The 72,089-nt window shown below is 42.3% G+C and overlaps 1 long non-coding RNA gene across 1 annotated transcript; it reads right to left on the bottom strand.

Annotated features, from left to right (window-relative positions):
* Positions 1 to 30,836: 30,836 nt before the first annotated feature.
* LOC309606592 lies at positions 30,837 to 65,597 on the bottom strand. Its single transcript, XR_014231972.1, has 2 exons — positions 53,565 to 65,597; positions 30,837 to 41,621 (listed from the first exon to the last, which is right to left on the bottom strand). It is a non-coding gene; the product is annotated as an uncharacterized lncRNA (long non-coding RNA).
* Between the last annotated feature and the right edge of the window lie 6,492 nt (positions 65,598 to 72,089).

Here is a 72,089-nt window from a genome sequence, read left to right as displayed (position 1 = left end):
TGTTGCTTGCAGCCAAAGAAATGTAACCAAGACAGTCGTTCGCCAATTACAATGAAAGTTGTAATTCTTTTGTTCTGAAGAGAGCAAGCGGATAATGTCTGGAACTTGCAAACTCTGCTCAGCACTCTGTAGAAGGAGGAGAGACTCAGGCACCAGGGCCATGGACCGTGGAACGTTAGAGAAAAGGACTGCCTGACAAACAGCAAACGTGCCAAATGAACGCTTTCAGGGAAACAAGGGTTGCCTGAACGATATTGATTCTAGGTCCACTAATGGTTCAGGCTGTGAGGCTGGGGGTGACAGCTCCGCCTCGCTCAGTGCAGTAAGACATCGCCAAGTCAGGCCTATTTTCTAGTGTCAGCAGGGAAATGGGAGACTATTAAGGAAGCACCTTATCAGGAACTGAGCTCAGTGTCACTGGGGAGACAGTGGCAATCAGCATGATGGAAGCCATGAAGCAGCCCCAGCTCCTGGGCAGGTGCAGAAGAAATTAGCAGGAAGCCTCTTAACTGACAGGTCAGCTTAGACCCCAACAGAGAGAGGCCCCTGAGCAAATGCTGATGCTCTCTTTTCTCTGGTTGGGAAGGTCCCCAGCTCTTCCAGTTCTCTTCCCATCTGCTCTCTACACACACATTTGCTGGTAGACGTCTATGCACTTTACTGGCTCCATTTGCAAAAGCAATAATGACCTCTCTTATTTGAATGGTACACTCACATTTATTACGTCAGGCAGGCAGGCAGTGTAGTTAAGGGCTCAAGCTTTGGAGACTGGAGTATTTGGGACAAATGGGTGAATAAGACAGACACTGTTTTTCCCTTTGGGTCTCAAGCTAGAGAGAGATACTAGTGAGTGTGTGAGGGGCCTTATTTTGAAGAAACTCTCATACAAGTCTCATCACTTCCCTCCCACTCCAAACACACATGAGGCAAAGTAAACAGATATGACCTGTAAGCTGGGAGAACCATTTCCTGCTCTGCAAGAGTTTACTGTGTGACCTCAGAAAAATCCCTTTGCCTCTCTGAGCTTCGAATTTCTCAACTATAAAATGAGGCGATTACTAGATGATCTCTGAGTTAGTTCAGGTCCCCTGAGAAGCAGATGCCAAGAGGAGGTTGAACATGCAAGGACATTAGGAAAGAAATTCCCATGGGAGAAAAATGAGGAGGAAGCTGAGAAAGGCTGGGAGAGCCCTCAGACCACGATGCAAGTCTGACGTTGCGTCAAGGAGAGAGGAGGAAGGGTAAGTGGAAGCATCTTAGATGGTTCTAAATCTGCGGAAAGTTTAACAAGGCCATCAAGGAGTTCTCAAACCAAAGACAGCTGTCAGAGGAGTCTGGTGTCTCCCAGGAATGGGTCTGCCTCAGCATCTGTGCTGTTCTCTGTCATCTGGGAAGTGTGGCCTCGGAGCAAACACTCCAAGGAGCTCATTCAGAGCAAGCAGCTAGGGCCTCCTGAGCTTGGAGGTCTGCGAGGTGCATTCTTTGGGCCATAATAATCTCTAAGCACCCTGGGTGCTCTTATGTCCAATGTTCTAAGAACCCTGGAGAAATGCCAGCAGACCCAGATCCACGTCAATCTGAGGGGGTCTGGCTGGGCACTGCCCCACAGGCTGGCCTCCTGACTGGCCTGCATGTAGCAGCTGCTCTTGGGCACTCCCTGATGGCAAAGCCGGCAGGATGTCTGTGCTCATTTAACACGTTGGGATCAAATGCTTCCTGTCGCTCCTATTTTTGGCCATGCTTTGGTCTTCAGAGAAGGGAAGTAGGGGCTTCAGTTTCCCTGCTGTCGTCTTTGTTTGAAGTGAAGCCAAACAAAAGAGGCCCTACCCTGATTACATCTGTCCTGCCTTTCCTGGGCCCCCCTCCCCAAGCCCTGGACGCTCCATGCACACATCCACATGTCCACACATTAGGAAGCTGTATGCCTTTGAATTCTGGATGGGTCTTGGCTCAGGAAAACCTAGGTTTGAGTTTCTGTTCTACTGCTTCCTGGATGTATAACCCTGGGTAAATGACTGTCTTGGTGAACCTTGACGTTCTCATCTATAAAAGTGGGCTAATAATACTTACCTCTTACAGTCATTGTGAGAATTTAATAAGACAAGGTACACAAAGTCTTTAGCACAGCTTGGAGCATAGTATGTGCTCAGTAAGTGATACTTATTAGTGATAGTAGGTTACTAAACACCTACTATCAGTATCATCATTCTTGCCTTCCATAGTGTCTTCTGGTGAGAAGAACTAAGGTCTTGGAAATTTCTCCTGTTCTCAAGAAGCATACAGACTAGTACAAGAACACACAGAAAACTGCTAGGTTGTGGGGCTTGCTTGGGAAATTTGTCACAGTCAGGGCTGTCTCATTCATTTCGCGACTTTTACTGGACTTCCCTCTTATGTCTGTATATTCAGTCTCCTGAGCTCACAGGCAATATCTTAGACCCAACACACCATAATGTGTCGAGATGGTGCTCCTGGCATGATGAGTGTACATTCCATGTACTAAGAAAACTAGAAAAAAGAGTACTGATTGGGAGTGATGATAGATAAAGCAAGCGGAAGTGATGGGCTGCAAAGGCCAGGTGATGAAGGGCCTTGTAAACCATATCAAGGAATTGGACTTGATCTTGAGGGTAACAGGGGTGCCCTTGATGGGTTTCAAGTAGGAGAGTGATGTAATCAGATTTGTCTGATGGCTTCAGAACAATTTACCCAGATTAGCTCCGTTCCCTGGGGAAAGCCTGGGGAGAGGAAAGTATGAAGAGAAAGGATTGGAATTGCACCCGCCCCTTCAAAGCACTGTCTGCTGAAACTTTCCCTGACCTGTCCGCCATCTGAACAAAAGCCCCATGGCCAGCTGGAGAGGAGCCTTGTTGATTACTCACAATTCCCTTCCCAAGAGGACAGGCGCTGATGTGTTTTCTCTTGATAACACTGGCTCCTTTCGAGCAATAGGACTTCCTGCCTGATCAGAGAGCAATTACTGCACCTCCAAAGAGAAAACGCTTTAAATAAATCCAGTTTTAGCCCTCCATGATAACGGAGACGTTTGCTCACTAATCAAACATTGGCCCTGAGTTTAAGGAAGAGTGGGCACTTAGGACGTCCAGTAAACCAGAATGATGTTTCCAGATCTGTTTGGTCAAAGATTCCAGTGGCCAAAGAAGATCTTTCCCCAGAGAATCTGGGCCCTCCTCCACCAGCCTGGGCCTGGAGCTTCTAGCTTCCCTGCTCCCCATCCTTTCAGCATCTAGGGCCAGGGCCTGAAAAGACCAAGGCCAAGGTTTGGTCCACTCGGGGCAAGTCCAAACTACTCAGGTCAAACTCCATGCCCTTTGGTCTGTTTATATTAGGGTGTCACAAGGAAAGCTGCATGAAGACAAATTGTCACCCAATAGCCATCAGTAAAAACTGCATTGTTTTCCACCTTGGGAGAATTTAAAAACTGGAAATTCCACCGCTAAAGGAGCATTCCTACCAGAGACCGTATGTTGTCTTAACTGTCTCCTTTCCAGTATCTGGTGGACTCTTCCTCACTCCTTGCTTGCTATTTTAAGACTGCCAGAAGGATAAGAAGTGGGCAATAATATTAGTTAACACTTACATAGCACTTGCAGTGTGCCAGATACTGTGCTAAGCACTTTACATATACTTAGTCATGTAGTTCTCCCAGTGACCTCTATGACATATGTACGATTATTACTCCCATTTTTAAATGAGATAACTGAGGCACAGTTATCTGTGGGGAGTTAAGAAACTTTCTTTTTTTTTTTTTTTTCTGGCCTTGCCACTCGGCTTGCAGGATCTTATTTCCCTGATCAGGGATTGAACCCGGGGCCCTCAGCAGTGAAAGCCCAGAGTCCTAACCACTGAACCACCAGGGAACTCCCAAGAAACTTTCTAAAGATCACACAGCTGGTACACGGCAGGGCCAGACTCTGAGGCCAGGTAGTCCTGGCTACGGATTCTGTGCTTGTAACCTACGCAAACTACCTCTGCAAACCATCACCCTCTCCCCAAATTCTTGGTTTTCTCCTATCTAACCCTGGCTTCATCCTTACCTCTTCCAGAAGGTTTTCCTGAGCTCTTAGGTTCCTGAAGGGCAAGAATAGTAATCTTATTCATCATAACCTCCTTGGCACTTAGAACCTAACTGATGCTCAAAATATTTGCTGAATAAATATTATGATTCATTGAGCACCGGCCAGAGGCTCTTCATTTCCTAAGGGCTTTTGTACCCTGTTACCTCCCTCTAGGTTGTAATCACTTGTAATGTGCTCATGACTGTTCTCACAAGTGAACATCTTGCGTCCTGGGGTGGACTGCAAGATCCTCTGTCCTTCCTTAACAGGAAGCTCAGCCCAAAATAGAAGCCCAGTGAGTGTTACTATCTGGCTTTTGTTCATTTTCCTTCATACTAGGTGTGGTAGGCAAAGAAATGGCTCCCTCAAAGTGTGCATATTCTAATCCTTAGAACCTGTGGATATGTTATTGATATATAGCAAAGGGAGGATTAAGTTCACACATGGAATTAATCAGCTGCCCTTGAGCTGGGGAGAGTAGCCTGGATTATCCAGGTGAGCCCAGTGTAATCACAAGTCCTTATAAATGGGAGTCAGACTTAAGTTTGAAGATGTTAGGCTGCTAGTTTTGAAGAAGGAGGAAGCGGCCATGACTCAACCCAAGGGATTCAGACAGCCTCTAGACTCCCTCCCAGAGCCTCCAGAAGGAATGCAGCCGTCTAACACCTTGATTTCACCCCATGAGACCGATGGCAGGCTGCTGACCTCCAGAATGGTAAGATAATAAATTGGTGTTGTTTTAAGCCATTAAGTTTGTGGTAATTTGCTACAGCAGCCATGGGAAACAAATACACTGGCACTGAGGGTACAGTGGTGAACAAAACAAACATAGTATCTGCCCCTGAGAGCTTGCTGGATATTTCCATTGTCTGGGGACTCTGGGTCTGGCTGAAAGTTCCTAAAACACATTGGGTCCCAGAAGCATCTCTGGGGCAGCGGGAGCTCTGCCCTTTCTGGATCCCGGAGACTGTCGGAGGTGTTCAGTGCTCTCCTTGGCCCATCTGGTTCACCTCTTTGGCTGCCATATAGTAAATATTCTCTATGTTTTTGGTACTATACTAAGTGTTTTGCATACGTACCTAATTTCATCCTGACCACAGCACTCTGAGAGAGGTATTTTTATCCCCATTTACCAGATGAAGAAACTGAGGCTCTGAGAAGAAAAGTGACTTTCCTAAGAGCACACAACTAGTAAGTGGCAGGTGTGAGCCCAAGAGGTCTGACTCTGAAACCCACCCATGCTGTCAGCCACTCAGCTTTTGGCCCATCCTCGGTGTACCAACTCCACCGCACCTCTCCCCACCCCCATGCATATCTGAGGGCAGTTGCAGGGCCCACTCTGGGTTCTAGTAATACGGCGGACTTCCTTGTTTGGGCAAATGCTGTTCCCACCCATGTGCACAGAGGGGTACTTTTCTCCCAGGAGCCCAGTGAAGTCTGAGATAAGCAGGATTCAGGACAGCTCATGAGAAGCTGTTTTGGGTATAAGCCAGAGTGAGTGAGTGAGTGGACCAGGGCAGCACCTGGTGGTATAGAAGACCACATAGCAAGTGCAGGGTGAAAGCGATGGGCTGTGTTTCTGGGGGAGCTCTGGGCCCAGAAATGGCCCCTGGGGAAGTGGAGACTCAGATCTACCCCACTCCAGGCCTTCACATCTAGGCACCCACATCCTTCTCCAGCCTTCACCTCGGAGGTGGCTGCATTTCTCTTGAGTGAAGGCGACTTGATCTGCCTTCAGTAGACTTTGGGAGAAGGGAGAGTGGATGTGGGGGGAGGGAGGGGAGGCATTCTTAACAGCAACAACAATAATGATAACAGCTACAATTTATTAAACATTAAAGTAATCCGTTTAATCCTCACAACATCATTTGGGGTAGATTCTCTTATCACCACCACTTTGCAAACGGGGAAACTGAGGCTCAAAGAGAGGCCTTCCCCAGGTCACACAGCCAGTAAGCATAGAACCTGGTCTCCCCAGTTCCAAAGTCCATGCTGTCGCAGGAGTCGGGGACACACAATTGATATCACTAACCAGGTTGCCTGTCACCATTACCTAAAAAGAACTGGGGGGAGGGGTGGTCTCCAGCCTGCTCCCATTTCTCCCACGATCTTGGCTCTGATGAGACTCCCAGCTGCCCTGCTTGGGAACCTTGTCATGGGGCGTGGGACCTGCCGGCCAGCAAAGGGTGTGTGTCTGTGGGGCGAGCTACCCTATCGCACTGGAGGGAGTGGGGAGGAAGTGACTCAATCATCAAAGGCCTGGTCTTCCTCCGGGAACTGTCCCTAATCACAATTATCCCGCTACAATAATACCATTTCAGAGAGACTGTGAGCCAGGGCACTGTGTAGCCATGTAAACTGCTTCCTGTATCTGCCAAACCCAACAGCATTCAGCAATTAATAGAATCCAGCGAGGCCTCCCGCCCCGATAAGGCCGGGCAGAGCGCTGGCCTTGTTACTCTAATGACGAATCGCCCTCGTGCTGCTAAGTCATTTTCTCTCCTCCCAGGCAGCATGGGGCCGCAGCGGCCTGGGGTCCCCGGGAGGCCGGAAAGAGTCACACACACTCTGCTTGGTTTTGGCATTTCATGGAGATGAAAATTATTTTTATTCTCCTGCTAAACAAAAGACAATCCAGGCCACCCCAGGGCGCTGGTGGAGAATGGGATGATTTGGGATTGGGCAGGACCCAGGCAGCCTAGATCTGGGACCCACCGATAAGCAGGAACTTCATGAGGTGGTGCAAGGGAAGAAGAAGTTAGAAAAATTTAATACGGTGTGACCTCTAGATCACACAAGGGCTCTAGGATTTTAAGAGCCTCAGATCCTTGTAATAAACTGCCTTGTAGGACATAGAGAAACGCTTTAGAAAACGACCTAGCCCCACATAAATTCTTTGTGGTTCTCCAGATGCAGCTGGGAGGTGACATATCACAGCCCCAGGGCCTCCCTGAATCTTGGGGTAAACGTGATTTGATAGGTGCCGGCAGCTTAGAGGCCCCACCTGACTTTGCAGCCCAGAACTGCAGTCCCATGGGGAGGGAGCACATTAAAACGCCGGGAATGTAAATCGTGCAGCCACAATGGAAAGATATGGAGGTTCCTCAAAAAATTAAAAAGGAAACTACCATATGATCCAGCAATCCCACTCTTGGGTATATACCTCCCCCCAAAAAACCCACTAATTCGAAAAGACACATGCACCCCAATGTTCATAGCAGCACTATTTACAATAGCCAGGTCATGGAAGCAACCTAAATGCCCATCGACAGATGAATGGATAAAGATGTAGTGTGTATATATATATATATATATATACACACACACACACATACATACAATGGAATATTACTCAGCCATAAAAAAAGAAGGACATCTTGCCATTTGCAAAAGCATGGATGGACCTAGAGGTCATTATGCTAAGTGAAATAAGTCAGAGAGAGAAAGACAAATTCTGTACGATCTCACTTACATGTGGAATCTTTAAAAAAAAAAAAAAAAGCAAAAAACCCCAAAAACCCCCAAACTCAGAAATACAGAGAACAGATTGGTGGTGTTTGCCAGAGGTTAGTGGGGGGTTGGGGTGCTGTGGAGTGGGCGAAATGGGTGAAAGGAGTCAAAAGGTACAAACTTCCAGTTAAAAAATAAATTTAAGTCCTAGGGTTGGTGTACAGTACAGCATGGTGACTATAGTTAACAATACCAGGTTGTATATTTGAAAGTTGCTAAGAGAGTGAATCTCAAAAGTTATCACAAGAAAAAAAAATGTAACTCTGTGTGGTGACGGACTTATTGTGATGATCACTTCACAATACATACAAATATCAAATCATTATGTTGTATACCTGCAACTAATGTTGCATGTCAATTATACCTCAATTAAAAAAAAAAAGAAAAGGAAAAAAACACCATTCTTCCAGGTTTTCTATTTTCTTTTTGGTACCCTGTGCCCTCCTTTCTTGTAAGCGTCTGGGGTGCACTCATGTTCTTGCTAAGGATCAAGTGTTACAGTCTTTGGGGGAAACAGTGATTAATTAGTTTGACTTGTTTTGGACATTTAAACCAGATTCCCGAGAAGTCACGGCTGGTCAAGTTGAAGGTGTGATTCTGACTCTTCTGCGGGGAGTGACTTCACAGCTTGCTCACTTTCCTCCTCCCGAGAATAATGCAAATGAAGGCAAAGGGATTTTTTTTCCCCAGCCAGGCCAGAAGAACCTTTGGGGAGGAGAGAGTGAGTGAGGCCAGAGGATGTGGGTGTTTTAAAATTGGCTCTCACTCTGTAGGAAGACTCTCTCTAGGTGATTTGCAAAGTGTACTCAAGTGTAGTAATTTCCCCCGATTTGGGCGTTTTGTGTTGTTAGCTTTGCTGTTCTGGGTTGGGGCCCATTCCGATGAACTTTCTTGGGGGACATCTCCTTATTATGCTCTTATAAGTATTATGCTCTAATAGAAGGGATTGGGGAGGTAGCGGGGGGAGGGGGACAGAGGTGAGGATGGGACCATAGCAGAATGGGTAATAGTTTAGAATTTGAGTTCCAGATCTTCACTCTAGCTGTGCAAACTTGGGCAAGTTACTTCATGTCTCTGTCTCTGTCTTCTTGTCTCTAATAGGGTGGTAATTAAAGGATTCCATGCCCAAGATTGCTGTGAGGCCTAAATGACATCATGCGTACAAAATAACACAGCGTGGTGGATGTAAGTACTCAATACCCACATATTGATCTTCTAATGGCTTTTAATTGTGTTGTCATATTAGATTATCCCTGTTCCCCCACTCCAGCATCCAGACCTCTCTCAGGAACAGCAAGCCTATGAAACATCCCTTGTTACATATACGGTAGAATGGAATATAGGACCCATACCTTGGCCAGTCTTGAACATCTCCAGGGACAGAGGACTCACTACCTGACTAGGTGGCCCATTTCATTTTCAGAAAGTTCTGGCTGATGGACAATTCTTCCTTTCATTGAATCAAAGGTTGTCGCTCTGAGGTCATAGCTTGGTTCTTGCTGTGCTCTCCAGAATCACAGGAAATTTAAATCTGATCTTTGTTCTATGTGGAAAGTTCATATATTTGGAGACAGTTGGCATACCCCTTCTGAGATATTTCCATCCAAAAGGCTTAAGAGTCCTTTGTGAGGTTGGCCACTCTTTTTGGAACCTGTTTCCCACTCATCACTTTCTCTCCAGTGAGAGGGCGAGATCAAAAAAAACAAAAAAACAAAAACAACCCAGAAGACTCGTTCACTTAGCAGGAAATACATTGCAAGTTTCACATCTTTTGTTATGGAAGTGAATCTCCACGTCTATGGCCCCAGGATAGTTGGAGGTGGCTGATTGATGGGAGGTGGTTCTAGGTACCAAGTACACTCCAATGTCCTGTGGCTGGTGGAGCATTTTCTTCACCAGAAGGATTGGAGGTAGCTTAACTGGAATGGTAGGAGGACCCTCTGAAGTAGGACTGTGGCTCGGCCTCCCCAAGGCTAGGCAGCTGGTTGGGCTAGATAACAACTGTACTGTGGCATCCGGGAGCCACAGCAAGGACAGCAATAATCTCTCAGGCCATATTGTGTGCATTTAGGATCTGGGGAAGGGACACTACAGTCTTTGGTGTACTTGATTTGGGCCCAGGAGCCCTGCTTGGAAGATAACACTGTCTCAACTCTGTCACACCTACTTCAAAGGGATTGGCTCAGTTTAACTTTTCGTTGCTACATAATAAGGATTTCAGTCCAAATCCCTTGGTCCAATGTCATGTTGAAAAATCATTAATATCACACACATTTGAGCCGTAAGTTGCTTTGCCCATTGTCTTTTTAAAATTTTTTAATTGAAATATAGTTGCTTTGCAATGTGTTACTTTCAGGTGTACAGTAAAGTGATTCAGTTATACATATATGTAAAATCTGATCCGAAAAAGAATATATACGTATATATATATAAGAATGTATACATATATGTTCTTTTTCAGATTCTTTTTCATTAGGTTATTACAATATATTGAATATAGTTCCCTGTGCTATACAGTCAGCCCTTGTTGTTTATCTATTTTATATATAGTAGTGTGTGTATGTTAATCCTAAACTCCTAATTTATCCCTCCTCCCTTCTTTCCCCTTTGATAACTATAAGATTGTTTACTATGTCTGTGAATCTATTTCTGTTTTGTAAATAAGTTCATTTGTATCATTTTTTTTAGATTTCACAAATAAGTGATATGATATTTGTCTTCCTCTGTCTGACTTCACTTAGTATGATAATCTCTAGGTCTGTCCATGTGGCTGCAAATGGCAATATTTTTTTTATGGCTGAGTAATATTCCATTGTGTACATATACCACATCTTATTTATCCATTCATCTGTCGATGGACATTTAGGTTGCTTCCATGTCTTGGCTATTGTAAATAGTGCTGTAATGAACATTGATGTTCATGTATCTTTTCGAACTAAAGTTTTCCTCTTTTCCAGATATATGCCCAGTACTGAGATTGCTGAATCATATGGTAACTCTATTTTTAGTTTTTTAAGGAACCTCCATACTGTTCTCCATAGTGGCTGCACCACTACATTCCCACCAACAGTGTAGAAGGGTTCCCTTTTCTCTACACCCTCTCCGCCATTTATTATTTGTAGACTTTTTAAAAATATAAATTTATTTATTTTATTTATTTCTTTTTGGCTGTGTTGGGTCTTTTTTGCTGCGTGTGGGTTTTCTCTAGTTGCGGCGAGCAAGGGCTACTCTTCATTGTGGTGCGTGTGCTTCTCATTGCAGTGGCTTCTCTTCTTGCAGAGCATGGGCTCCAGGTGCTTCAGTAGTTGTGGCACACAGGCTCAATAGTTGTGGCTCATGGACTCTAGAGCGCAGGCTCAGTAGTTGTGGTGCACGGGCTTAGTTGCTCCACAGCATGTGGGATCTTCCTGGACCAGGGATTGAACCCATGTTCCCTGCATTGGCAGGCAGATTCTTAACCACTGCGCCACCAGGGAAGTCCCTATTTGAAGACTTTTTGATGATGGCCATTCTGACCAGTGTGAGCTGATTCCTCCCTGTACTTTTGATTTGCATTTCTCTAAAAATTAACAATGTTGAGCATTTTTTTCATGTGCCTGTTGGCCATCTGTATGTCTTTGGTGAAATATCTATTTAGGTCTTCTGCCCATTTTTGGATTGGGTTGTTTGGGGTTTTTTTGATATTGAGTTGTATGAACTATTTGTATATTTTGGAAATTAAGCCTTTGTTGGTCACATCATTTGCAAATATTTTCTCCAAGTCCACAGGTTGTTTTTTCATTTTGTTGTTGGTTTCCTTTGCTGTGCCAAAGCTTATAAGTTTGATTAGGTACCATTTGTTTATTTTTGCTTTTATTTCTTTTGTCTTGGGAGACTTAACTAAGAAAACATTGCTACAATTTATGTCAGAGAATGTTTTGCCTGTGTTCTCTTCTCGGAGTTTTATAGTGTCATGTCTTATATTTTAAGTCTTTAAGTCATTTTGAGTTTATTTTTGTGTATGGTGTGAGGGTGTGTTCTAACTTCACTGATTTACATGTGGCTGTCCAGCTTTCCCAGCACCACTTGCTGAAGAGACTGTCTTTTCTCCATCATGTATTCTTACCTCCTTTGTCAGAGCTTAATTGACCAGAAGTGTGTGAGTTTACTTCTGGATTCTTTTTTCTGTTCCACTGATCCATATGTCTATTTTTGTGCCAATACCATGTTGTTTTGATTACTGTAGCTTTGCAGTATTGTCTGAAGTCTGGGAGGGTTATGCCTCCAGCTTTGTTCTTTTTCCTCAGGATTGCTTTGGCAATTCTGGGTCTTTTGTGGTTCCATATAAATTTTAGGATTATTTGTTCTAGTTCTGTGAAAAACGTCATGGGTAATTTGATATGGACCACATTAAATCTGTAGATTGCTTTGGGTAGTATGGCCTTTTTTTTTTTTTAACATCTTTATTGGAGTATAATTGCTTTACAATAGTGTGTTAGTTTCTGCTTTATAACAAAGTGAATCAGCTATACATATACATATATCCCCATATCTCCTCTCTCTTGTGTCTCCCTCCCACCCGCCCGATCCCACCCCTCTAGGTAGTCACAAAGCACCGAGCTGATCACCTGTGCTATGCGGCTGCTTCCCACTAGCTATCTATTTTACATTTGGTAGTATATATAAATCCATGCCACTCTCTCACTTTGTCCCAGCTTACCCTTCCCCCTCCCTGTGTCCTCAAGTCCATTCTCTACGTCTGCGTCTTTATTCCTGTCCTGCCCCTAGGTTCTTCAGAACTTTTTTTTTTTTTTAGATTCCATATATATGTGTTAGCATACGGTATTTATTTTTCTCTTTCTGACTTACTTCACTCTGTATGACAGTCTCTAGGTCCATCCACCTCACTACAAATAACACAATTTTGTTTCTTTTTATGGCTGAGTAATATTCCATTGTATATATGTGCCACAACTTCTTTATCCATTCATCTGTCGATGGACACTTAGGTTGCTGCCATGTCCTGACTATTGTAAATAGAGCTGCAATGAACATTGTGGTACATGACGCTTTTTGAATTATGGTTTTCTCAGGGTATATGCCCAGTAGTGGGATTGCTGGGTCATATGGTAGTTCTATTTTTAGTTTTTTAAGGAACCTCCATACTGTTCTCCATAGTGACTGTATCAGTTTACATTCCCACCAACAGTGCAAGAGGGTTCCCTTTTCTCCATACCCTCTCCAGCATTTATTGTTTGTAGATTTTTTGATGCTGGCCATTCTGACCGATGTGAGGTGATACCTCACTGTAGTTTTGATTTGTATTTCTCTAATGATTAGTGATGTTGAGCGTCCTTTTATGTGTTTGTTGGTAATCTGTATATCTTCTTTGGAGAAATGTCTATTTAGGTCTTCTGCCCATTTTTGAATTGGGTTCTTTGTTTTATTGATATTGAGCTGCATGAGCTGCTTGTAAATTTGGAGATTAATCCTTTGTCAGTTGCTTCATTTGCAAATATTTTCTCCCGTTCTGAGGGTTGTCTTTTCATCTTGTTTATGTTTTCCTTTGCTGTGCAAAAGCTTTTAAGTTTCATTAGGTCCCATTTGTTTATTTTTGTTTTTATTTCCATTTTTCTAGGAGGTGGGTTGAAAAGGATCTTGCTGTGATTTATGTCATAGAGTGTTCTGCCTATGTTTTCCTCTAAGAGTTTTATAGTGTCTGACCTTACATTTAGGTCCTTCACCATTTTGAGTTTATTTTTGTGTATTGTGTTAGGGAGTGTTCTAATTTCATTCTTTACATGTAGCTGTCCAGTTTTCCCAGCACCACTTATTGAAGAAGCTGTCTTTTCTCCATTGTATATTCTTGCCTCCTTTATCAAAAATAAGGTGACCATATGTGCATGGGTTTATCTCTGGGCTTTCAATCCTGTTCCATTGATCTATATTTCTGTTTTTGTGCCAGTACCATACTGTCTTGATTACTGTAGCTTTGTAGTATAGTCTGAAGTCAGGGAGCCTGACTCTTCCACCTCTGTTTTTCTTTCTCGAGATCGCTTTGGCTATTCAGGGTCTTTTGTGTTCCCATACAAACTGTGAAATTTTTTGTTCTAGTTCTGTGAAAAATGCCATTGGTAGTTAGATAGGGATTGCATTGAATCTGTAGATTGCTTTGGGTAGTATAGTCATTTTCACAATGTTGACTCTTCCAATCCAAGAACATGGTATATCTCTCTGTCTGTTTGTATTGTCTTCAATTTCTTTCATCAGTGTCTTACAGTGTTCTGTATACAGGTCTTTTGTCTCCCTAGGTAGGTTTATTCCTAGGTATTTTATTCTTTTTGTTGCAGTGATAAATGGGTGTTTCCTTAATTTCTGTTTCAGATTTTTCGTCATTAGTGTATAGGAATGCAAGAGATTCCTGTGCATTAATTTTGTATCCTGCTACTTTACCAGATACATTGATTAGCTCTACTAGTTTTCTGGTAGCATCTTTAGGATTCTCTATGTATAGTATCATGTCATCTGCAAACAGTGACAGATTTACTTCTTCTTTTCCAATTTGGATTCCTTTTATTTCTTTTTCTTCTCTGATTGCTGTGACTAAAACTTCCAAAACTATGTTGAATAATAGTGGCGAGAGTGGACAACCTTGCCTTGTTCCTGATCTTAGAGGAAATGCTTTCAGTTTTTCACCATTGAGAACGATGTTGGCTGTGGGTTTGTCATATATGGCCTTTATTATGTTGAGGTAAGTTCCCTCTACGCCTATTTTCTGGAAGGTTTTTTATCATAAATGGGTGTTGAATTTTGTCAAAAGCTTTTTCTGCATCTATTGAGATGATCATATGGTTTTTCTCCTTCGATTTGTTAATATGGTTTATCACATTGATTGATTTGCGTATATTAAAGAATCCTTGCATTCCTGGGATAAACCCCACTTGATCATGATGTATGATCCTTTTAATGTGCTGTTGGATTCTGTTTGCTAGTATTTTGTTGAGGATTTTTGCATCTATGTTCATCAGTGATATTGGCCTGTAGGTTTCTTTCTTTGTGACGTCTTTGTCTGGTTTTGGTATCAGGGTGATGGTGGCCTCGTAGAATGAGTTTGGGAGTGTTCCTCCTTCTGCTATATTTTGGAAGAGTTTGAGAAGGATAGGTGTTAGCTCTTCTCTAAATGTTTGATAGAATTCACCTGTGAAGCCATCTGGTCCTGGGCTTTTGTTTGTTGGAAGATTTTAAATCACAGTCTCAAATTCAGTGTTTGTGATCGGTCTGTTTATATTTTCCATTTCTTCCGGGTTCAGTCTCGGAAGGTTGTGCTTTTCTAAGAATTTGTCCATTTCTTCCAGGTTGTCCATTTTATTGGCATATAGTTGCTTGTAGTAATCTCTCATGATCCTCCATATTTCTGCAGTGTCAGTTGTTACTTTTCCTTTTTCATTTCTAATTCTATTGATTTGAGTCTTCTCCCTTTTTTTCTTGATGAGTCTGGCTAATGGTTTATCAATCTTGTTTATCTTCTCAAAGAACCAGCTTTTAGTTTTATTGATCTTTGCTATCATTTCCTTCATTTCTTTTTCATTTATTTCTGATCTGATCTTTATGACTTCTTTCCTTCTGCTAACTTTGGGGATTTTTTGTTCTTCTTTCTCTAATTGCTTTAGGTGTAAGGTTAGGTTTTTTATTTGAGATGTTTCTTGTTTCTTGAGGTAGGATTGTATAGCTTTAAACTTTCCTCTTAGAACTGCTTTTTCCGCATCCCATAGGTTTTGGGTCGTAGTGTTTTCATTGTCATTTGTTTCTAGGTATTTTTTGATTTCCTCTTTGATTTCTTCAGTGATCTCTTGGTTATTAAGTAGTGTATTGTTTAGCATCCATGTGTTTGTATTTTTTACAGATTTTTTCCTATAATCGATATCTAGTCTCATAGCATTGTGGATGGAAAAGATACTTGATACGATTTCAATTTTCTTAAATTTACCAAGGCTTGATTTGTGACCCAAGATATGATCTATCCTGGAGAATGTTCCATGAGCACTTGAGAAGAAAGTGTATTCTGTTGTTTTTGGTTGGAATGTCCTATAAATATCAATTAAGTCCATCTTCTTTAATGTGTCATTTAAAGCTTGTGTTTACTTATTTATTTTCATTTTGGATGATCTGTCCACTGGTGAAAGTGGGGTGTTAAAGTGCCCTACTATGTTTGTGTTACTGTCGATTTCCCCTTTTATGGCTGTTAGCATTTGCCTTATGTGTTGAGGTGCTCCTATGTTGAGTGCATAAATAATTGCAATTGTTATATTTTCTTCTTGGATTGATCCCTTGATCATTATGTAGTGTCCTTCTTTGTCTTTTTTTTTTTTTTTAATATTTATTTATTTATTTATGGCTGTGTTGGGTCTTTGTTTCTGTGCGAGGGCTTTCTCTAATTGTGGCAAGTGGGGGCCACTTTTCATCGCAGTGTGTGGGCCTCTCACTATTGCAGCCTCTCTTGTTGCGGAGCACAGGCTCCAGACGCGCAGGCTCAGTAATTGTGGCTCACGGGCCCAGCTGCTCCACGGCATGTGGGATCTTCCCAGACCAGGGCTGGAACCCGTGTCCCCTGCATTGGCAGGCAGATTCTCAACCACTGCGCCACCAGGGAAGCCCCTTTGTCTTTTTTAATACTCTTTATTTTAAAGTCTATTTTGTCTGATATGAGAATTGGTACTCCAGCTTTCTTTTGATTTCCATTTACATGGAATATCTTTTTCCATCCCCTCAATTTCAGTCTGTATGTATCCCTAGGTCTGAAGTGGGTCTCTTGTAGACAGCATATATACAGGTCTTATTTTTGTATTCATTCAGCCAGTCTATGTATTTTGGTAGGAGCATTTAATCCATTTACATTTAAGGTAATTATTGATATGTATGTTCCTATTACCGTTTTCTTAATTGTTTTGGGTTTGTTATGTAGGTCTTTTCCTTCTCTTGTGTCCACTGCCTAGAGAAATTCCTTTAGCATTTGTTGTGAAGCTGGTTTGGTGGTGCTGAATTCTCTTAGCTTTTGCTTGTCTGTAAAAGTTTTAATTTCTCCGTTGAATCTGAATGAGATCCTTGCTGGGTAGAGTCGTCTTGGCTGTAGGTTCTTCCCTTTCATCACTTTAAATATGTCTTGTCACTCTCTTCTGGCTTGCAGAGTTTCTGCTGTTAAGATCAGCTGTTAACCTTATGGGAATTCCCTTGTATGTTATTTGTTGTTTTTCCCTTGCTGCTTTTAATATTTTTTCTTTGTATTTAATTTTTGATAGTTTGATTTATATGTGTCTTTGTGTGTTTCTCCTTGGATTTACCCTGTATGGGACTCTCTGCGCTTCCTGGACTTCATTGACTATTTCCTTTCCCATATTAGAGAAGTTTTCAACTATAATCTCTTCAAATATTTTCTCAGTCCCTTTCTTTTTCTCTTCTTCTTCTGGGACCCTTATAATTCGAATGTTGGTGTGTTTAATGTTGTCCCAGAGGTCTCTGAGACTGTCTTCAATTCTTTTCATTCTTCTTTATTCTGCTCTGTGGTAGTTATTTCCAGTATTTTATCTTCCAGGTCACTTATCCATTCTTCTGCATCAGTTATTGTGCTATTGATTCCTTCTAGAGAATTTTAAATTTCATTTATTGTGTTGTTCACCATTGTTTGTTTGCTCTTTAGTTCTTCTAGGTCCTTGTTAAATGTTTCTTGTATTTTCTCCATTCTATTTCCAAGATTTTGAATCATCTTTACTATCATTACTCTGAATTCTTTTTCAGGTAGACTGCCTATTTCCTCTTCATTTGTTTGGTCTGATGGGTTTTTACCTTGCTCCTTCATCTGCTGTGTGTTTCTCTGTCTTCTCATTTTGCTTGACTTACTGAGTTTGGGGTTTCACAGTCTGCAGGTTCATAGTTCCCATTGTTTTTGGTGTCTGCCCCCAGTGGCTAAACTTGTTCAGTGGGTTGTGGAGGCTTCCTGGTGGAGGGGACTAGTGCCTGTGTTTTGGTGGATCAGGCTGGATCTTGTTTTTCTTGTGGGCAGGACCACGTCTGGTGGTATGTTTTGGGGTGTCTGTGACCTTATTATGATTTTAGGCAGCCTCTCTGCTAATGGGTGGGGTTGTGTTCCTGTCTTGCTAGTTGTTTGGCATAGGGTGTCCAGCACTGTAGCTTGCTGGTTGTTGAATGGAGCTGGGTCTTAGCGTTGAGATGGAGATCTCTGGGAGAGCTTTTGCTGTTTGATATTATGTGGCGCTGGGAGGTCTCTGGTGGACCGATGTCCTGAACTTGGCTCTCCCACCTCAGGCACAGGCCTGACACCCGGCCGGAGCACCAAGACACTGTCAGCCACACGGCTTAGAAGAAAAGGGAGAAAGAAAGAAAAGAAGGAAAGGAAGAAGGAAAGGAAGAAGGAAAGGAAGAAGGAAAGGAAGAAAGGAAGGAAGAAAGAAAAAGAAATAAAGTTATTAAAAATAAAAAGCTATTAAAAATAAAAAAATTAAAAAGTAATTTTAAAAAAAGAGAAAAGAAAGGAAGAAGAGAGCAACCAGACCAAAAAACAAATCCACCAATGATAACAAGCACTAAAAACTATACTAAAAAAAAAAAAAAAAAAAAGGACAGACAGAACTCTAGGACAAAATTGTAAAAGCAAAGCTATACAGACAAAATCACACAAAGAAGCATACACATACACAGTCAGAAAAAGAGAAAAAGGAAAAAAAATATATATATATATATAAAAGGAAGAGAGCAACCAAATCAATAAACAAATCTACCAATGATAATAAACACTAAATGCTAAACTAAGATAAACATAAAACCAGAAACCAGTCAGTTGCATACAGCAAACCCCAAGTCTACAGTTGTTCCCGAAGTCCAAAGCCTCAGTTTGGGGATGATTCGTTGTCTATTCAGGTATTCCACAGATGCAGGGTACATTGAGTTAATTGTGGATATTTAATCTGCTGCTCCTGAGGCTGCTGGGAGAGATTTCCCTTTCTCTTCTTTGTTTGCACAGCTCCTGGGGTTCAGCTTTGGATCTGGCCCCACCTCTGTGTGTAGGTCGCCTGAGGGTGTCTGCTCCTGCTCAGACAGGACGGGGTTAAAGGAGCAGCTGATTCGGGGGCTCTGGCTCACTCAGGCCGGGGGGAGGGAGGAGTACAGAGTGCAGGGCAAGCCTGCGGCGGCAGAGGCCAGCATGACGTTGCACCAACGTGAGGCGCCGTGTGTTCTCCCGGGGCAGTTGTCCCTGGATCACGGGACCCTGACAGTGGCGGGCTGCAAAGGCTCCCGGGAGGGGAGGTGTGGGTAGTGACCTGTGCTTGCACACAGGCTTCTTGGTGGCTGCAGCAGCAGCCTTAGCGTCTCATGCCCATCTCTGGTGTCTGCGCTGACAGCCGAGGCTCGCACCCGTCTCTGGAGCTCGTTTAGGCGGTGTTCTGAATCCCCTCTCCTCGTGCACCCCGAAACAATGGTCTCTTGCCTCTTAGGCAGTTCCAGACTTTTTCCCAGACTCCCTCCTGGCTAGCTGTGGTGCACTAGCTCCCTTCAGGCTGTGTTCATGCAGCCAACCCCAGTCCTCTCCCTGGGATCTGACCTCCGAAGCCCAAGCCTCAGCTCCCAGCCCCTGCCCACCCTGGCGGGTGAGCAGACAAGCCTCTCAGGCTGGTGAGTGCTGGTCGGCACTGATCCTCTTTGCGGGAATCTCTCCACTTTGCCCTCTGCACCCCTGTTGCTGCACTCTCCTCCATGGCTCCGAAGCCTCCCCCCTTGCCCCGCCACCCCCTGTCCCCGCCAGTGAAGGGGCTTCCTAGTGTGTGGAAACTTTTCCTCCTTCACAGCTCCCTCCCAGAGGTGCAGGTCCCATCCCTATTCTTTTGTCTCTGTTTTTTTTTTTTTTTATTTTGCCCTACCTGGGTATGTGGAGAGTTTCTTGCCTTTTGGGAAGTCTGAGGTCTCCTGCCAGCGTTCAGTAGGTGTTCTGTAGGAGTTGTTCCACATGTAGATTTATTTCTGATGTATTTGTGGGGAGGAAGGTGATCTCCACGTCTTGCTCCTCCACTATCTTGAACATCTCCCCAGTATGGCCATTTTAACAATATTAATTCTTCCAATCCAAGAGCATGGGATATCTTTCCATTTCTTTGAATCATCTTCAGTTTCCTTTATTAATGTTTTATAGTTCTCAGACCATAAGTCTTTCACCTCCTTGATCAGGTTTATTCTTAGTTTTTGGGGGTTTTTTTAACATGATTTTAAAAGGGATTGGGTTTTTTGTTTGTTTGTTTTACTTTCTCTTTCTGATGTTTCATTGTTAGTGTAAAGAAATGCAACATATTTCTGTATGTCAATCTTGTATTCTGCTACCTTGCTGAATTTGTTTATCAGTTCTAATAGTTTTTGTGTGGAGTCTTTAGGGTTTGCTACATAGAGTACCATGTCATCTGCATATAATGACAGTTTTATCTCTTCCCTTCTAATTTGGATACCTTTTATTTCTTTTTCTTGTCTGATTGCTGTGGCTAGGACTTCCAGTACTATGTTGAATAGAAATGGTGATAGTGCTTTGCCCAGTGTTTTGCATTGCCCAGGAAAAACACTGATTTCCTTTACTCTCACACTAATGCCACACTCAACACTTCTGACCCGAGATGTGTGAGTTTATTCCCACACCAACCAATGATCTGACCAGCTGGATGTCCAACAATTCAATTCAGTTCTGACACTATCTACCTGGAGTTAGCATCAAATCCCACAAGTTAAGGGCTCAGTCCCACAGACTGGCCCCACTCAGACACCAACTGCAAGTTCCAGTTTGTCTCTGGTACTTCTGACCGCCTTGCTATAAAATGGGGTCCCCATAACCCATTCCTCAGGTTTGATAATTTGCTATAACAGTTCACAGAACTCAGGGAAACACTTATGTTTACCAGCTTACTATATAGTAAAGAATACGATAGAAGATACAGATGAACAGCCAGATGAAGAACTACATAGGGTAAGGTCTGGAAGGGTCCCAAGCACTGGAACTTCTGTCCCTGTGGAGTTGGGGTGCTCCACCCTCCCTGCACAGAACGTGTTCACCACCCTGAAAGCTCCTTGGACCCTGTACTTTGGGGATTTTTATGGAGGCTTCATCACAGAGGCATGGTGGATAATTAGCTCAGTCTCCAGCCCTTCCCCCCTTCCTGGAGGATGGGAGATGGGGCTGAAAATTTCGAGCTTCTAATCATGGCTTGGTCTTTCTGGTGACCAGCCCCCATCTAGGAAACCATCAAGAGTTCCCTTATTAAAACAAAAGATACTCCTATCACCCCAGAAATTCCTAGGGATTTAGGAGCTCTTTGTCAGGAACCAGAATGAAAGAACAAATGCTACAACAAAACATGCTCCTAGTGCTCTTATTACTGAGGAAATTACAAGGGTTTTAGGAGCTCTGTGTCAGAAACCAGAGGCAGACACCAATATATATTTTCTATTACTTCACACGCATCCCGGGCACTTAGAAAGCATCCATCCATCCATCCATCAACAACTAGTTTCTGAGTTCCAGTTGCATGCCAGGCACTGTGGTAGGCCTGGGGCTATAATGATGAGCAACACCAGACTCCTCCCTGACAGAGCTTAAGATCTAAGTAGCAGAGACAGATATTAATAATTATTCAAATGCACACAGAACAACAAATTGAAATATTATAAAGAAAAGAAGCAAAGTTCTATAGAAGCCATTCATTCACCAGGGATCTCAATCCGGAATCAGAGAAGGCCTTGCTGAGAAAATCCCTTAGGAGACCGAGTGTGTCTGGTTTACACCTCCCATGCTTCCCAGAGGCCTAGCACTGTCCTCAGCACAGAGTAGGTGCTTAGTAAATATTTGTGATGCAGGAATGTACAGATGAGGTGACCATGTTGCCCTTGATTAAAGTAATAGACTGGAGTTTGATATCTGTGTAGTTCTCTAAAGTCTATATAATGCTTTCACATGCATAACTTTTTGTTCCTCAAACACCCTTGAGCAGTGGAAAAGATGGGTATTATTCTCCATGTTTGATGGGTGAGAGAACTGACATCATAGGGAGGCTGTATGGTGGGTAAGTATGCTCTTGAGTCTTACAGTCCTGGGCTAAACTCTGCCTCTTATCAGCTATGAGAAGCCTGGCATCAAACATGGAGTACATTTCTGCAATATTTTTCCCTAGGCCTGGTGCACTCCTGAATAAAGGTTCACACTGGAGGATTCCAAAGTGATGACTATTTGGGGCTTCCTTAGGACCTTGTGAGAACAGGGCTCGCTTGTGGTCCACATGAATCAATTTTGGACCAATGTCAGCTTCCCAGGCAGAGAGATGTAGGGTCTTCAACTCTTGGCAAAAATGTCCCTGAACTCAACAGTTCAACAAATAGTGTTTCCTACTATGTGTAAAATAGATAGCTAGTGGGAACCTGTGGTATAGCACAGGGAGCTCAGCTCCATGCTCTGTGATGACCTGTGAGGGGTGGGATAGGGCGAGGGGGGAGGGAGGCTCAAGAGGGAGGGGACATATGTATACATATAGCTGATTCACTTTGTTCTACAGCAGAAACTAACACAACATTGTAAAGACAATATACTCCAAAAAATATATATAGTGTTTCCTAATTAAAAGCATTGCCCCGGTGTACATAGGCTTTCCTATCTTAGTAAGAGGAATCACCTTCCAGAAATGTCTGTTTTGACAAAATTAATAACCACAGCTACCAATTATTGAGCCCTCATTATGTGCCAGTCTCTGTGCTTAGTACTTGTATTTAATTCCCACAACCCCAAGTGATGAGTAGTATTACTCCTCTACCCCCAACCCCCGTGATAGTTAATTTTATATGTCAACTCGACTAGGCCATGGGGTGCCCAGATATTTGGTCAAACATTATTCTGGTGTGTCTGTGACAGTGTTTTGGATGAGATTGACATTTGGATCAGTAGACTGAGGAAAGCAGATTGCCCTGGGCAATCATGCAAGCAGTCAAAAGCTTGAATAGAACAAAAAGGCTGACACACCCTCAGGTAGCCGGGAACTCCTTCTGCCTGAATGCCTTCAAGCTGGGACATTGGTTTTTCCAGCCTTTGGACTGGAACCACACCCTCAGCTCACCTGAGTCTCCAGCTTGCTGAATGCAGATCTTGGGACTTGTCAGCCTCTGTATGCAAGTGACCCAATTCAAGTGACCCTGTAATAAAGCTCTTTTTTAATATATATATACAATTGTTTTTATTTATTTATTTATTTATTTACTTATTTTGGGCTGCATTGGGTCTTTGTTGCTGCGTGCAGGCTTTCTCTAGTTGCGGGGAGCAGGGGCTACTCTTCGTTGTGATGCATGTGCTTCTCATGGCAGTGGCCTCTCTTGTTGCGGAGCACAGGCTCCAGATGCGCAGGCTCAGTAGTTGTGGCACACGGGCTTAGTTGCTCGGCGGCATGTGGGATCTTCCCGGACTAGAGCTCGAACCCGTGTCCCCTGCATTGGCAGGCAGATTCTTAAACACTGAGCCACCAGGGAAGTCCTTGTAATAAAGCTCTGTTATTTGTATACATATAAAGTGGTTAAGAGTGCTCCCCTTGCTACGGGCAAGACTTCTATAGAGAAGACATGGAACAAAGCAAGGAAGTTATTTGATTGGCTATAGCTTAAGCAATTGCCTTATTTGGGAAAGCCTGGTTGGCTATTTATGATTGGTGGTCCTTAGGTTTTGATTTCTTAACCATGAGGCATTTGCAGACTTAGGTTTTGGTTTGCTTATGATGGCTGCTAAGGTATTAGAACCACCTTAGTCAAATGGCCTCCTTGTTTAATTAATTTAATGAGCGTATCGATATTTGTCACCAAATAATTTCAGAAGCGATAATTATCAAAATCCTGTTTGCTTCTTCTACAGTAAAAAAAATATATATATATGTTTAGTGTGGGATGAATGTGCCTGGGCCGGATAAAGCCCTTAACATGCATCTCTTCATCTACAGACTTTCTTGCTTCATTACATACAGTCATCACTCTCCTTACCCTGGATGCCCTGCCCTTTTGTACCCACCTCTAGTATTCAGTGCCCTTCATAACCCAGTCCATCCTGAACCTGAAACTTATTTCATTCATCCATTCATCCACCCATTCATTCATTCACTCATTCAACAAATTCAATTGACTAATGTTTATTCAGTTGAATCAACAGTTATCATTGATATACGAAGTTAGGCATGGTTCTAAGGGGGATACAGCTCTAAGCAAGACAAACATGGTCCCTCTCCAGAAATTTAAACTAGACTGGTAGGGGTAGGAGGGTAACCGGTGGATTGGAGACAGCAAGTAAGCAGATAAACAAATAGATAATAATAAACTGTCGGCTTTATTTGAAGAAAAATAAGTGAGGGTAAGGAACTTGAGTGAGGCTGGAGGGCAGGTGCTCTTTTTAGATAGAGTGGCTAGAGAAGGTCTCTCTGAGGAGGCGACATTAAAGCAGAGACATAAACTATATCAGGGAGTCAGCCAGTCCATGGAAGGAGAGTTCCAGGCAGAGGGACCAGCCAGTGCAAAGGCCCTGAGGTAGGCGTGGGTTGGGTGGGTTGGAGGAAAGGCGAGGAGGCCAGTGCAGCTGCAGCGAAGTGAACAAGGAGAGCATTTAGAAGTTAAGATCAAAGAGATGGGGTGGAGAGGACAGGATATGGAAGACTTGGTCAAGACTCAACTCCTCTGCTTTCCAGTATGTCCCTTCAGCTGCTCATTTGCAAATGCTGCCTTTGTGTAGGAGGCACTTAATGGCTGACCGGCTCATTAAGCAGCAACAGCAGTTTGCAGAACACCATGGGGCATCACGGATCTGCCAACACCTCCCTCGGACACACATCTCCATGGGCAGGGCCAGGGCCAACCAGGCACAAATTACCTCACTAACCAGCCACCGCCTGCCAACTCCAGCAAAGGCCTTCTTGGCACCCCCTGGCTTTGCTGCTCTAAGAGTCCACTTGCCGCCCACCAGTTTCTTCTTAAATGCCATTGCCCCTGTCTTTGTCTGACCACACAGCTGTGAGCTTAATGTATTTTGCCTTGACTGGTGTTGCAGGGAACGGACCAAACTTCTTGTTTTTCCTTCTTGGTATTATACTATTCTGACTCAGTATTCATGACTCTTAAATCGTGGAGTCGGCAGGTGTTCAGTGAACACAACACGATTCAGAGCACTCCTAGTTTAGAAGTCTGGGTGAACTATAAATATTTTTCCCATGAATGGAACTTCTCTGGCTTTTGTTGAAAAGTGTTAGGGGTTTGTGGGACCGTAGTTAAATGTGACCGATAATTTTTTATTGAGCACCTCTCAATATCAGGCATTCTTTGAGGCTCTGGTAGAACTGTGAAAAGACATACCAAATTCCCTAGGGAGGAACTTATATGGGGGAGGGGAACAGCCAACAAACAAAGAATAAATGATCAAGGTACATTTGGATCGTGATAAATAACACTAAGGAAACGAAACAAGGTGAGAGAGAATGGCTGGAGAGTGGGGGTGGGCAGACAATACCTTAAACTGGGTGGTCTTGGGTGGCATCTGCAAAGATGGCTTCTGAGACAAGATCTGAATAAAAATAGGGAGCCAGCCATGAGTTTCCAGCAGACATAACAGAAAGTACAAAGGCACTAAGGTAGGAATGGCTTAGCCTTTGGAGAAACGAAGGAGAGTGGATGCCCAGGGCCAGGCAGCATAAAGTCCTGTGAACCATGGTAAGAGGCTTAGATTTTAAGTGCAGTAGGGAAGCACTGAAGGAATTTTCAGCAAGGGAATGATTTGCTTAGTGTTTTAAATGGTCCACTGTGGCTGCCAGGTGAAAAAGCCATCAACAAACAGCCCCTACATTTGTACAATGCTTTTCCATTTACAAAGACCTTCCTTATTGGCAATTTCAAAAACATTAAAATACCAAATATGATTCACAGAATGCTTCCTATCTTATAGATGAAAAGCTGAGGCTCAGAATGGTGTGACTAAGGCCAGGAAAAATAACCAGCAAGTGACAGGACTCAGCTGAAAGTATAGTCAGCCCTCTGTAGCCATTGGTTCTGCATCTGCAGATTCAACCAACCCCAGGTTGAAAGTATTCAGAAAAAAAATTCTAGAAAGTTCCAAAAAGCAAAACTTGAATTTGCCTCATGCCAGCAACTATTTACACAGTATTTACTTGTATTTACAACTATTCACATAGCATTTATAATGTATTAGGTATTATGTGTAACTTAGAGATGATTTAAAATATAAGGGTGGATGTGAGTAGTTTATATACAAATACTATGCCATTTTTTGTAAGAGACTTGAGCATCCTTGGGTTTTGGTATCTGAGGGGGGTCCTGGAATCAATTCCCCATGGATACCAAGGGACAACTGTACTTCGTGCAGAATCTGCTTCTTAGGAGAAGTTCCCTGGATCTGGGTTAAAAGGAAATTGACCAGCAGCTACTGTTCTATCCATCTCCTTTCTTACTATGGCCTTTTTGAGTGGGGCTTCCCTTACTGGGAATTCCTCCCCAACTCCTTTTTCCTTCCACCTACTCATCCCCTTGTCAACAGGAGCGTTCTCTCCTTCCAACTGCCCACCAGAATGTATATGAGGATGCTCAATTACAGTTATATCAGTATGTCCTTGTACTTTATCTTATAACCATACTCTGCAGATGTAACCCCAAATTTTGTTAGCGCCCACAAATGTACACCTAATTCCTGTGATAGAGCTAAACATGTAATAAGTGCTCAATATAAAACAGAATTCTCTCAGTTGAATTAGGGTCATCATATCTCAAGTGCTTCCCATCTGCCAGGCAATGAGTTATTGGTATTTTCCAAAAATTGTTTAATTCTAAAAGCAACCACTTTGAGAATGGTACTGTTATTATCATCTTATACGTGAAGAAACTAAGGCTCAGAGATGTTAATAAGGAGCGAATGACTCCAACACCCTTGCTCTTAATCTCTACTGTACTTCCTTCTTTTGGGAGACAGAGTATCTTTGCTTTTTCAGCCTTGATATTTGACCCTTAGGTGTTAAATCAAAATGTTTTCTGTTGCAAACACACAGAAGAGCCTAACAAAGCTCCCTGAAAGGTATCATCGATCCATTGGTCCACCCATCCATCCATCAATTCATCCATCCATCCATCTGTCATAGCAATCATCTTTCCCTCTGGTTTATGCTAAGTTCTTAAGAAAGCATAGGTGGGCGGGGTAAGAGGGGGAATGTGTGAATGAGGCCTGGCTTGCTTCATACTGCCCTGCTCTTCCCTGAATTAACCCCTTTGCACCTCAAGACGAGACAGAAGAGTTTCAGGAAGGCTATGAAAACAGATTCTTGACTACCTTCTCTCCTTGTCACGGCTCCTCTTCACCCATTGCTGGCCCTGGAAAAGCAGCTGTGAATCCAGTTGGGCTGGAGCTTCTGCCTAACTGGTCATCCTAGGGAGGCAAAACATATTTCAGAAACGTACACTCAGATGTGCAATTTGTTGCTCATCTGGATCAGTGGTGCCCATTGGGTCAGTAAAGCAAAATGACCGTAGCTGTAGTACAGAGGAGCAGATGTCAAAGGACCACATGGGTGTCTTCCTTCTGCCACACACCTTGACGAGTTCCTTAACCTCCTGGCCTTGTTTCTTCCTTTGTTTAATAGGGCAGAATTTTCCTTTTTCCTCACCTCCTTTATCTTCTCCAATGCAAAGCCTCTGGTATGAAAGAGTCTTTAGTAAGACAGAATAGAAGGATTGAGACTTTGTTAAGCTAATAACAAAATCAAAATGAAACTGATCAGTAGAGCTGGGCAACCTCAGCAAGAGTCAGGTCTGTTGGTCCTGTTTATACTCCACTCTAGACTTAGGCAGGTAAAGCAGAGGCAACAAACTAAAATGCCCCGAAGGACCAGGCAGGAAATACAAATGAGTGAATTGGAGAGAGCAATATCTACACCACAGGGAATGGGGGTTCTTGATGAGCTAAAACACATAGACCTGCCTAAAGGGGCGGGCACAACTCAGCTCCAAGCCGTTGTTGCCATGTGGAAACACAGGTTCATTGCTGATAAATCATTCCACTTTTCAAAGAAAGCCAGAAATTCTGATTTTTATGCAAAATCTCCTTATTTTAAACATTACCTACTATGTCAACTTTTTGAAAACAGTGTGGGTCAATAGAACATGCTGTGTTAAAGGGAAACACTTCCCTTCTTGATGATCCCTCATGAGAAGAGACATCTATAAAAAACAAACTTATGGTTACCAAAGGGGAAGTGGGGCGAGGGATAAATTAGGAGTTTGGGATTAACAGATATACACGACTAAATATAAACTAGATAAACAACAGGGTCTTACTGTAAAGCACAAGGAACTATATTCAATATCCTGTAATAAACCATAATGGAAAAGAATATGAAGTTGTGGCACAACTTCACTCGTTCCTCCCCAGGGGGGGCAAAATAACTTACCTGATTGATGGGTTTGGAAGAAGGCACTAGGTTATAAGAAGGAACTGGGCATTCATAACCCAGTGCCTTCCTCTCCCTTTCCCTTGGGAACTACCCACCCACCCACGGGTTCTGCCCTGATGAAGGCCAGCCTACCCCAGTCCTGAATCTGGGATTCTGTAGTAGGAACCCTATTTGCCTACCACTATAAGCCATATTCTCCAACGTCCACTTTCTCATTAAGGTGATACACTACCTCCATCAGCTTACTCTTTGGTCTTACCTCTCAGTGGGTTCATAGTTCAAGCAGAAAAAAGAAGCCCTAATTATTGGGTCTACCTCAAGACTCCAAGAGTCATCTCTGCTCCCAGGTCATATGTTTGCTCCCTCTAACAACAAACCAAATCTTTGGATGTAGAATTAGGGACTGCTATATCCCACGAGGGTGAAGGCAGGAGCCATGCTTAGAAGCTTGAGGGTCTTCTGGTGATTCTCCAGGGTGGAGCTTAGAGAGATGGGGTGGAGAAGATTGAGGGGATTATGGAAGGTATGAGAAGAGGGAAGGGAGATCCAAAAAGAGAGTCACTGGGGACTTCCCTGGTGGTCCAGTGGGTAAGACTCTGCACTCCCAATGCAGGGAGCCCAGGTTTGATCCCTGGTCAGGGAACTAGATCCTGCATGCATGCTGCAACTAAGAGTTTGTGTGCCACAACTAAAAAATATCCTGCGTGCCACAACTAAGACCAAGAGCGGCCTAAGTAAATAAGTAAATATTAAAAAAACAAAACAGGGCTTCCCTGGTGGCGCAGTGGTTGAGAATCTGCCTGCCAATGCAGGGGACACCGGTTCGAGCCCTGGTCTGGGAAGATCCCACATGCCACGGAGCGACTAGGCCCGTGAGCCACAATTACTGAGCCTGCGCGTCTGGAGTCTGTGCCCCGCAACAAGAGAGGCCGCGATAGTGAGAGGCCCGCGCACCGCGATGAAGAGTGGCCCACACTTGCCGCAACTAGAGAAAGCCCTCGCACAGAAATGAAGACCCAACACAGCCATAAATAAATAAATAAATAAATAATTTAAAAAAAAAAAGATCTCGAAAAACTTGACAGGATGAGGTGGAAACTCATCTTTCTGTCACTTTAAAAAAAACAAAACAAAAGAAACAAACAAAGCAAACAAAACGAAAAGAGGGTCACTGGAAACCCATCAGAGGAGGGCACTGTATGGGCCAGAAGGTGAGTCAGTGAGAAAATACAAGCATGTTTTTCACCATCTTCTGAACATCATTCCTGTTCAGGATCACCTAATGGTAAAGTTATTTTCTTTCAGGTAATAGTTTGTACTTAACGCACCCTTCCTAGGGGTAACACGAAAATAGTAACATCTCTCATGCCTCCCTCACAAGGTTGAAAGTGTCAAATGAGTTATCTTTGGAGAATCTGGCCATAAGATCCTGTTATCTGTATCATCAATAATGTAATTCAAGATGCCAAAAAAAGTCAAACTTACTTATTCTGAAACTTACTTTCCAAAACCCTAGAGGACTAAAAATCAGATGTTTTCTTCTTGCGGATGATTTAACAGCCATTGGGAACAAGAAAAACTAATACCTAGAAAAAAGGTTAAGTAGCAAAGTAAACCATTTTGAGACTCATTCATTGAACATGTATTGAGCATTTACTACGCGCCTGTCACTGATATGGGAACTGGGCATGCAAAATTGAATAAGTACTCTGAACAAAGAGAGTTTATAGTGGTGGCAATTTCCAGCAATTCAATGTGCTGTATTTTTGTTTTGTCTTACTTTAACTGAAAGTACATTTTTAAAGAATGCTTGGGAATTATAGCCCTACAATAAAATATGTTTTGTTTCACTTCCTTTAGCTGTTATTTTATGACAGCACTGACCTTCTGACCAGAAGCAAAATTCTGGCCTTTCTAAATATCCCATATTGGCTGGGCTTAATGGGTTTTCAAAATAAATGGATTGGATTTCTCAACCTGTCAAAACATAGAGCGCAAGGGCTTTTTCGAACTTGAGAGGACGGCTCTGAGCATGGATTCAGAGTCCACCATCTGAGCCAGGGAGCTGAGAGCCAGCTTATCAGCAACCTGTTATTTTTGATGGAAGCAGAGGTGACCGGGACAATGAAATGAGCTCAGGGAGGTCAGACTAACTTAAACATGATGTCACCCAGGGCGATCAAGGCATCAGAGGCCTCGGATTCTCTCAGAAGGGAATTTCAGAGGATTTTAACCGAGGCATAAACCTAAGCCCCACCTGACAGCTCCTGTAGGACCATCTTTGGGAGGGGTCCAGAGAAGGAACGGCCCTACCCAAAAGATGATCCCAGGTGCCCACGGGTGCTGAGTAAGTCCAGAGTCAGCTATAAATGATGGGCTGTGTTATCATTAATAATAGAAGTACAGAAAGATGCTTTGATGTTAGACAAGCCCAGCTCCATGACTTTCTACCTGCGTGACCTTGAACAAGGCCTCAGTTTCCCCATTTATGAAATGACAACAGCACTGACTTCACAGGGCTGTCACGATGGTCAAATATAACAACCAGGTAGAAAAATCCCTCCAGTAAATGGAAGCCCAAAGTAGCTCTTCCTGGCAATCAGTCTGGTTGCTGCATTGTCATACCCAGGGTCTCTCTGAGGTCAAGAGAGGCTCCTTACATATTAAGAAATGCCCAAACTGGGTCAAACAGAAATTACGATGTTTTAATTGGTTGGATCTTGTCAGTGCATTTTTGTGATTATATATTAATTCTCACTCAGAGATGAAATTTGAGGCTCTTTGTGACCATTGCAAAGCCACCCCCTCCCACTTTACCCCACCCTGAGACTCGGCTCTCTCTCTGTAATCGAGAGGCCTTCAGGAGTGTTCAGCCTTGGCTCCTTAGACCTCCTCCCCCCTATCTTACAGGTTGTGTAACTTTTAAGTATCTGATCCCAGAGCATGAGGAAAAGGGGAAGAGAGGCTCCCAGAAGCCATCACTCTGTGAAGGGACCACAGAGCCCTCACCAAGGGGGGGCCTCCTCTGCAGGAAGTGTTTTATTTCACAATTAACAAAGGCAAAGGGAAACCTTTCTAGAGTATGTCTTTCCCTCAAGGCCACAGGGTTTAAACCTCTCTGTCCCCCAGCTATTGCTCTGAATGAATTATAGGAGCCAATTATTCTGCCAGCATGTGCTGGCTCTGTTGGAATAGACTCCGTGGAGCTCTTCTGCACCTTTCTCCAAGGGCAAGGAGGAGGCTCTTGTCAAGATCAGCCAGAAGCATCTTATAGGACTCAGCACAGACCCAGAAACCTCCTAAGTGTGTGCGGGGGAGGGGCAAGGAGAGGAAAGGAAGGAGGGAAGGACGCAGGGAGCCAATTACTAACTCTACCTGGCCACAACCAGCAGCTCATGCAAGACACTTGCAGAGTGGGTTTGGGGATCACAGGATGTGCATCAGAAGGAGGCACATGAGAATCCAGCTCAGACCATGCTGTGTTGGGGGTGCAGGACCCCACTGGGGTAACTCCACATTTCCATCTTGCTGGCTGCAGGTCCTAGCAGATCACTAAATGCATTAAGAGCTGTCCCTGGTGTTGGGCATTACAAGATAGAAGGGTTTCCCAGCCAGGATATGAAATAAACCATGATCGAATGCCCACAGACAAAGGGAAGTGCCTCTCAGCACTGGCCAGTGAACAACCTGGCAGCTACAATGGCATAAACCAGAGGAGGTGGATGTGGCCAGTTTATGTGCTTCTAACTCTTATGTATGGTGAATTGTGAGCCAGGGAACAATGTAGCACATCAAACTAGAAAAAGGATAGTCTACGGTGTTCCCTATTTTGTCTTCTTCCTATTCGTTATTATCACCATCACCTTGACCTTCACCACCACCACTGTTATGGTCATTACTGGTCATTTTTTATCATCATTCCTTGCCTGGGCACAGTCTCTCACAATTGACAGAGAACTTCTGCATCCACTCTGACAGTTTGATCATCACAGGAGCTCTTTGAAGTGGACAGGGAAGTCTTAGCATCCCCATTCTCCCAATGTGTAAGCCAAGGCTTACAGAAGGTAAATTGCTGGCCCTAAGTCAGACTCAACTCCAGTCTCTTGTAAGTACTGTCAACTTATAACAGTACAACTTTACTTTGAAAATGATATTGAAATATTTAGCAACTGATAAGACATAGTTACTTACCAGTCAGGACAGACACTAGCCATAAACAATGAATGGATGTGGCCATTCTGGTTCATACAGCTGAATATCTCCAAGATGTTGCACATTACTCTAAACACAACATTGCATCTTTTGGTCCAGCCTTCTCTGCCATTTCACAGAAGTCCCTCTGTTCCCAAATAAGACTGCAAGATGAGGCACTGAGAGGTGAGATGATGAGGTTATTATAGTAAAGAGAGGGCTTTCAACCTTGTCTTCCTTGACCATCTTGAGACAAGGCAGTGGAAAAAGGAGGTGAGGTGGGATGGGAGGGCATGGCAGCTAGTACATGGGTTTGTGGGCTGAAGGAAGAGGCCACTCTCCAGAGCTGGAAAGTTGAGTTCAGACCAAGTCTTTAAGGTGTCCTGAGGGAATCACATGGCTTTAGAAAGAAGAAAAAGCCAGGAATCCGGAGCCAGGTGGAAAGAAGATTGGAGTGGGAACCAGTTGGGAATCAAACAAGAAGCCTATTTTCCTACTGAGAAATAGGAGGGTCTGCTGCTTGCTTTTTCCTGGCATGGGGCATGTAGGCATAGTGACCTGGCTTCAGTACAAGGGTGGGGCTGGGCAGCAGGTAACCAGTGTTTTCATCAAAGCTAAAGAATGTGTGCACAATATGAACTCAGAAATGAATAGAAGATAAATCAGATTGTCACTTTCTCAGAAGCTACTCTCCCTATTTTCCATGAAAGAATGATACTCATTCTATTTTTATACTTAGTTTTATCAACTCTTCCTATGTACTATTCTTTGAAAAGAATCTCTTTTTATTTCAAAAGTAATATACATTCACAGAAAAAAATTAATATAGATAAGCCAAAAAAAGAGAAAAAGAAAATTAAAGTCACCTCTGATTTCTCTACCCAGAAATAACATGGCTTAATATGTTGATATATATCCTTCTAGACATTGTCCCATGCATAAAGCTATCATTGTTATTATGATGATTTACAAATAGTTAGTTATTATATGCCTAATGTTTTCTCTACCTACGGTTCTTGAAGTTTAGGAACATTATCTTTGTTTGACAATGTAGACTTAATACCAGGAATCTGAACATATTTTATTGCATGAGTATCTTGTTGATAACGTAAAATTGGAGGAAGAATAATATTTATTAGAAATATCCAAGCACAGGGCTCAGAAACAAATCGCTTGTGCCTGAGCAGCATTCTGTGTTTTCAAAGTGGCCATGTAAAACACAAAGCCCAGTGGAATCATATATCACTACTACATAAACAATAATAACAATTCTTGATTTATATCTTCATATTTTCTGCCTTGTTCTTGCAGAAAAGTTGGTAAAGGCTGATTAGACTGTTACACCTACTCTTTTTTAGAAGATGGAAGATAGGAGAAAATATTACCACCATGAAGGGAGGGGGAAAACCCAAAGGAAAATCTGTTTTTTTAAAAGTCTGGGACTTGTCAGCATGATACACAGCTCTGAAGATTAGAGCAAAGCAAAACAAATGTGTGAGTTATTTCTTGGATCAAAAGTTTCAATCATCTTTTGGGTTCACTTCTTAGGTATTTGGATATCTGTAAACGATAAGCAAGATGGCAAACTCAAAAAAAAATCTGGAATGTAAGGCTTTCAGGTGAAATGGTCTTTAACCATGTTTCTGGCTGCAGTCTTCATCAAAAGAATTTTTATCAGTGAGGGGAACAGAGGTTAACATTAAGATGAAGATGTGTTCCTTTTTTACGAGTATAGTCCTGCTGAATTGATACGAAGCAGAAGTGTGTGCAGAGATATGTCACAAACAAAGGACCCCAGTTCCCCCATTTCAACAGGGAGCTGTCTGTAAGGAATTATTCTGCAGGATTTTTGGTGATACATATTATTATTATTATGTGATTACTTCTAATAGAATTTCTACACGAAAGATGCTTGGTTAATTAAATTTTGTGTGCTGTCGGGTGGTAACAGTTTCAGAATCCACTGATTTGGAATTTTTTTTCACATTTTGAGCACAGTATACCCGAGTATTTTTTTTTTGGTTTTTTAAAGTACTGCTGATCAATGCCCTAGTGTTTAGTGAGACTTACTTGCCCAGAACTCAGCCAACCACTCTCTGAGTTAGAAAAAAAAAAAAAATTCTCTTCTTAGCCTTCATCTTCACTGAGGGGAAAAGTCTTATTCATATGAAAACAGAAGAAAAGACCCAGTGAGCTCAATGCTGAGTTTCTATTGAGAAAGTTACAGAAAAGAAAAAAAAAATTTGTTGTGGACTAGAAAGCTGAATTCCAACATGTGTTTATATGCTAAAAGCAGTAAGAAGAGAAAAACAAAACAAAACAAAAAAACCCAAAAAGCAAAAATGGGTATTCTACTCCATAATATATTCCGTGAAAACAGGAAATAGAAGAAAATCCAGGCAAAAGATGACGAAAGATAAAAGTAGTAGAATTGGCAAAGGTGGGAAAGGATGCTGGGAATGGAGGAAACATTAACAATACTCATTCTTTCTCTTTCTTTCCTAAAACAAGTATTTATGGAGCACCTGTTATGTGCCAAGCATTGTACTAGGTGCTGGGTAAACGTGAATCAGACACAGGTGGTCCTGGCCCCGTGGGGCTTAAATAAGGGGAGGAGCAATAAATAAGTAAGCAAATAAATAAAGTGAATATAGCCTTTGTTAATTACTGTCAAAAACAAGACAACAGACCCAATAGGGAGTCACTTATGCTGAAAGGCACACATCACCAAAACAAGAGCCTTAACTAAGTACACTTTCAGCTCTCCCAGAAATGGAATCTTAAACCAGTCAGTCGGGAATCTCTTCATCATCACTAGCTAGGAAGTCTGCCTCATAAACTTCTGTCATCCCTTAAAGGAAAGTCACTTGCAACAACCACCATGCTTTTTGCCCAGTACAACTTCCTCATTTCCACTCCCTTCTGCTGATAAAAGTCTTCCATTTTGTACAGCTCCTTGGAGCTCCTTTCTATCTGAGATTGGATGCTGCCTGATTCATGAATGGTTGAATAAAGCCAGTAAGATTTTAAATTTTGCTCAGGTTTTTAACATCACTGTGAAGGAAACTAAGGAATAAAGAGCGGTGTGGGGAACATACTTCACACAGAGTGGTCAGCAAAGATTTTCCTGAAGAAGGCACTTTTAAGCTGAGACCTGAGGAACAAGAGAGAAGCCACTAGATATTCTGCATTTAGGTGTAGGGAATAGCAGTGCAGAAACACTGAGGCAGGAAGCATGTAAGAACTGTTAGGGGACTTCCCTTGTGGTGCAGTGGTTAGGAATCCATCTGCCAATGCAGGGGACACAGGTTCGATCCCTGATCTGGGAAGATCACACATGCCATGGAGCAACTAAGCCCGTGTGCCACAACTACTGAGCCCATGTGCCACAACTACTGAGGCCCGAGCGCCTAGAGCCTGTGCTCCGCAACAAGAGAAACCACCTCAAGGAGAAGCCCACGCACCACAACGAAGAGTAGCCCTTGCTCGCCCCAACTAGAGAAAGCCCGCGTGCAGTAACGAAGACCCAACGCAGCCAAAGATAAATAAATTAAATAAATAAATAAACCTATTAGAAGGTGGCTATGGCTGCAGCAAACTAGAGGGGCTGGTGGGAGGTGGGGGAAATGAGAGGACAATGAAGACCTTGTGGTGAGGAACGTGGATTGTGTCCTAAGAGCAGTGGGAAGCCAGCACTGGATTTTAAGCAGGGGGAGCCACAGAGTCTGGTTTGTGCTTTTAAAAGATCACCCTGGCTCTACCTCATACCATATACAGAAAGGAATTCAAAACAGATCAGACACCTAAATGTAAGAGCTAAAATCTACAAAACATTTAGAAGAAAACATAGGACTAAATCTTTCTAACTTTGGATTAGGTGGTGGTTTCTTAGCGGTGACACCAAAGTGTAAGCAACAAAAGAAGAAATAGATAAATTGGAGTTCTCAAATTTAAAACTTTTGTGTTTCAAAGTACGTCACAAGAAAGTAAAACTACAACCCACAGAATGGGAGATTAATAATTGCAAATCGTATATTTGATAAGGGACTTGTATCTAAAATATATAAAGAACACTTACAACTCAATAATATAAAGGCAAATAATCCAGTTTTAAAATGGGTGAAGAACATGAATAGACATTTCTCCAGAGAAGACATACAGATGGCCAATAGGCACATGAAAAATGCTCTACATCACTAAGCACTGGTGAAATGTAAATTAAAACCACAATGACATACTACTTCACATCCATTAGGATGGCTATGGTTAAAAACAGAAAAAATTAAAATTAAAAATTAAAAAACAGAAAGGACAATGGTTGTTACTAGGACCGGGGAGGAGGAGGTAATGAGGATAGAGTCTCAGTTTGGGATGATAAAAAATTTCTGGAGATGGACAGTGGTGATGGTTGCACAATAATGTGAATGTACTTGATGCCACTGAACTGTAATAGTTAAAATGGTAACTTTTATGTTATGTATAGTTTACCACAATAAAGAAAAGTTTTTAAAAGGTGGGAGGGGGGCAGGAGGTGGGAGAGCAAAGTATTTGAATAGACATTTTTCCAAAGAGATATATAAATGGCCAAAAAATACATAAAAAGATGTTCAACATCACTGGTCCTTAGGGAAATGCAAACCAAAGCCACAATGAGATACCAGTTCCTACCCACCAGGATGACTATATTCCAAAAAACAGACAATGACAAGTGTTGCAAGGACATGGAGAAATTGGCACTCTCATACATTGCCAGTGGGATTATAAAATGGGGCAGCCACTTTGGAAAACAGTCTGGCAGCCCCTCAAAAATGTTGAACATAAGACTTATCAAATGACCCAGCAATTCCAGTCCTAGGTATACACCCAAGAGAAGTGAAAACATATGTCCGTGCAAAAACTTGTACGCAAATGTTCATAGCAGCAGCGTTATTCATGATAGCCAGAAAGTAGAAAGAACTCAAATGTCTATCAGCTGATGAATGGATAGACAAAATGTGGTATATCCATACGATGTAAGATTATTCTGCCATGTAAAGGAATATAATACTGATATATGCTGCAATATGGGTAAACCTTGAAAACTATGCTAAGTGAAAGAAGCCAGAAGCACAAATCACATGTTATTTGATTTCCATTAATACAAAATATCCAGAATAGACAAATCTATAGAGACAAAAATTAGATTAGTGATTGCCAGGGGCTGGGGGAGGAGGGAATAGGGAATGCCTGCTAATGGTTATGGGGTTTCTTTTGGGGGTGATTAAAATGCTCTAAAATTAGATAGTGGTGATGGCTGCACAACTCTGTGAATATACTGAAACCCACTTTAAATGGGTGAATCTTATGGTATGTGACTTATATCTCAATAAAGTTGTTATGAAAAACAAAAAACCAACACCAACAAAAAGATCACCCTGGCTTCTCTACAGAGAAAACAAGAGAAAGGATCCTTGAAGGAGGGAAGTGGAAGCAGGTGATCAACTAAGAAGCTACTGCAGCCGTCAGGGCAGCAGGCAGACAGTGATTCACACGGGGGCGGAGTAGGGGGAGGCAGTGCTAAGGAAAGGGGGAACCATGGGTTTCAGTTTGGGGGTGCATGGGTTGTAGGGTGGTGCCATTCACATCCTCCAGCAGAGAACTGAGTTCGTGTCCAAACGGGAAAATCTGCACGGAATCATGATCCCAACCCTATGAGGTAGGTACGATTATCCCCATTTATAATTAAATGAATGAGGCTCAAAGAAGTTCAAATAAATACCGTAAATAAATAAAATCCCTAATTAGTTCTGTGATTAACGTCAGCCTGGCTCTGACACCCATGCTTTTTACTGTGTACTATATGAGGAGAGATTTTTAAAAGAGGAAAAAAAGAGGAAGAGAGAAATTATGGGGGTAATACGAGAAGAAGGGTAAAGAGGGTAGGGTCAGGCACCCTGTGTGGAGCATTTTTGCCACCTGATTTTGGCTTAATACCTTGTATGCACTGTCACTAAGAACCAGAGAAGCCAAATAAATATCACTCTCAGCTCCCAGTCAGTAGCAAGAGGCCGTTAATTCTCCTCAAATTTGCTCACCACTCTCTCCAGTCACAATGCTGGAGTTTCCTTAGTCCAGTGCCCCCTGTCTCTTGCAGGAGGTTTTGCAACACCTTCCTGACTCTTCTCCCTGCTTCTGGTCCCACCCACCACGCCAACCCTGCCCCAGCAATTCGTGTTGGAGAGTGCACACACATGCACACACACCCATCCCTTCTAATTCCTCTTCCATAGCTAGGGTGCTCTTTCTGAAATGCAAACCTGTTCATTGCACCACCTTCCTTCAAACCCTTCAAAGATCTTCAGTCGTGCTCAGGATCCAGCGTAAGCTCTTTTTTTTTTTTTTTTTTTTTAATTTATTTATTTATTTATTTATGGCTGTGTTGGGTCTTCGTTTCTGTGCGAGGGCTTTCTCTAGTTGCGGCAAGCGGGGGCCACTCTTCATCGCGGTGCACGGGCCTCTCACTATCGCGGCCTCTCTTGTTGCGGAGCACAGGCTCCAGACGCGCAGGCTCAGTAATTGTGGTTCACGGGCCCAGTTGCTCCGCGGCATGTGGGATCTTCCCAGACCAGGGCTCGAACCCGTGTCCCCTGCATTGGCAGGCAGTGTGCCACTCAACCACTGTGCCACCAGGGAAGCCCCCAGCATAAGCTCTTGAACACAACTTACAGGGCCCTTCACAATCCCTACCCTTCATACCTCTCTAGCCTCTTCCTCACTCTCCCTCCCCACATCATACACCCTGTACCCTGTGAGCCAGACACACTAAACCATTTTCAGTCCCCTAAATGCACCATGCTCTCGCTGACCTCAGGTCTTTGCATGTTCTGTTCCCTCTGTCCAGAACAGCTGACCCTGCCACATTTTTGCATAACTAACTCCTACACATTTTGCAGTCCTCCCTCACCCTCCAAGTCAGGGATAGGTTCCCTTGGAGGTGTCCTCGTGGCACTCTGCACAGCCCCCATCAGCAGAGTGGGATTAAGGGGTGGTCCACTGATCAATCACCTGAGGCAGCAATCTACAAGGGGGAATAAAAATCATAGGGAATGTAATGAAATAAGAAAAATTCTCTCTCCTACAATTTCCTCAGATAGTATGCTATGTGGTTGGAAAGAATATTCTGATAAGACCCTTGGGGCAGGGGTAACACCCCCAAAGTGACATGCTTGAGAAATGCTAGATGAGCTTTTAAAGTGGGACTTGTCTAACTTCGAAGTGTTTGGTTTCGTGGGGACTGCAGGTTTGGGGCAGAGCGGAATTGCTCAGGACTTTGTGTGTAAGGATCAGTGTTGGCACCAGCAGGCCTCCTTTCTCTGCATTTCCTTCCTGACTGGGTCCCGATATACCTTTCTAGTTGCACTGGACAACTCCCAGGGGAGTAGGGAGGTGCCATCACAAAAACCCTGATGGGTGAGCCGTAATCCCACCTCACAAAGTGCTCAGCCTCTCCTCTAAAGAAAGCTGAAAAAAGACTTAGAGCACACTGATTTGATGAATGTCTAATTATTAGCCTGTCCACGTGCTCACGTATTTCAGTCCAGACATACCCATCAGAGCATCATTCATGTAAAAGTAACTTCGCTATAGCCCTTGCTGGAAGATAAGTACTGTAATAATCATTAATATTTGATTCGTTAATATGTGCCAAGTATTAATCCACTTAATTGTCAAAATAATCCCTTATGGTGCATGCTATCTTACTCCCATTTACAGCTGAGGAAACTGAGGCACACAGAAATAAAGTAATTGGCAGAGCTGGGTGTTGAACCCAGGCAGCGTGGCTCCATCTTGTGGTCCCAGCCTGTACGGTACACTCCCCCTTGATGATGGGGGCTGAATCATCCTTTTCACTGATGCATCCTCTTCAACTAACACATAGAAGAATTTAATAAATATATACAGAACGAGTCTTCAATTAGTAGAAGACTGCTATTCATTTGTTCAACGAATATTAAGTCCCTTCTACGTACCTGCCACACAGCCGCATACCTCAGTAACCCCCTTATTCTGCCTCAAACTAATGAAGGAACCCCTTCTGCTACATTCGCACTGGATGGCCATCCTGCCTCTGGCTGAGGAAATGGGAAGGTGGTTGTCCTCAAAAGTAGCTCCTTTTATGTTTAGACAGCTCTGAGATTCTTTTTCGTTGAAGAAACTGGCCTCCTGAGCCTTCCACCCGAAGAGGCACAATCTTGTTCTACGATCTCACCTGCATGACAGCCTGTCACGCGTGTGAAGATAGTTCTCACATCTCCCCCAGGTCCTCTGTCTGCTCATCTAGACTAAGCTCCCTGAGTTCCTTCCTTGGTTCAGGCTCTGATACCATTTCTGCAGGAGAGGTCCTTCATTCATTTGCTCATTCATTTATTTAAACTTTACTCACGGTGTACCAAGTACTTCGCTAGGCCCTAGGAATACAGAGATGAAGGCACAGTTCACCTCTTCAAGAAATACAGGATCCACTGGGGGAGGGAGGCATTTAAAGAAACAATTGCAATCTGTCCTAGGTGCCAAGTGCTGTAACAGGGATATGGTGGGACACTAGGACCACTCAGTCTGACAACGGAATTTTAAACTGTCCACCCTAGAGCATTCAATTTGGCCATGTTCCTCTTGCATAATGACTACCAGAACTAAAAACAGTAGAAGAATTCTAAAAAGAATACTTCTACCACTCTGATCTAAATGTGGTAATTCTAAGAATACAGCCCAGAACTGTGATTAATTTATTAGCAGATGGCTAACTTAAAAAAAAAAAAAAAATGAACTCTGGTATTAATTTCACTAAGTGCTATTAGGCCCATCCTGTGCAAATGAAAAAAAACAGATAGATGGATGGATAGAGAGATAGTAGATAGATACAGAAAACATTATATTTATTCATCCTTGGTAAATATTTTTCTTGTTTCAGTCTAGCAATACAGAACCAGGCCTAGGAACCAGGGTTGAATTTCCAGTTCTTCTTCCTCTAGCTACCTCCTAGGTCTGTTCAGGGTATTAAAAGGAAAAGGAATAGTGAATGAAATTATCTGGCATATTGCCAGCCCATAGTTGGTGCTCAGTAAATGCTAGCGATATTTATTCTTGGTTCACTGGTTCATCAAGACTTTTCTAAACCTTGTGTCTGACACCCAGTGTATAAGGCTGCCCCTCAGCTTCATGCCAACAGCAAACTCGACGGTGTGTCTTCTGGTTTTCAATAATCCCTCCACTCCCAACTCCGTTCCTTGTGCACATCTTCTTCCCCTCAATTTCAAGCTTTTCTTGGCCCAAGCTTCAGGCTCTTAGAAAGTTGACAAACCAGCATCGCCATCTGGAGGACAGAATGAGAATCTGCGTAAGAAAACAATTTCATGGCGCCAGATAAACTAACTCAGCTGTTTTTTGTGCTGGCGCTAACGAGGCCAAGTTCACAGGTTCATTCCCCAAAGGAGCCAATTAGCTTTACACCGAGAGACACTTCAGAGCACAGCCTCAGCCTCTAACCTTGGCCCCCAGTTCACACGTTTGTGCCTGTCGGTTAGAAAGCAGATTCATCAATCCAAGCGTGCGGAAACAACGAAGATGAACAAGACCTGCTCCCTGTTCTGAAGGAATCTTGAACCTGCAGCCGTGTTTCCCCCAGTAATTCCTGAGACATTAATAGGACTTAGGAGAATAAATGACTCCACAGCGTTAAATTAGCTTGGGAAACACTAATCAAAGTCAAGCAGGTTCTTTATGGAAGGGCTTCTCAGAGCCTTTAACATGCTAATATGCACTATTAATTTTCCAAGAAGGAAATATAAGGGGCAGGGTCTCAGATGTGGATGGCCATGAGGCATCCCCCCTCTATTCTTAAAAAAGCATAGCAATGAAACTACTGTCCCAGGGTATGACTGCTTCCACTGAAATATCTATTTTAAGAAACAACTCATCCATGGGGAAGAGTTCACAGTCTATTGCTAGGTTAAAAAAAAAAAAAAAAAAAAAGCAGACTATAGAACAGTATCCCATTTTGAAAAGATAGAACAAAGATGTACATACACTTGGGAGGAAAAAAAACCAAAAAGACATAAACCAAAATGTTAAGACTGGTGATTTTTTGTTGGCGAGGTTGTTGTTTTTCTGTGTTCTTTACATGTTTTTCAAGTTTTCTGCATTGAATATACATGTCAATTTAAAAATAAAAACCACAAAGCACATGTTCTAAGATGGTATACCATCATCATAAGACTATAATTGTAGAATGCTAATAAGAGCTAACATTTACTGAAGGCTAAGTGCCTGGCTCATGGATTATCTAGATTATCTCATTTAAACTTTACATATAAATCATATGAGATGAGGTAACTTTTTTTAGGTTTTATTTATTTTTTGTATATATTTGTTGTAATTTATTTATTTATTTTATTTTATTTGGCTGCGTCGGGTCTTGGTTGCGGCACACAGGCTCTTCATTGCGGCGCACGGGCTTCTCTTTAGTTGTGGCGTGCAGGTTCCAGAGCACGCGGGCTCAGTAGTTACAGCGCACAGGCTTGGTTGCCCGCGGCACGTGGGATCTTAGTTTCCTAACCAGGGATCGAACCCGCATCCCCTGCATTGGAAGGCGGATTCTTAACCACTGGATCACCAGGGAAGTCCTTTATGTATTTTTTCTATTGGAGGATAGTTGATTTACAATGTTGTGTCAGTTTCAGGTATACAGAACAGTGATTCAGTTTTCTATATATATATTCTTTTTCAGATTCTTTTCCCTTATAGGTTATTACAAAATATTGAGTATAGTTCCCTGTGCTATACAGTAGGTCCTTGTTGGTTATCTATGTTATATATAGTAGTGTGTATAGGTTAATCCCAAACTCCTAATTTATCCCTCCCCCACTCCTTTCCCCTTTGGTAACCATAAGTTTGTTTTCTATGTCTGTGAGTCTGATTCTGTTTTGTAAATAAGTTCATTTGTATCATTTTTTTTACAGTCCACATATGATATTTGACTTTCTCTGTCTGACTTAGTATGAGAATCTCTAAATCTATCCATGTTGCTGCAAAGGACATTATTTCATTCTTTTTAATGGCTGAGTAATATTCCATTATATATATATATATATATATATATATATATAATTAATATGTATATATCGCATCTTCTTTATCCATTCATCTGTCAATGGACATTTAGGTTGATTCCATTCTTGGCTATTGTAAATAGTGCTGCTATGAACACTGGGGTGCATGTATCTTTTCAAACTATGGTTTTCTCCAGATATATGCCCAGGAATGGGCTTGCTGGATCTTATGGTAGCTCTATTTTTAGTTTTTTAAGGAAGCTCCATACTGTTTTCCATAGTAGTTATACCAATTTACATTCCCACCAACAGTGTAGGAGGGTTCCTTTTTCACCACACCCTCACCAGCGTTTATTATTTGTAGCGAGATATCTTTTTTTGCCCCAATTTAAAGATGGAATATTAAAGAAACAAAGAAATAAACCCTGTGGAATCAGAATTTGAACCCATTACATCCCTCATTTACTGTCTACCCCACTTTCCCCGAGACACACACACACACCACATACACCATAAAAGAGGGAGAGGATGTTATTCCTCTGGAGAGAGAGACTGTTACAGGGCAACAATGGATACCTTTGCTACATGGCTCCTGGCTGCCATTTATTAAATGCTCACTGGTGCCAAGAATTCTACATACTTTGACATATATAAACATCTAAACTGAACAACAGCTGGGCTCTACTAGCCCTTTAAGATCTGCCTTCTGGGGATTTCCCTGGTGGCGCAGTGGTTGAGAATCTGCCTGCCAATGCAGGGTACATGGGTTCGATCCCTGGTCTGGGAAGATCCCACATGCCACGGAGCGACTAAGCCCACGCTCCACAACTATTGAGCTCATGCGCCACAACTACTGAAGCCCACATCCTCTAGGACCTGAGTGCCACAACTACTGAAGCCCGTGCACCTAGAGCCGGTGCTCCGCAACAAGAGAAACCACCGCAATGAGAAGCCCGCGCGCCGCAACGAAGAGTGGCCCCCGCTCGCCACAGCTAGAGAAAGCCCGCCTGCAGCAATGAAGACTCAACGCAGCCAAACAAAATTTTTTTAATTTTTAATAAATAAAGAAAGAAAAAGATCTGCCTTCTGCGGTATTGTTTGGGCCATTTCTCTCTCACTGGCCGCTGGAAACCCCCCAAACTATTTATTAACCACCCCCCCCCAAAACTATTGGCTAGAGCAACTCAGCCCTCTTCAGCTTCTATGGCCAAATTCAGCTCCAGTTTTACCGTGATTATCCAAACACCATTAATGTGCTCTGTGAAACAGCAGACCTACTACCCAGTCACATACTAGTTCCCTCTCTCTCTCGCTCTCTCTCTCCCTTTCTGAGGAAAAACATATTTCCTCACTGATATGAAGCATGCCTACCTCCCTTAAAAAGGAGAAGTGTTTATGGTCAGTTTGGGTTTACAATGTTATTTTTATTTTCTATTACATATGTATTACTGAAGTAAGTTCTTTTGTTAATTCCATTTTACAGATAAGGAAACTAAGGTCAGGCGACTTGCCCGAGGCACCAAAGCAGGTACGTGGCTGCACCACTCTTTGACCCAGGCCTGTCCAACTCCAACCAAGATTTAAAGGAGAGCGGGGACACTCGGGGCTGCAAGACACAGACACTCCCCTCAAGGTGGGGCTCTTATACCCTGTCAGGCTGCCTCCGTTTCTTCAAGTAAGTGAGAACAGACTGGTCAGAAGAGACCCCAACTGAAGAAAGCACACAGTTCTTCCCCTTCATGTTGAGAAATCTGGCCCCCAAAACCAGTTAGAAATAATTGATTTAGCAGCTTACCCCACTGACAATGGTAGTCCTCTGAGAGAAAACCCCCCCTTTTTCTCTGCTTCCCCCGCTACTCCTGCTTCTTCTCTAGGAGATGGGCAGCCATCCCCATCCAAAAATGACTGCATTATGTTTATTTTTTTTAAATTATGGGCGATCTTCTCCTTTGCCCTCCTTGGACCTGGGGGGAAGACCCTTTTCCTTACCAGGGCGCATCTTCCACCCCACGCCGAGGTCCCAGGCTTCTGCAAAAGGGAGCAAATCAGTTTTTTGTCCTTCCACTGCCTTCCAGCTGAGCTTGTAGCTGAATTTTCCCACCAACTGGGCCTTAAACGGCAAGCAGGGCTCAGGGCAGAACGCATCGCAAAGCAATTTTGGACAATATGGGTTCTTCATTCCATCTGTGAAATGCTGCTAGCACCTTTGACCAAACGTTAATACCGCACAATTTTGACATCTTATGATAGAGCTGGAGTTTGAGAAATGGGGCTGAGGGTTGATTGGGGTCCAAAAAATAAATCTTTTCTATTGCCATGAAGCCGTTACAATTGCACAACTGAAAAACCAACCCTTTGGAAAAGCTATCAAACCCACTCGTGCAGTTGAGTAATACCATCATCCAAAGCACTTCTTAGATGTCTGGTGTTCAAAGCAGAGTGCAAAGTGACTTAAGCAGACACAATCTATTATGTGGGATGTTTCCAAGGTTGGATATATGTTTCTGATGCTGGCAGTGAAACTGGCTCAGACAGATGCCAAAGAACACCTCTCAGAGGCCAGCATGGTATATGATAATCAAAACTAACATTTGGGGTTCTCTGGTGGCGCAGTGGTTGAGAATCCGCCTGCCAATGCAGGGGACACGGGTTCGAGCCCTGGTCCGGGAAGATCCCACATGCTGCGGAGCAACTAAGCCCGTGAGCCACAACTACTGAGCCCGCGTGCTGCAACTACCGAAGCCCGCGCGCCTAGAGCCCGTGCTCTGCAGCAAGAGAAGCCACGGCAATGAGAAGCCCGTGCACCGCAACAAAGAAGAGCCCCCGCTCTCCACAACTAGAGAAAGCCTGCATGCAGCAACAAAGATCCAACACAGCCAAAAATAAATACATTAAATAATTTTTTAAAAAACGAACAATTTATTGGGCCCCTTCTATTTGCCAGGTCCATGCAACACGTCTCACATGATCTTTAGAGCAACCTTTGAAGGAGGGGCTATTGTTACCCCCAATTTACAAACGACGAAACACAGGCTCCTAGATGTTAAATAACCAGACCAAGATGATACAGCTAGCAAATGATGGAGCAGAATTCAAATCCAAGATCCCCTGACGCCATGATTCACACGCTCAATTACTGCACCATACCTGTGTGATTCATGTAGAGTGGCTCCAACGTGAGTCCTGGAGTTGGATGGCCCTGAATTCAAATTCTGCGTTTATTACTCAATTGGACCAGGTATACAACCTCTATAAATTTTAGTCACCTCACCTGCAAAACGTGGAGATGCTAATGTCTAGCTTGCCAGGAAGTAAATAAAGAAATACTTTTATAACCAATTGCATCTAAAGACCCACGTGGATCAGTCCCAGAACCAGAATCCTCTTCAAATGCACAGCAGGAGGAAAAAGACTCCTATGTCAATAATTATTGTTTTGTTTCATTTGTGAAGGCTTTAGCCCATGGTAGGCACTCAGTAAGTTGCAACTATTATAATTCTTTTTGATATGATTTTAAGTTATTATCTTTAAATAACTAACCCAGTCTGTCTATTTGAAATGCTACTTAAATGAACCACTTCTCTACATACCCTCTTACTTTTTAAAAAGCTATAAACTTTAGTTTCTCCTCATTCATTTTAACACAGAATGAGGTGTGTAGCAGAAGCCCCATTTTAGCCGCTTCAAGCTATGTTTCTCAAAATTTTAGATTGATCTGCACAGGTTTGGAAATCTGAATAAACAAATCCCAGGACCAAGGCGCTCCTGGCAAAGAAATTAAGAGGTGAGGCCCACCTACCAGCCTGGTTTAAGTACAAGGACAACCTCAGGGTTGGAGAGGAAAGATAGATATTTGACACAGATTTTCCACTGGACTAGCTCATGGGCATATTTGTCTGATTTGACCCAGCAGTTCCTACTGGGGACCGGAGAATTCTCCTGTGTAAGACTCTTGTCTTACTATAATTTATCCATCATACAGCAGCCAGAGTGGTCTTTCTAAAGTGTAAATTAGATTGTGCCAACTCTCCTGCCCTGTTTAAAACTTCAAATAGCTTCCCATTGCGTTGATACAATCCAAACTCTGTATTATGGCTCACAAGCCGCCACATGGTATTGCCCCTGCCTCCCTCTCTAAACTCATTTCCTTCCCCCTCTCCCTTCATTCACTACTCTCCAGCTACAATGGCCCTCTGCTGTCATTCCTGCCTCAGAGACTGGCCCACGCTGCTCCTCCTGCTAGAATACCACCTTAGCTAAGACCACCACCCCAGGAACTCTCTCTCTTTATAGCACTTACCAGCCTGGGAACCTGGCTTATTGGAATATAAGTTCCCAGTATCAGGAACAGTAGTTAGAGAATAGTATGTACTCGCTGTCCTCTGCACTCACTCACCCTGGTTTCCAATTCCTGGTCTACACCCTGGATTTCAGCGCAGCTTCCGTCTGCCTTTGGCCACCCATTTGGATCTCATTGTCTGGCTTTCTGACTTCAGCTCATATGACTCTTTTGACCTCATTTGACTCTTGGTTCAGCAGATTCCTTGGATTTCAGCATCACTCACAGCTTTGCTTGAGAAATATTCAATACATCCTCTGTCATCCTGCACCCCAAGCCCATCTCCCAGTGACGCCCACCTCCTAGCCCACGTGGGAGCAGCAATCTACACAGGCTCTTGGGACTGCAGGAAGGCTTCACCTGAAGAAGCCCACTTTGGCCACTGGACCTTGAAGCAGCTAAAGCAAAACAGAAACACAGACCACTCCAAGGGAGGTGAGATCCCTTCTTAGTGAATTTCTCCATGCCAGACAGCCAAAACCACAGGGCTATCCAGAAATTTGGACTGTTAAGATGTGACTGAAGCTTCCCTGACAAGAGAAATTGTCTGGCCCTGGAACAGTGCTTCCATCTCATGCTGGGGGTGGCCAGCTGAGAAAGTCCATTACAGACGGTATCACACAATGATGCCCTGCTACCAGCAGAAAGCAACAATGATAAAAAACCACGACTACTAGTATCATTTACTGGACTCCTTAATTAATACTAGGTGCCAGGTACTTTATGTTCATGATTCCACTTAATTTTCACAATAAAATTTAGGTAGGTGACTATCCCCATATAAGAGATGAGAAAATCAAGCCTCAGAGACAGATAAAATTATTTGCTCAAGGTCATATAACAAACAAGTGGGAGAGCCTGAATTTCTGACTCCAAAGCTCATGCTCCTAATCCCTACCCTCTAAGCATTCAATTATGGGTCCCTTCACACCTACACACATACCTCCCACACCAAATTATGGACTCCTCCAGAACTAGGACTTATTTCTTGTTCATCATCCACATAGCACAGGGACTAATCCTTAGTGGATGGTCAGCACATTTTTGTAAATGCATTTCTTTTTTTTTTTTTTAATTAATTAATTAATTATTTTTAATTTTTTTTGGCTGTATTGGGTCTTCGTTTCTGTGCGAGGGCTTTCTCTAGTTGTGGCAAGTGGGGGCCACCCTTCATCACGGTGCATGGGCCTCTCACTATCGCGGCCTCTCTTGCTGCGGAGCACAGGCTCCAGACGCGCAGGCTCAGTAGTTGTGGCTCACGGGCCTAGTTGCTCCGCGGCATGTGGGATCTTCCCAGACCAGGGCTCGAACCCGTGTCCCCTGCATTAGCAGGCAGATTCTCAACCACTGCGCCACCAGGGAAGCCTTGTAAATGCATTTCTAATGCTACTGAATTGGTGTTATAATTTATATACACTATAATTAATAGATTAATATAAATAGTCATTGCCATAACATACCACTGTTGGCTTTCCTATTCCCTACTATTGGCCATTTGGACTATTTCCAATTTTTAGGTTTAATGTGCAGTACAGTAATTTTCTTTTACTGGAACATGGAATGGGAGTGAGAAGCAGAAGATGAATCTAATAAAGGAAAAATAACATTCTGCATCTTTATTGGGAACGTTCAGGGTGAATCCAATTAAGTAATTACTAATTATGTAAAACAGAGAAACAATTCTGGGGTTATGATAATAAAATTACCAGCCTTTTATAGCAAACTTAAATATCACAATTTTCCCTAGAGAAGCAAAGTGTCTAATATATTGCAAAATACACAGTACCCTCTTATCTAGGCAAGATCCAAAAATTCTTTCAAGAGTGTTGGTCTACAGATAGAAGTGTCAAAATCCTATAATTAAGAAAACGTATGGCTATCTTTTAGCAAACTGACATGTGCCAGAAGTGTTAAAACTATATATAGCACTTTAGGTCTGCGTTTCTAGTTCAGATTTTTAAGTTTAGTTTCCCGAGTGCTTTTGTTGAACGACTCTCAGGTGCCCTCTAGTGGATGAGCTGAAGAACAGCTTGGTCATCTTTTTATGTATTACATGCCTAAAAGAAATCACAATTCACACTTTTAGTTTTACATGAAGGATATAGGATTAATGATTATTTTTAAAGAAATATTTTATAGACTTATAGTCATTCCTAATGATAGAGTTTAAGGTTTATTAATATTAATAGGGTTTTGGCTTCAGTTTATTTTAAATAACTGCTACTGGAAATTTATTTTTTTCCCACTCTATTTTGAAACATGAGCTTAAAATTAATATGATGGCACTAGAGAGCCCGCGTGCTGCAACAAAGATCCTATGAGCCGCAACTAAGACCCGACGCAGCCAAATAAATAAATAAATAAATATTTTTAAAAATCCAATCTCTGGAATATTCAGGACATAAAGTTAAAAAAAAACAAACTAATATAATGGCTTTAATCATCATAAATAAATCATTAAATATATTTTTTCAAATATAGGTAGGGTAAAGAAAATTATTAATTTTCTCCCAAATGCAAAGAATTTACAAAGGAACAATATAACCCAGCCATAATTTGTTGCTTTAAGGAGACATTGAAATGACATAGGCAGAGAGGTCAACATTTTCCAAAATGTGCTCTGTGAGATACTAGTTCCCTGATGTGTTGGTGGGGGGAAAGGGAGAGCTCCTAGTTGAGAGACATTTCAGAAGATTAACTCACTCCCCTTGTTTTGTTTCCACACTCAGTTCATAAATTTCTTTAATTGGTTTTTTCTGTGCTACTTGCTCATGGGAAGAGAATGCAGTGGGTAACATGACACAAGCTTTTCAGTCAGCTTTACAGCTCAGGTTTTCATTGTGAATTTAATTGTCAGCATTCATATTTATGTAGAAATACATATGCATGTGTTCGTGTGTGTGTGTGTGTGTGTGTGTGTGTGTATATATATATAGTTAGTTAGTTAGTTAGTTAGTTTTCTAGCTATTTAATGAATATGGGCATAGCAAACTTACCAAACTCTTAATAGTGCTTTATTTCTTGGCAGTGGGGTGTGGAAAGGAATAGCAAAGGGTTTCGCTTTCAAAGCTATACTTTCTCTAATATTTGAAATTTTACAATAGACATCTTTAACCTTTATAATCAGAAATATATATAAATATATGTATGTATACACACACATTAATTATCATATTCTATGGTAGAATTTGAAAGATAAAAAACATTTCCCAAGCAATGTCCCCAAACACACCTCTCAAGCTCCCACATGCCCAGACTAATCCAATCTCTCCTAAGGACAGCCTACACACCTACCCACCTTGTTCTCTCCAAAAGTCCCCTGCATTTGCTTATATCCAAAAGACAACACCTGGCTGGACTCCTGCCTGGTTCCTAGAGCTGAAGCTTAGAGCGCCCCCTTGAGGCTCAAGGGCTCCACAGTGCTACACGGGGCTGGTTGTTTCACAAGATGCATGCCGCAAAGGTGACTTGGTGTCAGAGCTGAAACCTGTCAGCCCCTTGAGACTGTCTTGTCACTGCTGGTGGTGGTGTTCCCACAGCAACCTTCAAACTCTTTGTAGAAATAGTTTCTCTCACTGAAAGGTCATCCTCACCAGACTCTAAACTTTTATTTGCTCTATTTAGTAACTTCTACTAGCGCATGCGCGCATGCACACAAACACATACACACCCCTCACCACCACCACCAGTGTCCAGTAGTGTAAGTACACCACCCCCAGTTATAGCCGCACTCTCGGGGTGCTTACAAAATCAGGTCTCTCAGACTCACAGACGTGGAGAACGAACGTATGGTTACCAGGGGGGAAGGGTTGGGGGGAGGGATAGTTAGGGAGTTAGGGATTGACCCATACACACTGCTATATTTAAAATAGATAACCAGGGCTTCCCTGGTGGCACAGTGGTTAAGAACCCGCCTGCCAATGCAGGGGACACGGGTTCGAGCCCTGGTCTGGGAAGATCCCATACGCCACGGAGCAACTAAGTCCGTGCGCCACAACTACTGAGCCCACGTGCCGCAACTACTGAAGCCCATGCACCTAGAGCCCATGCTCTGCAACAAGAGAGGCCACCACAATGAGAAGCCTGCGCACCGCAACAAATAGTAGCCCCCGCTCGCTGCAACTAGAGGAAAGCCCACGCGCAGCAACGAAGACCCAACGCAGCCAAAAATAAATAAAATAATAAATAAATAAATAAAATAGATAACCAACAAGGACCTACTTTATAACACAGGGAACTCTGCTCAATGTTATGTAAAAACTTAAAAGGGAAAAGAATTTGAAAAAGAATAGATACGTGTATATGTATAACTGGATCACTTTGCTGTACACCTGAAACTAACACAACATTGTTAGTCACCTATACTCCAATATAAAATAAAAAGTTAAAAAAAATCAGGTTTCTGCATCAGTAGAATGAAGACCAGACCCCAGGTCAAGATGAACTCATTAGAATAAGTGCCATTCCATGTCTGGGAGCTGGGCAAATTCCCCTTGTGACACCCTCTCTGTTTCTCTCTCTCATTGCCTGCCTTCCTCAGAGTGAAACAAGAACCTAGTCTCCGAGATGAAATAGTAAGTTAACATTTACTGAGCACTTAACACACACACAGAGGAGGGGACTTCCCTGGCGTCCCAGTGGTTAGGACGTGGCGCTTTCCCCGCCAAGGGCCCCAGGTTCAATCCCTGGTCAGGGAACTGAGGTCCTGCAAGCTGCACCACGGGACAACAAACACACACACACACACACAAAACCCCACAGGAAACCGTCTCTGTGTTTTATTTTTATGTATTGTCTCATTTCAACCTCACAACAACCCTCTGAAGTAGGCACTATTTTTCTCCCCCACTCTGTAGAAGACTGAGGTTCAGAGAACTTAAATAACTGGTTCAGAGGGGTAGCTCATGAATGCTCAGCTTCTTGCAAGCAGGGGACATGAACTTGTGTGGCGTGATTCTGTTGAAAACATTTAATCAAGGGCTCTGCAGTCCACACCTAGGATGGGCTAGCCCCAGGCTTTTCCCACAAAGCACGTACTTCCTGGAATGGGCATGATGCCACAGGCTGTCAACACTATACAAAAACAAGGTGCATTATCCAGGAGTGTCAAGTTTCCTTCCAGGTTTTTTGGGGGGGAAATATCATTTTATTTATAGGAAGATGAATAGATGCATTAAGGAGTATAATGCAAAAATTTTGTGTGTTTAGGATAAAATGCAAAAAAGGTAAAATCACACTAAAACCATCCCTCTGGTAAAGGGCTGCATCACTGAATCCCCCAGGGCGATGTTTCTCCAGCTTTGGAGTGCATGCCTATCACCTGCGGGCAGGGCCCACACAGATGTGAGACCTGTTAGTAGTATCAATACATACACTTGGCTTAATGCCCTGCTGCCAAGGTCTTGAAATTCTTACCAATTTTTAAACTAGGTCTTTGCATTTTCAGGCAGCTGGTCCTGCCTGAGGATTTTGTTAAGATGCAGATCCTGGTTCAGTGTATCTGGGGTTCTGCAGTTCTAACAAACTGCCAGATAATGCTTGCTATTGGTCTAAGACCACACTTTGAGTGGCAAGACCCAGTCTTCCACTCTCTTCCACAGTTTCTAATACTTCCTCTTCTTAGAAGGACACCAGTCATATTGGATTATGACCACCCATAGGACCTCCTTTTACCTTAATCACCTCTTTAAAGGCTCTACCTGCAAATACAGTCACATTCTGAGCTTAGGACTTCAACATATGAATTTGGGGGGTGGGGGAACACAATTCAGCCCATAACAGATACAGAGGACAAAGCCAAACAGAAATAACATGTGTCAGTGGGTCCACATGCAGCCCATTTTTGATTTCAGCATTCACTGCAATACACCCTTTATTCTCAGGTGAATATTATTCGTTGAGGACGAGGAGTTCTTCCACGGCTGGCAGGCAGTGTGTGCAAGGGCTTTTGAATCTCTCCTCTGTTACTGACCACGGAGAACTTGGGCAAGTTCCTTCATGTCGCCGGGCCTTAGCGTTTTTCCTGTGAAAGGAGGATGACAGTAACGCCTGCCTCATAGGATTATCGTGAAGATTAAATGAGGTAACCTCAGATCTCTCCGTTCCTGTTGGGCGAAAGAAACTGCCAGCAGTTTGGTATAGATTACCCTTGAAGAGGTCTTTGGAGTCGTCCTTACCTAAGGAAAGTGGGACTGATGTTTAACTGAGTGAAGGGGCCCCTCCTTGCATGTAGGGCTCCAGGGATGGGGAGGGGCCAGTTTGCAGAGGGAACCCAGGGATCTTCTGGGAGGGAAAAGTCTCGCTCCTTTCTCTATTCCCAAACCTTCTCCCTGAGAGTTGAAGTTAGGGAGATACATGGAGGTGCTTGTGGGCAACTCGGAAAAGGATTCAGAAGCAGAAAAAGCAACAGGTCCAACTAGTTACTGAGCCCAAGCTCGTACTGCTCGCCGCGCAACGGGCCAATAAATTCAGAGACAAGTTGTTGGGGCAAGAAATAACCACTTGATTGGGAAGCCAGCAGACTGAGAAACTGGGGGACTACTGTCCCAAAGGACCATCTTGCCCGGGTTTGGATGCTAGTTTCGTTTATGGATCAAAGAGTGGGAGGCGAGGAGATAAAGTAAAAAAGGTGATAAGTTGTTACATATATTTCCTGGTTCCAGCCACACTCTGGAGGAGATGTGTTAATTCCTTCTTTCCTGGAGCCATTCACAGGTGGGCCTGGTCAGGAGGTTTCCTGTGAGCTAAACAAAGGTATTTTAGCTGAACACTCAGGCATGGGAGGCAGGGTTCTTGGAGATGGGCCTTTATGTATACTTTAAGCTATAAACAACATCACTTTAGTGATAAACTTGTAGCAAAAGCATTAGAATACAAAGGTTAAAGTAAAAGAAACAGATAATATGGAGTCAGATTTGTTCTTCCCTATTACAAACTGAGTCCAGAGATGCGGGACTTGTGGCCAGGCTTGGCAATAAACCCAGAAAGGAGAGTGCAAGATGGGGATTCTGGGTCCTTTAAGTGCTTGATGCTGTCATTGGTTCTGCCTATCCTTCGAGGCCAGTGTATTTTAAGAACAATAACCCCAGAGGCTCAACTCTATTAGGAATGACAAGGAGTCTCTCCAATGAGCATAATCTAGAGGCATCTTCTTCCCTTGAAAAACTGCTAGTGAAGAACGGGGTTGGTGAGCTGAGGTCCTACCTCTGCAGCATCTCAAGCAAGGATTGGGCTACACGTCAGCTCTGCTGCTGCCATCTTACAAAGTTATCGAGAAGCTGGGTCCCATCCCCACCCTCCTGGAGTAGTTTGGCTTCCAGTGAATGTGGCTACCCATTGGGGAATAAAAGAGAACTGTGGATGATTTGGCTGTGAGCCCCCTCAGGGAGTGTAGCCTTGGGGGACATACAGTTCACCCTCAAAGAATTCCCCCTTTCCCCCCTATAAGACATTCTGCTCTAGCAACTGGGGTTATAGCAGGAGCAGAGAACTGGGGCTTAATCCATGACCAGCTTAATCCACTGCCCACCATGACCAGCTTCCACCACACTCAGTACCCTTCACTGCAGACCATCCACTGAAACGGGATCAAACCTGTGTGAACTTCTTGCCACAAGACACATGTCACGGCTCCTGGGTTCCAGATGCCTAAAGGCAAGGCGGATGGAGCCCTGGGGACAGGTTGACGAGACTTATGAACTTCCAGCTCTTACCAGCAGGTGGAGCCTCAAATAATGTAATCTGGGAAGTGACTGAGAATATTGTACCCAGCAAGAGGGAACCCTCTAGAATGTAGTACAGTCTCTAACACACAGTAACTACCTGTGGAAAAAAATGATAGTTATTATTATAGGAAAAGTAATTACTCACATAATCCCCCCCCACTACCACCATTTTGTTTTTACAAAATGGAAAGAAGAGAAGGAATTTCTCTCTACCAGCAGAAGAATGAAACTCTAGTTGGGAATATAATTTCCCCTCAACCTTAAAGGATTGAGTAGAGGATATGGAAAGTCCTGAAGTTCCCTCCTCACCTCTCTCACCTTTCCTTCTACCCTTACTCCTCCAGTTTCCACCGCCTGTTACAGCTATAACCATAGCAACCCAGCTGGTGGGACAGTATGGAAACTCCTACTCATTCTCTAGATTCAGGTAAGTCTTCGCCTTGTCTGTGAAGGCTCTTTGCATCCTCACTGCAGCCTCAGAGGAGACAACCTCGCTGTTACCCAGCGTGGGTGTCCTGTGCACACCTGTCTTACACACTCATTGCATTGCTTCAGAACTCTGTTTACTTGTTTGTCTCTGTCCCAACCCCATGATCTCCTTGGGCATATCTGCACCCCCTGTGTTTGGTTTGGTGTGTGGTACAAAGGAGCTGCTCAGGGGATTTCCATTCATGAATGTCAGAAACTTAAAGGAGGAAGGGAGGAGACTGCACTGAATTGGCGTGAGAGGGGGTGGGAGGCAGGTTGTTCCAGGAATGGTGTTGAGCCAGAGCGGCCTCAGAGGACAGAAATCATGTCCTCAGCCAGGAAAGCTGAGCCTGGCATGCAGGCTGTTCCAGGCAGGGAAGGGAGGAAAGAAATTGCAGAAAAGCAATGGGGCTAGAAATAGAGGTGGACAGATGGAACGGGGAGGGAGAAGCTGACATTCAGATCAGTGTGCAGCCCTAGAGGGTCAGGACCAGAGGTTCAAGGCTGAGACTTGGTGAGAGGGGGCTCAAGGCCTATTTTTAAATGGTGAAGTCTGACTGTAGGGGCGTGGCTTGCAGGACTGCGTAGTTTAGACAGAGAAAAACGTCTGTGCAGAATTCTTCGTTTGCTCAGGGAGATGGGAAAGGAATCAATCCAGAACGAATACCTTATAATCACATTTTTACCCTTTTAAACTGCTAAATTACAGACGTCATCTCACTGTAAAAGCAATATGGAGTAATAGCCAAGCAGGCCTGGTTTCAAATCCCACTTATTAGCTCTGTGAATTTAGAGAAGTCACTTCAGGTCTCTGACCTTCATTATATTCTGTCAGTGAAGGATATTAAAACCTTCCTCAAAGGACTAATAAGGAAAATTTAAAATAATGTGTGTAAAGTGTTTAGCACAGGGCCTGACACAGGTAGACATATCATACTAATTCCATACTTCTCAGTGCCAGCGAGGAATGTGTTTCTCAAATCTTTCTTTCTGAATCCATCGAAACTGCCCCAAATCTTATCAAGATTTGTTTTTTAAATGGGGTGTGAGTGCTCAATACGATTGCACAATCCAAAATTGGTCCAGACGGCCTCTTTCAGGTTCTGCAGAGGACCGCGTGGGTGCTTGCCAGCTTTTGAACTATATTCTTCTTCTGTCTCTCATCTGTTACCTGGGGGATGCAATCTGTGCCATTTTATTTTCCTGTCCTTTCACCTTTGAGTGATGAGGCAATAATCGTTGCTGCAGGAGCATTTACTCAGTGAAGCTATTTCACCAGCCTTTCACCCTCAAATATACTCTTTGTTCCCCAACTGAAAATTGGGCTGTCTTTCATGAACAGAGATGACACCATGGCACTCTTTACCTTCAGTGAGTGGGCTTTGTTTGTTTTCTTACAATAACAATAGGTGGTGGTAAGCTACCCACAAATATGTTTCATTGGGATCTCAGACTTGTTAGTAAGAAACATGATCAGAGGACTGAACCAGGAGGCTGGAAATTTGTGCAATTACAACTCCAACCTTAGCCATAAAACTGTCCCGTATCAAAGGATGGATGGGTGGACATATAGACTGAAATTTCAAGTAAGGAGTCTCTAGGATGGCTCTCTTTGTATGATAACCAGCTCCCACGGGGAAGGAGGGAGTGGTCTCCTCTATGTTATATCATTAATCCACTCTCAGCACATCACCTGTCATTTGTTACTCCTTTATAATAATAATGAGATTCTGTAAACACAATGGAAAAGACATAAGGAGTCCGTTTTCAATTTAAGGCGAAACCAAGGGCAAAACACCCATTTTATCTGGTTTACTAATGAGAGATATTTGGAGATAGCCAATAGCACTCGTTGTGCGTTAAAGCTGGCCATAGAAAAATTACCCATACAGTGAAATGGCCAGCATATCCCAAAGAATTCAAGTCTGTATATGTTTCATTCCCAAATGAAGGTGGGTTCTAGATGGATTTTGCCACTCATTAGATGTATGGCCTTAGGTAATTACCTGACCTTCCTGAACCTGTTTTCTTGTCTATAGATTAGGAAAAATAATAATAATTAAAAAGAGATAGTAGCTTACAAAAAAGGTAGAACTATAATGCTAAACAACAAACACTTGGAAGATTGACAGGTGATTGCAGTTAAAATGTTTTAAGTTCCTTATACTGCATTGAAGGGAGGTAAAGCTATTGACTAACTTTAAACTTTGTTAAAATAGTTACACCTTTTATTGAGTAATCAATTTAAGGATGAAAATAGAATATATAACTTTCAAATGAGTAGAAGAGAAAAGTGGGAGAATCCAGAAAACTCGGTCAATTAAGTGGAACTGAGTTAAAAGAAATAAAGTATGGTAGGAAAAGTCAAAATAAGATAGTAGAAATAACCCAATATGCATCAATAAAAATAAATGGAAAGGGATTGAATTCCTTTGGAAAGTAGAGAATCTCAGATAGATTTTAAAGAAGAAAATACTCTTTGCTGTTTACAAGAGATACCATTTTAGATGGATGAAAACCATCTAACTAAATAAACTAAAATTACCTAACTCTCAGACAAAAGCTAACTAAAAGAAATATGATGTAGCTACATTATTATCACACAAAACAGACTTAAGGGAAAAAAAATAAAAGCATCACTAGAAAGAGGGAGGATCATTATAAAATGATGAAAAGAGTAATTTCCAGACAGTCATAAACATTTCTGGACTTGTGTGTACCTACTAACGTGTCCTTAAAATATTTACAGCAAAAATGGACAGAATTACAAAAAGAAATTAACAGTTCCCAATCATAGTTGCAAAATTTTAATATACCACTTTCAGAATAGATAGATAAAGCAGATAAAAGAAAAGTAGGCAAAAGAAAATAAATGTGAACATAGTTGCTTTACAGCATTGTGTTGGTTTATACTGTACAGCAAAGTGAATCAGCTATACGTATACATATATCCCCTCTTTTTTGGTATACTCCAATAAAAGTTTTTAAAAAAAGAAAAGAAATGTGAACAAATTTAATCAAATGACATACAGAACTCTGTGCTCAATAATTCAACATTATATTGATACATGCTTTTCAAGCACACATAGAACATTTATAAAAACTGACCCCAAACTGGGTCACATAGACGTCTCTACAAACACAGAATAATTTATATCATTTAAATTACATTATCTGTCTAAAATACAATGAAATTAAAAATACTTTAGAAAAAACATAACCAATCACCCCATCATACTGTACTTAGTTAGAAAAACACTTTTCTAAAAAATACATTGATCAATTAAGAAATTATTATAAAAATTATTAAATATTTACTACAAAATAACAACCAAAGAACTATATATCAAACAGCTAAAGCAGTTTTTGAAAGGAAATTTATAAACTTAAATGTATGTATTAAAGAAAAAGAAAGATAAATAATTTATCATGCAATGAAAGCAATTAGCAAAGAGCCACGGAGTGTATACCAAAGAAAGGTGGGGGGAACTAAAGATAGGCACAGAAATTAATGAATAGAAAATAAGGAAATAAGAAAGAATATCAACAACACCAAAAGCTTGTTTTTTGAAAAGATTAATATACTAGACAACCCTCTAGTGAGATCTATTAAAAGGAGAGAGGAGACATAAACTATACCAGAAATGAAAAGAAGTACATAATTACAGTAAATTTTAAAATAATAAGAAAATATCATAATCAACTTTATGCCAAGATATTTAAAATGTAGATGAAATGAGCAGGTTTTTGAGAGCTATAAATCATTAAGATTAAGTCAAGAAGAAACAGAAAACTTCAGTGGGCTTTATAATAAAGACTTTGAATCATTAATTCAAAATCTATCCATGATAAAACAATGAGAAATTGTTTTTAGTGAACAGATTGATAAAAATCAAAACATCTGATAATGCCAAGAATTGTCAAGGATGAAGGGAAATGTGAATTCTCAAACACAGATGATGGGAATGTAAATTGGTATAACCACTTGGGAAAGCCAGTGGCAGTGTCTTCTAAAACTGTAGATCTGCACATACCCTATGACCGCCCCCCACCCCAGGAATTCTACTTCTAGGAATTTGCTCTAGAAAAAGTCTGGCACATGTCTACAGGAACAGATGTACAACACTGGTCATTGCAGTATCTTTTGAAATAGTGCAAAACAGAAAGTTATATAAATTTCTATCAGTAGGAGGTTAGATAAGTAATGTATGTTATGTATATGCATATTGAAAGCGAGGGAGACACTACCTATTAGGTGAAATGAATGAACTTAGATACATTTTTCAATAAAGATAAATCTTAAAAGCAAAACTTTGAAAAGGCAAGTGGCAAAAGGATACATATAGTATGATATTATGTAAAAGTTTTAAGAATACAAAGTAATAATATCCATTATGGATTCAGATAGATAATAGACACATATAATTTTAAAACCTGGTTGGGATGATTCAAATCAATTTAAAGACAGTGGGTTCTTTGGGGAAGAAGGGAGGGAAACGGGATGGAAAAGTACTTAATCATATCTGCAATGTTTTATTTCTTTAAGGAAAAATTAAATGTGTCAAATCTGGGCAGTGTTTATGGATGTCCCTGTTAGTTGGTGTATTTCTTTTGTACACTCGAAATGTTTGTGACATTTTAAAAAATAGAGAAAACAGTACTGGCTCTGTCTTCTTTTATAAACATTAAAGGATACTTTTCAAATGTTCTGTAAACAACAAAGCTCTACACAAAGGTGAATGGGTGTCCTCTTCCGCTGTCCTGACGGTGGATGTCTCATTTCCTGTGTGGCAGAGCCTGCGGCAGAGGTGGGGAGCCAAGCTGAGCCTCTCTCACCTGTTCCTACAAGGTCAATGTTAAGATCAGATCCAAGAGGGCATGCTGGCTCCAGCTCATGTGGCATGTGGAAATGGGTAGAGTCAGAAGTGTGGAGAACCAGAATAGGGAGCTAAGAAAGGCAACCAAAAGGAGGGAAAGTGTTCTACGAGGATGAAAACCGGGGCCCGGGGATCTCACCAGGCCGAAATGGAAATGGCATGAGCAAATTCTGCAGATGAGGGCTGAGGTCCACAGCAGGTTTTCAAGTGGCTTCGTAAGTTAGCTCTTTGTGGAGAATGGAACAGACAGGGGGTAGAGCTGTTATTACTTCTGTTAGATGCGGTACCTTGCAGTTCTGTGGAGACGGTTCTCCTTGTTCAGGCTGCTGCTTTGGTGATGCTTCTTGCTCTTGAGACGCAGGCTGCGTTTCTCATATGCTGGCCTCGTACTGTGGAGTAAAATGGTTGTATTCACCATGAGCTAAGTGCGTGGGCTCTAGGGTCAAAGAGACTAGAGTTGAATCTACAACTTACTAGATGTGTGCTCTTGGAAAAGTTGTTTAATTTCTCTGAGGCTTCATTTTCGCATCTGTAAGACGGGGCTGATGAAGGGGCCACCTCCACAGTGATATTAAGGAATCAATTGGCAGCATGATGCGTGGCACATGAAACGCTTCATGAGGTTGACCATTTTCTGCAAATAATAATAATAATAATGGTCCATGAATACCGTCAGACATCTAAAAACAACAATATATTTCACCAAGTGTAGACCTTTGTCTTATTCCAGAAAAGTGTCAGGAGAGATGATACTAATTACCCAATTGACAAAAGGCAGTTGATCCTTTCTGGGACCAGTCCCTTTGCAAACAGCGCACAAGGTTTCCAGGCAGCAGCGCCTATGTCCTCGGCTGACAGTCACAGCAAATTCCTCAGCCTTGTGAAACCAGTCGGATCAGGACACATGGCTTCTAGTAATTCCTTTAGTTCCTGCTTTGGCCAAGTCTGTAAACTGAGGTAACCAAAGAAGCTGGTTCTAATATTTGGTTAAGAGAGAGACAGAGAATTAACAGAAAATGTATTCTGGAACTAGATAGGATGGTTGCACAACATTATGAATGTACTAAATGTCACTAATGACAAATTTATGTTATGTGTATTTTATCACAAAAGAGAGAGAGATGCAAGGGTAACTTCTGAGATCCACAGACTAATTCATCAGATGCAAAATTAGACTACAATTCCAGTAACGACCAGAGGAGACAAGAAGTCACTTTATGAATTGACGGAGATGCATAAAAGATGCAAATATATTGGACTTCCCTGGTGATGCAGTGGTTAAGAATCCGCCTGCCAATGCAGGGGACACGGGTTCGATCCCTGGTCCGGGAAGATCCCACATGCCACAGAGCAACTAGGCCCGTGCGCCACAACTCCTGAGCCTGTGCTCTAGAGCCCACGAGCCACAACAACTGAGCCTGCGTGCCACAACTACTAAAGGCCGTGCACCTAGAGCCCCTGCTCCGCAACAAGGGAAGCCACCGCAATGAGGAGCCCATGCACCGCAATGGAGAGTAGCCCCCGCTCGCCACCAACTAGAGAAAGCCCATGAGCAGCAACGAAGACGGAAGGAAAGAAGGAAGGAAGGAAGGGAGGAAGGAAGGAAGGAAGGAAATATATTGTGCATAACAGATGAAAGTATTCCGTGTCATACAAGTGACCTTTAGCTTGTCAAGGTGAACTGAAAGCCAGATCTGTCCAGCCTCTAAGAAGCAACTACATACGATTTGAATTCAGCTTTATGGGAATAAACGCAATGTGACAGGTTCCACTGGTGCCCCTCTCTTGGTGTGGTGATGGTAGTATGGTTCTTCATCTCTCTAAGTTGTCTGTCATAGGACTTAACATTTCCTAAGAATGACATAAAACTTACAGACTGTTCTTTCTTTTCCCAAAATTAAAGCCAAGCATTTGTTATTTTTGGCTTCATATGCTTAAAGAGGAAATAAGAACGTGTTGCTTAGAAGACTTCTGACATAAAGGATCTTTTGCTATATGTTAAAGGGTTTCCAATTCAAGTGAAGGTTGGAGCCTCACTTTCGACCTTCAAGGTCCCGGCACAGGAGGCAGCATCTCTGGGGCGGAGAGGTTCCAAGTGCATCTCAGTGTACACAGCAGCCGTCACTGAGGGCTTATGCTGGGCCCGGCACTTTGCTAAACTCATCACAAATGTCATCACAGTTAATTGTCACAACATTCCTATGAAGGCAGAGACTATTATTGTCCACATTTTATAGATGATGAATCGGATGCTTATAGATATTCACTTTCCCAAATTTACATGGCTAACAGGTGGCAGAGCTAGATTAGAACTCAGGGCAGTACGACTCCAAGTACTGAGCCATTTAACCACTTAGCTCTACAACCTCTCTGTTCCACCTCAGTGGGGAACTGAATTTCACCATTTTTTTTCTCTACCTCTTGCTCTGCTTTCCTCTGGGCTGACTTTGTCCTCAAATGAGTTTTTTCTTTTTTCTTAATTTTATTGGAGTATAGTAGATTTACAATGTTGCATTAGTGTACAGCAAAGTGATTCAGTTATAATATACATATATTCACTCTTTGAAAAAACGGGCTTTTTCTCCATGGCAGCAAAGATGGCCCCAGCAGCTCTGGCTTTGCATGATTCTTGGCATCTGTGCTTTCCCAAGGGAGACAAAGTGTGATAATTGTCCTGGAGAGGGCTCTGTGGTAAGTTCCCTGAAAATGCTCACCCCAGCAATTCTCCCCTTTCCTCCGCAAGCAGACCACTCCTCCATTAAGATGCAGAGTCTGTTTCCTTTCCTCTTGAATCTGAGATGGTTTTCCTCCATCAATACAATGTGATGAAAGTGACATTCAGGAGCTTCAGAGTCCAGGCCTTTAAAATACCAGCAGCCTCTGTTTTCATACTCATGCCATAAAGAAGCCCAGGCTACAGTACTGGAGAAAGGCCACAAGGGGCAGCCCTGCAGGATGAGATATGTGTGGAAGGAGGCCAGTGGAGGAAAATCAAGGCCCCACAGCTGAAGTCATCAATCACCATGGCCTGGACCTTCCAGCTCAGCCCAACTGCCAGCTAAACCAGCTGCATGAGTAAATCCAGCCAACACCACATGTGGCAGAAGAACGCCCCGTCAACCCACAGAATCATAAGAAATAATAAATCATTGTTGTTTAAAGTTGCCAGGTTAGGGGATGAAAGATTATGCAGTGATTGGCTTGGCGTGGGTAACATCACATGTCCAGGAGCACATAGGCCTCTGATTGAAAAGGTGTGCTTTTCCTCCATCCTCCCTTGAAACCTCAGTGGCTGCCCATAGAAATACTAGGCAGGTGAGAAAAAAAAAACCTATGTCCACCTGCTTTGTGTGGGTTTATATTAATGTAATCTTCAGAAAGAGCAAAGACTTTGGGGTCCAAATATCTGTATTTGAATACTTGGCTCTCTCTCTTTCCAATGAGTCACCATGAATAAGACATATTGCCTCTCTGTGTCTTTCTAAAAACTAGAAAAAAAAAATCTTAATTTTGCATACAGGGTTCCTTTGTGGATCTGAAGTGAGAGTTATTCCACAACATTTACTGAGCTCTTCCAATAGACTTGACAGTACCCATTACATTGTCAGCTCGTTAAGAACAAACTTTTTGTACTATCACATTTTCTAAAGTTCCAAAATTATTTATTGAATGAATAAATGGTGACAGATCCTAGTGACACAAAGACGAATAGAGAACTGATTTCTGAAAAGTTCAAAGTTAATGGTAAAGAATGTGTACAAAACTACAAAGTGGTATACAAGATTTTTTTTTTTTTACTATTTTACCTTTTAAATACAGTGATTCACTAATTTATTAATTAGATTTGTTAACTCTTCCCACCTCATTCCCAAGGGGATGTGCAGACGCTTTAAAAAATCATCAAATATAAAAGGATAAAATATAGATAAGAAAATTAGGGCAAAGGGAGAATAAAGGTCAGAGCAATGATTTATTAAACTATAACTTAATTGCAGCATACCTTGGCTTTTTAAAGCTGGTATCTTCACTTAAGGTAATTAATCTATCACTGCCAAGATTTCTAGAAGCAATAAAATCTGTTAACTTAGTCACCTGTAGTTTTGCCATAAATAAGTTCACTCAGATTTCACTCTACATATCAGTTGGTAAGAAAGGTCCTGGAAACCGCACCTCCTCCAATTAAGTTATGTTGGCCAGTTCAGACTAGGAATGTAGCCACTCTGTATATGGTGATCAGGTGGGAAGCAGTGGAGACCAGCAGGTAAAAACTGGAAAGCGGCTAGTAGCTAAAAAACAAACTTCAGGCTCATGACTCTATCACTTACTAGATATATGACCTTGAGCAGGTCATCTTTCTTAGCCTCAGTTTCCTTATCAGTAAAATGGGTGAATAATAATACTGGCAACACATGTAAAAATGCTCATCATCACTAATTATTAGAGAAATGCAAATCAAAACTACAATGAGATAATACCTCATACAGGTCAGAATGGCCATCATTAAAAAGTCTACAAATAATAAATGCTGGAGAGGGTGTGGAGAAAAGGGAACCCACCTACACCGTTGGTAGAAATGTAATTTGGTGCAGCCACTATGGAAAACAGCATGGAGATTCCTCAAAAAACTAAAAGTAGAGTTGCCATATGATCCAGCAATCCCACTCCTGGTCATATACCCAGACAAAACTCTAATTCAAAAAGATACAGGACTTCCCTTGTGGTGCAGTAGTTAAGAATCTGCCTGCCAGTGCAGGGGACACGGGTTTGATCCCTGGTCCGGGAAGATCCCACATGCCACAGAGCAACTAAGCCCATGCGCCACAACTCCTGAGCCTGTGCCCTAGAGCCCGCGAGCCACAACTACTGAGCCCACGTGCTACAACTACTGAAGACTGCACGCCTAGAGCCTGTGCTCCACAACAAGAGAAGCCACCTCAGCGAGAAGCCCGCGCACAGCAACGAAGACCCAACGCAGCCAAAAATAAATAAATAAATTTATTTTAAAAAAAAACAAAAAGAAAAGATACATGCATCCCTATGTTCACAGCAGCACTATTTACAATAGCCAAGACATGGAAACAACCTAAAAGTCAGAAAGAGAAAGACAAATACCATATGATATCATTTATATGTGGAATCTAAAATACAACACAAATGAACCTATTTATGAAACAGAAACAGACTCACAGACATAGAGAAAAGACTTGTGGTTGCCAGGGGTAGGGGTGGGGAGGATTGGAAGTTTGGGATTAGTAGATGCAAACTAAACATAAGATGGATAAACAACAAGGTCCTACTGTATAGCACAGGGAACTATATTCAATATCCTGTGATAAACCATAATGGAAAAGAATATGAAAAAGCATATATATATGTATAACTGAGTCATTTTGCTGTACAGCAGAAATTAACACAACATTGTAAATCAACTATACTTTAATAAAATTAAAAAAAAATAGTACTGGCCACATAGGGCTGTTGGGAGAATTAAATGAGATAATCTGCATAGCACATAGTACATTTTCCTAAGTGTTAGCTATTATCACCATTGTAGTGAAGAGAAGATGGACTGTGGGAGGGAGAGGGTCTCTGGATCTTTGGCAGGTGTAATTTTATTGTAAGTCTGAGTAAGTGGGTATTAATTAGGACACTTTGGTGGCAAGTGGAATGTAGGTAATACTGATAGTTTGAAAATTATTAATGTGCTTTTATATTTAGTTTGTCAGAGTACATGATCTTCACCTTAGTCTTCCTGAGGCATCCTTCTGCCTAGGGAGATTAAAAGTGTTACAGAGGAATGCAGAGACGAAAACCAGCTCTGGCACTCGAAAATAGGATTTTTCTGCACTACTCTAGCTTTGCAAGTCAGGCTATTAAGAGAGGATTGCATACCTTCCTTTACCTCCATTTTATTTATCAAGGTCTCAGCTTGTTGAGTTCCAAGGAAGAAGAAGAAGGGAAAGCCTGCCCTTTCTTGGCCCCAGAAGAGTTATTAGAGGGAGGATAAAGAATAGGAAGCAAACCAAGTGTTTAAACGTGGGGTCCAGTTTTCCCTCTCTGGGCTTCAGCAAGAGTGTTTCGCCCTGCTGTCCGTTTGGGGCTCTGGGAAGGAGGCACCTTGACAGCTGTTCTAAAGCAACTAGGAGAGCGGTCACATCACATCCACTAAATTTGGTAGCTCAGCTGGGTCAGACAGAGGCAGTCTGGAAGTGTAGGTTTTCTGAGTTGCTCTCAAGCATCAAGGGGCTGCGGTAAGCCTGCTCTGCTGGAGCAAGGCCATTCCGCCATCCCAGAAGCTGGTGGGACACCAGAGGGAGTGGACCACTGACTGGGGGCCAAATGGAGGCTGAGACAGAAGCTCATGGGTCTGCAGCCAGGAATGATGAGAGGAGGCCACGACAGCAAAGAGGAGGCCTGACTGTATCCTCCACTACAACCCCCCTCACCTCCCCCCAGTAATGTTGTTGAAAGAAGTTTGTTCTGTATGACCTTAACCCCTTAACCACTCTGGGCGGCCAGCTCCTCATCTATAAAATGAAGAGGTAGTTGGTATCATCTCCAAAGCTCCCTCTAAATCATGAAATTCCATGATTCTACCATTTAAATCAATGTCAAACCTTCTCCTAATGCATACAGTTTGTAATATTAAGACAACCTAATCAAAGTCACAGACTAAACCTGGTCTCCCATGAAAAGGAGTTATAAGCCCTGATACTTAATAAATTTCAGACATACTATTAATACCTTGATAAAAATATCCTCTGTTATTATATTCAAGTAAAAGATTAAACAGAATTAACGAGCTTCACTTTTATTAATCTCAAGGTCAGATGTTAAAACTCTATATTCCTTACTACTCAGCAATAAAATGCAGCAAACTATTGATACCTAGAACAACATGGATGAATCTCAAAATAATTATTGCGTGAAGGAAGCCAAACACAAAAGAGTGTGCACGGGCTTCCCTGGTGGCGCAGTGGTTGGGAGTCTGCCTGCTAATGCAGGGGACACGGGTTCGAGCCCTGGTCTGGGAGGATCCCACATGCCGCGGAGCAACTAGGCCCGTGAGCCACAACTACTGAGCCTGCACGTCTGGAGCCTGTGCTCCGCAACAAGAGAGGCCGCGATAGTGAGAGGCCCGCGCACCGCGATGAAGAGTGGCCCCTGCTTGCCGCAACTGGAGAAAGCCCTCGCACAGAAACGAAGACCCAACATAGCAATCAAGCAATCAAGCAATCAATCAATAAATAAAACTTAAAAAAAAAAAAAAAAAAAAAAGAGTGTGCACTGTCTGATTCCATTTGTATTAAACTTTCTGTCCATAATGACAGAAGGCAGATCAGTGGTTGCTTGGGAGGGGGGTTCACAGAGGGGATTACAAAAAGGGCTGGAGGCAACTTCTGGCGGTGGTAGATGTGTTCACTATCTTGATTATTGGTGATGGTTTCATGAGTGTATGTATATGTTAACTTCGGAAATTGTACGCTTCAAATATGTGCAGATTATTGTATGTCGTTTATACTTCAGTAAGTCTGTTTTTAAAAAGATTACACTTTACAAAGCAAAAGAAACTTTATATCATTCCTTCATTTGTCAACTTCAGTAAGAAATATGTGCTGAAATGAAAATTTTAACTCTTAACTATTATATATGAGGAGAAAAAAGAAAACAGTAAAAGAGAGTATATGAATATAATATAATATATATACACAATACATAATGTGTATGATTACATGGACTCCAAATAAGTTCTCACCCTTTAATGGGTCGCAACACTGAAATCAGATGAGCTAGACTTGACTAGAAAGTGGTCATCCCACAAAGTAATAAAATATTAAATCATAAGATGCCATGCAGGGGGCTTCCCTGGTGGCGCAGTGGTTAAGAATCCGCCTGCCAATGCAGGGGACAGGGGTTCGAGCCCTGGTCTGGGAAGATCCCACATGCCGCGGAGCAACTGGGCCCGTGAGCCACAACTACTGAGCCTGCGCGTCTGGAGCCTGTGCTCCACAACAAGAGAGGTCGCGATACTGAGAGGCCCGCGCACCGCGATGAAGAGTGGCCCCTGCTCGTCGCAACTAAACTAAAGAAAGCCCTTGCACAGAAACGAAGACCCAACACAGCCAAAAAAAAAACAAAAAAACAAAAAAAAAAAGATGCCATGCATTTCTGAAGTATATATGGTCCAAGATACTTAAACTTCAAGGATTTAAATAATCATGTTGTCATTTGCTTAGGTTATGCTTAATCAGTACTTAGATGATGTTCACTTCCTTTTGGATGCTTTGCCTGCAACTATAGTAGGTTTTCACCAGTGAGCAGTTATGTATCAGGTATAGTCACCAGGTGTAAATGGCAGGTCTTCCACCTCAGATGTGGGTAACTGAGAGAGAGCAGCAGAAACGAGCACTCACCTTTAAAAGACTAAATGAGAACTCTTTAAAATGACATTTATCAATATTGGTCATGTTCATTTGTTTTAACTTTAAAAGCAATTTTAGAAATCAATATTGAAGAATAATTTGATTCTTTTCTTGCAAATTCCTAATTGTTACAACTTTTGGTCCTCTTCTTTGGAAAGAAAATCTTTTAAGAAGCAAGCACTGCAACTCACAGAGAGAGCATGAGAAAAGTGTGTCAGAGTCACGAAAACCACAAGTCCCTTGTTCTGAAGAAATGTGTGGATTTGAAAAGATTAGCAGAAGACCAGCTCAATTCATGTAATGGCATACACATTCTTAGTAAAAAATTCAAAATGCTTTTTTTTTTTTAACGTCTTTATTGGAGTATAGTTGCTTTACAATAGTGTGTTAGTTTCTGCTGTGTAACAAAGTGAGTCAGCTATGCGTATACATATATCCTCACATCCCCTCTCTCTTGCGTCTCCCTCCCACCCTCCCTATCCCACCCCTCTAGGTGGTCACAAAGCCCTGAGCTGATCTCCCTGTGCTATGCGGCTGCTTCCCACTAGCTATCTATTTTACATTTGGTAGTGTATATATGTCCATGCCACTCTCTCACTTCGTCCCAGCTTACCCTTCCCGCCCCGTGTCCTCAAGTCCATTCTCTACGTCTGCGTCTTTATTCCTGTCCTGCTTTGTGATTTCAGGGTGCTAAGCTAGTGTGCAACAAGATTAAGACCATATCCATTAGACTTTGCATGTCTGGAGTCTAAAGTTGATTTTAGATTCTACTGTTTTCTTCTTTTGTAGGCAGTGAGATTTTCAAAGCTGTGTTTCAGGGCACATGGTAACTCAGTTTTTGTAGGGATGGGTCGACAATTCCAGCTATATTTCGATTCATTGAAGGACCCCTTCATTCTGGAGTAGTTGATAACTTAAAACTCGCAAGGTCAGGACTATCCATATCTCATCATCCTGTCATTAGATGAATAGCAATGGAGAATGAGCCAGACTACCAGTGAGGGAGAAGAGTTTGCTGGAATATGGATGAGAGAGAAAAAACATATGAAGTTACCCTATTTGGGAAGGTGGGTGGGAACTCTTGGGAGGCTGGGACAAAGTGTTTAGTGGCCATTTCCTCTGCTGGTAACAGCCCTCAGGTTTTACTTGTAGGGAAGTACCCCTCCCCCATTATCAGTTGTGTGGTTTGGGTGGGACTGACCCCAGCTCCAATTCTAGGATGGATTATAATTGGCTTAAGCCACCCTATGTACCTTGGTCACCATGGTCTTTCCAAAATAGGCACACAATGCAATCTTTTTTTTTTTTTTAATTTAAAAATGTCAGCTTTTAATTGTTCATGCTAATACATAGGAATATAATTGATTTTTCTGATTGAACTTATATCCTGTGACCTTGATAAACATGCTTATTGTTAGTTCCTGTATTTTTTTTTATACAGCATGTTCTTATTAGTCATCAATTTCATACACATCAGTGTATACATGTCAATCCCAATCGCACAATTCATCACACCACCATCACCATCCCCCCCGCCGCTTTCCCCCCTTGGTGTCCATACGTTTGTTCTCTACATCTGTGTCTCAATTTCTGCCCTGCAAACTGGTTCATCTGTACCATTTTTCTAGGTTCCACATATATGCGTTAATATACAATATTTGTTTTTCTCTTTCTGACTTACTTCACTCTTTATGACAGTCTCTAGATCCATCCACGTCTCAACAAATGACCCAATTTCATTCCTTTTTATGGCTGAGTAATATTCCATTGTATATATATACCACATCTTCTTTAGCCATTCGTCTGTTGATGGGCATTTAGGTTGCTTCCATGACCTGACTATTGTAAATAGTGCTGCAATGAACATTGGGGTGCATGTGTCTTTTTTTTTTTTTTGCATGTGTCTTTTTGAATTATGGTTTTCTCTGGGTATATGCCCAGTAGTGGGATTGCTGGGTCATATGGTAATTCTATTTTTACTTTTTTAAGGAACCTCCATACTGTTCTCCATAGTGGCTGTATCAATTTATATTCCCACCAACGTGCAAGAGGGTTCCCTTTTCTCCACACCCTCTCCAGCATTTGTTGTTTGTAGATTTTCTGATGGTGCCCATTCTAACTGGTGTGAGGTGATACCTTGTTGTAGTTTTGATTTGTATTTCTCTAATAATTAGTGATGTTGAGCAGCTTTTCATGTGCTTCTTGGCCATCTGTATGTTTTCTTTGGAGAAATGTCTATTTAAGTTTTCTGCCCATTTTTGGATTGGGTTGTTTGTTTTTTTAGTATTGAACTGCATGAGCTGTTTATATATTTTGGAGATTAATCCCTTGTCCATTGATTCATTTGCAAATATTTTCTCCCATTCTGAGGGTTGTCTTTTCGTCTTGTTTATGGTTTCCTTTGCTGTGTAAAAGCTTTTAAGTTTCATTAGGTCCCATTTGTTTATTTTTGTTTTTATTTCCATTACTCTAGGAGGTGGATCCAAAAAAATTTTGCTGTGGCTTATGTCAAAGAGTGTTCTTCCTATGTTTTCCTCTAAGAGTTTTATAGTGTCTGGTCTTACATTTAGGTCTCTAATCCATTTTGAGTTTATTTTTTTGTATGGTGTTAGGGAGTGTTCTAATTTTATTCTTTTCCATGTAGCTGTCCAGTTTTCCCAGCACCACTTATTGAAGAGACTATCTTTTCTCCATTGTATATCTTTGCCTCCTTTGTCATAGATTAGTTGACCATAGGTGCATGGGTTTATCTCTGGGCTTTCTATCTTGTTCCATTCATCTATGTTTCTGGGCTTTTTATCTTGTTCCATTGATCTATGTTTCTGTTTTTGTGCCAGTACCATATTGTTTTGATTACTGTAGCTTTGTAGTATAGTCTGAAGTCAGGGAGTCTGATTTCTCC

The sequence above is a fragment of the Balaenoptera borealis genome, assembly GCF_965194805.1.
Source record: "Balaenoptera borealis genome assembly, chromosome: 11".
Taxonomy (NCBI): domain Eukaryota; kingdom Metazoa; phylum Chordata; class Mammalia; order Artiodactyla; family Balaenopteridae; genus Balaenoptera; species Balaenoptera borealis.
The sequence above is the reverse complement of the archived record's forward strand: the minus strand, read 5'-3'. Positions and strand labels throughout refer to the sequence as shown.